This window comes from Ipomoea nil, unplaced genomic scaffold, assembly GCF_001879475.1.
Source record: "Ipomoea nil cultivar Tokyo-kokei standard unplaced genomic scaffold, Asagao_1.1 scaffold2283, whole genome shotgun sequence".
Classification (NCBI taxonomy): domain Eukaryota; kingdom Viridiplantae; phylum Streptophyta; class Magnoliopsida; order Solanales; family Convolvulaceae; genus Ipomoea; species Ipomoea nil.
The window spans coordinates 4,263,239-4,316,501 of NW_017618711.1; the positions used below are offsets into that span (position 1 = coordinate 4,263,239).

At 33.5% G+C, this 53,263-nt stretch overlaps 5 protein-coding genes across 7 annotated transcripts; 2 read left to right on the forward strand and 3 right to left on the reverse strand.

Annotated features, from left to right (window-relative positions):
• The first annotated feature begins 17,186 nt into the window (after nt 1-17,186).
• On the forward strand, nt 17,187-18,845 carry LOC109151236 (3-ketoacyl-CoA synthase 17-like). Its single transcript, XM_019299158.1, has one exon. The coding sequence runs from the start codon at nt 17,250-17,252 to the stop codon at nt 18,645-18,647; it is 1,398 nt and encodes a 465-aa protein (XP_019154703.1). The 5' UTR covers nt 17,187-17,249; the 3' UTR covers nt 18,648-18,845.
• A 4,261-nt stretch (nt 18,846-23,106) lies between these two features.
• On the reverse strand, nt 23,107-28,702 carry LOC109151223 (putative expansin-B14). Its single transcript, XM_019299143.1, has 5 exons — nt 28,468-28,702; nt 23,864-23,920; nt 23,635-23,747; nt 23,205-23,392; nt 23,107-23,119 (listed from the first exon to the last, which is right to left on the reverse strand). Exons 1-5 carry the CDS (start codon nt 28,700-28,702, stop codon nt 23,107-23,109), a joined length of 606 nt encoding a protein of 201 aa, XP_019154688.1.
• Nucleotides 28,703-31,540: 2,838 nt separating this feature from the next.
• LOC109151239 lies at nt 31,541-33,538 on the forward strand. The gene is made up of 3 exons (XM_019299161.1): nt 31,541-32,003; nt 32,406-32,570; nt 33,007-33,538. The coding sequence occupies exons 1-3, from the start codon at nt 31,658-31,660 to the stop codon at nt 33,333-33,335; spliced, it is 840 nt and encodes a 279-aa protein (XP_019154706.1). The 5' UTR covers nt 31,541-31,657; the 3' UTR covers nt 33,336-33,538.
• Nucleotides 33,539-34,308: 770 nt separating this feature from the next.
• On the reverse strand, nt 34,309-38,672 carry LOC109151397 (probable ATP synthase 24 kDa subunit, mitochondrial). The gene is made up of 7 exons (XM_019299412.1): nt 38,542-38,672; nt 37,346-37,442; nt 36,702-36,846; nt 35,963-36,073; nt 35,220-35,366; nt 34,914-35,036; nt 34,309-34,706 (listed from the first exon to the last, which is right to left on the reverse strand). The coding sequence occupies exons 1-7, from the start codon at nt 38,581-38,583 to the stop codon at nt 34,643-34,645; spliced, it is 729 nt and encodes a 242-aa protein (XP_019154957.1). The 5' UTR covers nt 38,584-38,672; the 3' UTR covers nt 34,309-34,642.
• Nucleotides 38,673-46,082: 7,410 nt separating this feature from the next.
• On the reverse strand, nt 46,083-52,862 carry LOC109151045. Of its 3 annotated transcripts, none has more exons than XM_019298947.1 (9): nt 52,691-52,862; nt 51,754-51,805; nt 51,503-51,576; nt 50,774-50,875; nt 50,443-50,583; nt 49,633-49,684; nt 48,943-49,016; nt 47,201-47,279; nt 46,083-46,271 (listed from the first exon to the last, which is right to left on the reverse strand). In XM_019298947.1, exons 1-9 carry the CDS (start codon nt 52,813-52,815, stop codon nt 46,215-46,217), a joined length of 756 nt encoding a protein of 251 aa, XP_019154492.1. In that variant the 5' UTR covers nt 52,816-52,862; the 3' UTR covers nt 46,083-46,214. The 3 variants fall into 3 exon arrangements, with proteins under 3 accessions (XP_019154492.1, XP_019154491.1, XP_019154493.1); XM_019298946.1 differs by having other exon boundaries at nt 46,083-46,279; nt 47,200-47,279; XM_019298948.1 differs by lacking the exon at nt 46,083-46,271 and adding an exon at nt 46,701-47,006 and having other exon boundaries at nt 47,156-47,279.
• Nucleotides 52,863-53,263: the final 401 nt, after the last annotated feature.

The window sequence follows — 53,263 nt, forward strand, 5'->3', positions numbered from 1 at the left end:
ACGTCGGTGAGGATGGGTTGTGGACGGTTACAAAACATGTAAAAGTGCACAATCACGAGTTATGTGCTGTAGACAAGAGTCATCTTCTGCGTTCACATAGAAATGTGGGTGATAATCAACTGTTATATTTAAAAGATTTGAAGAAGAGTGGTGTTGCAATGGCAGATGGTATTAGGTTCTTGAAACATCAAGCAGGGGGTCTCCATTAGTTGGCTTCACTAATCGAGATGCTTATAATTCAATTGCTTCTGATACATCAAAGCGTTTGGATGGAACCGATTCGAACTCATTAATTGAAATATTTAGGAAGAGGCAGTCAACTGAGTCTGATTTTTTCTTTGATTTTGAAGTTGATTGTGATTCAAGACTATGCAGTTTTTTTTTGGAGGGATGGTCGGATGAGACAAGACTATGAGTTGTTTGGGGATTTATTAGTGCACGATACAACTTATCGCACTAATAAATATGATATGATTTGTGGCCCTTTTGTAGGGATGAACCACCATTGCATGAATGTAATGTTTGGATGTGGTTTTCTGATGAATGAGAGATAGAATCATTTGTGTGTTTAGAGCATTTTTAAGGTCTATGAATGGGAAATGTCCACAGACTATCATGACAGATCAGTGTGCATCCATGGCTGCTGCTATTTGTCAGGTGTTTCCAACATCACGTCACCGTCTTTGCATATGCATATTGGCGAGAATTCGAAGAAGCATATCAAGGCGTTAAGGAATAACAAGGATTTCTTAGATATGTTTAACTGTGTGTTGAAAATACACAGAGACTGAAGCTGAGTTTGAATTTTATTGGACAAGGTATGTCCACTACTTTTTTTTTTTTCCTTTTTTCGATTCCAGTAATTGAATTATGGATGTTTAGTATTAGAATTATGGTCATATAGTATTAGAATTATGAATATATAGTATTAGAATTATGTGAACATGTTGTAGTATAGAATGGAACTTCTTGATTGTTCCTGAGTTACATGCATTTAATTTATGGATTTATAGTTTTGGAATTGTGAATATACAGTGTTAGAATTATGGACATATAGTATTAGTTGTCTGAACATGTATTAGTGAAGCAGTGAGCTTCCTGTTTGTCTCTAAATTATATGCATGCAATTTAATGGATTTATAGTATTGGAATTGTGATATATAATATTACAATTATGGATATATAGTATTAATTGTCTGAACATGTAGTAGTGAAGCAGTGAGCTTTCTGTTGTATTATATGCATTCAATTTGTGGTTTTATTATATTGGAACTGTGGATATATAGCATTAGAGTTCTGAACATATGTCTTATCATTTCAGGTTGGTGACTGACTACAAGTGCCACAAGAATAGTTGGATACAAAAGCTGTATGACTGTAGGGAGAAAGTGGTGTCCAGCATTCAATAAGGACTATTTTTCAGGGGGCATTTTATCATCGCAAAGGAGTGAAACTACTAACCATTCGATTTCAAGAAGGCTGTCCAAGACTGCAGGTCTATGTGATTTTTATTCATCGTTTGTTAGTGTAACTTCTGAATGGAGGAGCAAAGAGAATGGTGAAGACTTTCGTTGTACTCAAGGGGTACCCAACATGATGATGGAGCACGTGAAACTTCTGTTACACGCTAGAGAGGTATATACGATTGAGATATATTTTTTGTTTGAGGAACAATTCATGAAAGGCAATGCCTGTCATCAAGAAATGGTGTTGAATGAAGGTTGTCAGTTCAAGTATTCACGTATGGCGTCCAGATATAGATATTATAAGGCATGAAGTCAGTTTTAAGTTGTCAACCTTAGACATTTCGTGTAGTTGCAAGTTGATTTCGGAGTTAGGAATTTTATGCTGCCATTGTTTACGCATTCTTCATATACACTGTGTTTCAAGTATTCCTAACAAATATATCATGAAAAGGTGGACTAAAAAGGTTGCTGATGGTAGGGATGTGAATACTGGTTCAATGTTTTGTAGAGCTGGTGTCCCTCCTTCAATTTGGGTTGTGGAGATTTGCAGAAAGTTTTAAAGACTGATTTCATCTAGTCAAGATAACAGTGTAACTAGGCAGTTCTGTGATGAAGCAGTTGAGGAAGCAAAGAAAAAGGTTGAAGCTGAGATTGGCTATGTGCATATTGAAGAGTGCGGTGTTCATCTTCAAGTGGTGCCATTCAAAATCCTTCAAACCGGAGATCAAAAGGTGAGCGTAACGTAAGGAGGAGTAGTGTTATTGAAAAGAAGTACAGTGCTGCAAGGGGGAGGAGGAGTGCTGCAAATAAAGTTGCTTCGAGTACAAAGGGTGTTGTTCAGTCGTTGGTTTTGGAAAGTCTATCTGAGATTGCCGGGGATGGGTACCTTGTACATCCAAGTTCTGGGAGTTCGGAGTTTTGTCAGTATAGTAATGATGTAGATGATAATGCAGTTGTAGATTGAGAGTGGGGTTAATACCAGTTGGTAGCTAGTTGTTTTGAGGATATCAATTTACAAGTTGTTTGATCTGTGTATTCAAAATTTTAGTACTTGTTGATTTGCAGGTTTGAAGCTATATATCCATAATATTAAAGCTACATATCCATAATACTAAAGCTATATATCCATAATATTAGAGCTATACATACATATTCTGAGAACTATATGACCACAAAATATTGGAATTGTGTGTCAAATTAGTAAAAGTGTTCATAATGTTATATCATTATATCCACAATATTAAAGCTATATATCAATATGTAAACTGGTGAACTTGATGTTTACACTTATGTAAAATGTAAGTTCACAGTTGAACGAATATTCATAACTTTATATCAATATGTCCACAATCTTAAACCTATATGTCCATAATTCTGAGAACTATATGACCACAAAATATTGGAATTGTGTGTCAAATTAGTAAAAGTGTTCATAATGTTATATCATTATATCCACAATATTAAAGCTATATATCAATATGTAAACTGGTGAACTTGATCACTTATGTAAAATGTAAGTTCACAGTTGAACGAATATTCATAACTTTATATCAATATGTCCACAATCTTAAACCTATATGTCCATAATTCTTGAAATATGAATATATGAATATTTGAACGGTATGTTTATACTTATGTAAGATGTTCATAATTTTATATCCATACATCCACAATCTTAAACCTACATGTCCATAATATGAGAACTATATATTCAGTGAATTTCATAGATCGAATTTCAAAAATTGTGATAGAGTTGTTACAAAACGACCATAAGAACAGAAAATATTAAAATATTCATCCACAAAAACATTCATTGATCTTTCCAGTTTTACTTCTTCTTGTCTTCAATCTTTGCAGCTTTCATGACCTCGCCTTTGACGCTGTTCAGCTTTGACGTGATGATACAAGCAGCATACTTTGCCCTCAACTCAAAAATGAAGCTAGCCTGTAAAATAAGAAAAATAAATAACTAGTTCATTGTAATTTTTTCATCACTTTTTGATGTAGTTGGAATGTAATATATTTATGTTACTCTTACATTCGTGCGCATATGTTTCTTGAACCCAGGATCCCAGTTCTCGAGAGCTCCACCCATGTAAGTCTCCATATGCCGCATTACATATATGACACAGTCGGTGACATTCTCTGCATTTTTCCAGTGCATGGCAAGGAACTCTACTGGCATGCTGTTCAGTTTGTGAGTCAAGGTGGATTGTCCTGCTGCCAGGTACGCCTTGAATGCTTCAATCTGGTAAAAAATTAGCTCAATGTTCATAATGTTTTAAATTCAATATATAGGTGACAATAAGGAGATTTTTTAATATAATATAAGCTACCAGTTTGTATGGACAGTCCCCATATTTATCAAGCTCTGAAACACCAGCAGGCAATTCCTTGTTGTCTATCACTTGAACCTTGGATTCCTTGACATTTATGCACACAACAAAGTAGTGTGCATGGCGATGCACTGGGAAAAATATCTAATTCCAAAACAAAAGGTTATTATTTGAAACAACTACATACCCAGGTACTGTTAACTGCATGGGTATACATTCATATTTGACAGAGTACTATATATCCATAATTATAAAACTATATATCCACAATCTTAAAACTATATATCCACAAAATTCGGAAATTTATAAAGATCCTAATAAGCCGAGTATATTCCAAGCTTCAAGCATATAAATCCACAAATTAATAACTATACATCCAAAAACTACATTACCAAATATCCAGAATTCTTAACAGTCTGTTCACAGAGTAATACATTCATATATTAACAGAGTACTACATATCCATAATCACATAACTATATATCCACAATTTTAAGACTATATATCCACAAATTCAGAACTTTATAAAGGATCTTATTAAACTTTGTATATTCCAAGCTTCATGCATATATATCAATAATAAAATCTTAAATTATTAAATTAAGTGTGTGTAATAGATCTTACAAGGTCTGCATCACTGATTTCCAGGTTTCCAAAACTTGATATTTCATAATTCAATCTATCATTGAAATTTTCCATCCTTTTCTCAGCTGGGAGACTTTTCATCCAATCATCAGATGGATCAAGCTGCAGCTGTTTTTGAATACACAGAAATGCAAAAAATGAGTATTCAAAAGGCTTAGAGTACTAGATTTTTAAAAATGCGCATCTGCATGTCAAAAATAACTCTTACATGTGGCAGTGTGGTGAAGAATACGCGTTTTGGTATCCCAACAGCACGTTCTGTGTTCTTCAAAGTTAGCCGCAAAGACCAAATATTCAAGAAGTCTATATCCAACTCGTCATTGCTCAAAGTTGAGAAGTGACGCCTTGTTAGGTAGTAGTCACCATAGCTGAACAGCAACTCACTACAGCACCAAAATAACAATAATAATAATAACACCAATAGTTATAATAATATGAACTATCTAAGTAATTTAAAGGTTATTATAAATATATGCGTTCAAACATACTCTTCTGGGTGTTCGGTAGACACACTCAAGAATGCATAGTTTGAAATGATTTTTTCCCGTGGAGTTGCAGTGCGTATAAAACCTGCATTCTGTGTCCAGTATGGTGACCTCAAACAAAGAGGTTTGTTCCTGAATCGTCGCTGGGGTCTCATCCTAACAGTCACGTCCTCAACATCAGACTCACTTTCTTGCATGGCACTGTTGTTTATATATCCACAGTATTAGAACTTTATATCCATAATATTAAACATATATGTACATAATCATAGAACTATATATTCACAGATTTAAAATGTTCATAATTTTATATCTATATATCCACAATTTTAAAGCTATATGTCCACAGTTGTAAAAATGTTCATAAGTTTATATTCATAATTTTAGCACTATAAATTCATAACGTTAAAGCCAAATGCAAATAACAAACTGTAAATTTACCAATCAAAGTCATCAACATCAGCATTAGTAGCAGCGGCATGACGAACATATCTCTGAAATGGGACCCTAACAAGTGGAGGAGTGACTTGTGCTCCCAAGGTCGTTGACAGTCCTGCATCCTCTCCAATTTGTTGAACCAAAGCATCCAATGGTAGGTCCTCTTCAACTACTTGCTCTGTGTGTTGCTCACATGGCTGCGGTTGCGATTCATTGCAGTGTATTCCCAAATCAAATGATGGAGCTTCAAATTCCATGGTTCTTGTTGTCTTCTGAAATGCTTCCACCAATGAATCCACTGCAGCGGTGAAGGTTTCACTCCCAAAGAATATGTCATCCAACTGAGATTCAGTTGGAATGGAAGTTGATTCAATTGCGCTTGCAGCACCTAGCATGTTTGATATCCCTGAGAACGCTTTCTTCAGGACTTCAATAGGTGCGCCCTGCTTTCCAATTTCAGACATAGCTTCACCAAACTCCAGGACATCTGATGCTAGCTTTTGGAGCACACGGGTCACCCGATCAACACTTGAGAGTGGCTCACTTGTAGTTGGTGTCGGTGTTGCAGTAGCAGGAGTAGAAGAAGTAGTAGCAGCAGCAGTAAATGCAGGTTGTGGTAGTGAGGTTGTAGCAGCAGCAGTGCTTGCAGGTTGTTGCAGTGAGGTGGTAGCATCAGTCCTTGGCTTCTTAACTCTAGGGATAACCCTTCCTTTTCCAAACCCACCAGCCCTTTTTTCAGCCTTGACTCTCTTTCTTACAAGCGTGGTTGTCCAAGCAAGTATGCTAGGGTATGTCCTGTTGATCTTCATTCCTTTGAATTCTACTCGATCAAAGTAGAACAGCTACAAATTACAGAAGATTATGTTAAAGATGAATTTAGAACAATTTATCCATGTATTCTTAATTGCATGGTCATAGTGTAATGCATAACTATATGTCCATAATCACATAACTATATATCCATAACTTTAAAACTATATATCCACAAAATTCAGAAATAAAAAATGATATTAATAAAATGAGTATATTCCAAGTTTCATGCATATATGTCCATAAACCCATAAATATACATCCAAAAACACATTAATATATATCCAGAATTATTAGCAGTATGTCCACAGAGTAATACATACATATATTCACAGAGTACTACACATCCATAATCACATAACTATATATCCACAATTTTAAAATTATATATCCACAAATTAAACTGCATAAAGGACCTCATTAAACTGAGTGTATTCCAAGTGTCATGCATATATATCCATAAACCCATAACTATACATCCAAAAACACATTAATATATATCCAGAATTATTAACAGTATGTCCACAGAGTAATACATTCATATATTCACAGAGTACTATATATCCATAATCACATAACTATATATCCACAATTTTAAAACTATATATCCACAAATTAAACTACATAAAGGATCTTATTAAACTGAGTATATTCCAAGTTTCATGCATATATATCCATAATAAATTGTTAGTTATACACCTACAACTACATAAAATTCATGCAACTAGATTAAAGACAATAAGAACTGACCAATATCAATGTCATTGGCCCCCAAAAGCTTCTCTTTCTATCTTCATTGTAACTATCTATCGAGTCAATGAGAGATTGGTATGTGTAGGCGCACCAATTGTACTCTTTAATCATATCAACATCAATCAATGAGTTTAAGATCCTGTACTTGGAGTAGCGTGTTATGTTTCCTCGAAGCATGGAGGAAACGGCAAAGACTACGAAATCCCTCTTGAACTCATCACCATGATCAGCTCTCCTAACAATCTCATCTGGCATCTGTGTAGTTATTGGCGAGCCTGCTGTAATACCCCACCTCCTTCTCCATGAAGTCAACAGCAGTTTGTATTCACGGGTTGAGGTGTCTTCCATCTTTGTCCCCTCATTGACCTTCAGAGGCCCTCGCGGGATTCCCAACGTGTATTCGACATCTTCCTCTTCAATGTGGAGACTATCATCCTCAAATACAAAATCACACCTGCAAACATTAAAGTTGTCCAGCAGGTATTGCACCAACTTTGATTCATTGGTGCAGAGTTGGAGATGAAGAAGTCCACCAAATCCAGTTTCTACGACAGCTTGTTTCTGTCGTGGTGAGAGCCTCTGGACAAGATCAAACATCAGCTTTGGCCCCATCCTCGTATTGAAGTAATCTCTCCTATGTTTTCTAGTTCGTCGGCGCCGTCTCGTTGAAGTCTCTGCAACAGTTGTTTCCTTAGCAGGGCGTGAGCGCTGAGCTGCTTGTGAATTTAGGGCTGCTGCTGGTTGTTCACTAGTTGGATTAGAGCTCTGAGCTGCTTGTGAATCTAGAATTGCTGCTGTCCGGTACTCTGTTCTTCTTCTTTTTGTTTCTCTAAGATCCTCAGCCAGTGTAGGTTCACGAGCCATTTCTGTATATAAGAATTATTAAACTATACATCCATAATATCACAACTATTTGTCCACAAACATTTCAGAAACACACTAATTGAAGACAGGAATGATATTTTCATACATGCATAAGTATTAAACTATAAAATCACAATTATAAAGCTATATATCCACAATATCACAACTATTTGTCCACAAACATTTCAGAAAACACACTAATTGAAGACATGAATGATATTTTCATACATGCATAAGTATTAAACTATAAAATCATAATTATAAAGCTATATATCCACAATATCACAACTATTTGTCCACAAACATTTCAGAAAACACACTAATTGAAGACAGGAATGATATTTTCATACATGCATAAGTATTAAACTATAAAACCACAATTATAAAGCTATATATCCACAATATCACAACTATTTGTCCACAAACATTTCAGAAAACACACTAATTGAAGACATGAATGATATTTTCATACATGCATAAGTATTAAACTATAAAACCACAATTATAAAGCTATATATCCACAATATCACAACTATTTGTCCACAAACATTTCAGAAAACACACTAATTGAAGACAGGAATGATATTTTCATACATGCATAAGTATTAAACTATAAAACCACAATTATAAAGCTATATATCCACAATATCACAACTATTTGTCCACAAACATTTCAGAAAACACACTAATTGAAGACAGGAATGATATTTTCATACATGCATAAGTATTAAACTATAAAACCACAATTATAAAGTTATATATCCACAATATCACAATTATTTGTCCACAAACATTTCAGAAACACACTAATTGAAGACAGGAATGATATTTTCGAACATGCATAAGTATTAAACTATAAAACCACAAGTATAAAGCTATATATCCACAATATCACAACTATTTGTCCACAAACATTTCAGAAACACAATAATTGAAGAGAGGAATGATATTTTCAGACATGCATAAGTATTAAACTATAAAACCACAAGTATAAAGCTATATATCCACAATATCACAACTATTTGTCCAAAAACATTTCAGAAAACACCAAAAAACAATCAAACAAACAGAAAAAAAAACAGAGTATTGATCTGTTTGAGAAAAATGCAAAATCGTGTTGCAAAACCCTAGTCAAAAATAACAAGAATATACAGTGAATATGAATGTTAACAGTCAAAAAACACAACGTTAACAGTAAAAAATCACAAAAAAACATTATACCTGATGGAGAATGCGATGATAACGGGCGACAATGCTAGAATGAAAATGGCGAAAATGGCGACAATGGTGAACAAAACACGCTCCGGCGACAATGAGATGAAGACGGCGAAAATCGCGACTCCGAGTAGACAGAGAGAGAGATGAAGACTGCTACAGTGCGAAGGAAGTGTGTAGCTTGTTGGAGACGAAATGTTGGAAATGGCGGAAAAAGGAGTGTAGTGGCGTTTTATGGCAATAATAATAATATTGTTTTTTTAAATATCGGGATGAGTGAAACGGTGCCACTAACGGCACCGTTACTTCCCTGGCACTATACGGTGCCGTTTTCAACCGTGTGTACCAAGAACGGTACACACGGTTGCACGGCATAACAATTGGACACTTCAATATATTCCTCGTTTCCTCCATTACACTTTAATACTTTGGGCTTATTTCGTAAAAAGCGGATCCACTAAAATTTTGACGAATCTGCTATTAATGGAGTTTTGACTTATCCAAAATGCCATTAATGTTGTTTGGTAAGCCAACGGTTTGAAGCAGCATTTTGCTCCAAACCGCTGAAATTTCAAACACTGCATTTAGCAACGTTTGGAATTGGTGTTTTGAGAAAAGAAAATTCTTTTCACAAAATGCCCCTATTAATTAAGGGTATGCACGGGAAAAAATTATGTTATTATAAATATAAATAAAAAAATAAAAAAATTAAAATATTTTAAATTGTTTAATATAATAATATTTTTGAGCTTCCATTGGTCAAGTATTTATTATTTTTATAGAATACAAAATTATAATTAAAATTAAAATTAAAATTAAAAATTTGTATGGTTAATATAATCTCTAATTATGTGCATATTCAAATAAACTTATAAAGAGAATTTACATAATTACATTGATTTTTGGTGATGAACTTTTTTTTTTGGGTGATGCATAATTACATTGATTTATTCTTAATTGTATTTCATCTATATTATAATTTTCACAATACGAATAATAACTAAGATAATTATATTTGGAAAGCAAATTTCAAATTTGTATGAGTAAATTTAAACTTTAATTGAACACATTTATTATATGATTATATAATATATAGCTATTTTATTTTTCAAAAGTACATTTTTATATGATTATATATATATATAGCTATTTTATTTTTCAAATGTTGTGTGTTTTTTTTTTTAATAATAAAGGATGTTGTGGCATTAATTATAACATTAATTACTTCCCAAACCATATAGCTTTATTATAGTTAAGATTTTATATGTTAACTGTTAATCTAAACAACTAATATTACTACACACCTTTTTACAACTCACTGATACAATCCGCTAGTCAAATTCGCTATTCGTTAACCGCTAATTCAATTCGCTATCCGCTAACTACTAACCGCTAATTGCCAAACCTTAACAAGGCCTTTATTTATCGAATTTACTCTTTTAGTAGTCAAATTAGTTCTTTTTTTATTTTTAAAATAGTTTTATAATTTTTAAATTTGATCTTTTGTGTTTAATAACTTTTAATTTCTGTAGTTTTTAAATATATATATTTTGTACAATAACACTAAACTAAACTAAATTTTGTGTAGTTTTTGTGAAACGGGGGAATTTTGTCAATATATAGATATAGTATAATCTTCTTCTCGTGATGAATGATATAATGTAAAGATCTTATATAGTCCCACATATAGTTTTATGAGCATTAATATATATATTTTCGCATGGGCAGCTCAACTGGTAATAGAGGTGAAGTTTGGAAAAAATAACCAGAGATCGAATCTCACCAGCGGCAGTGTGAGAACAACCTCTCAAAGTGAAGGGACTCCTTGTGTGCAATAAGCAAAGGTTGAGTTACCATGATTTATAGTGAAGGGACTCCTTGTGTGCAATAAGCAAAGGTTGAATTACCATGATTTACAGTGAAGGGACTCCTTGTGTGCAATAAGCAAAGGTTGAGTTACCATGATTTACATCCTTCCAGATGCTCTGCGGGGTTGGGGTTCAACTTTTTGGAAAGAATGAGCATTAGTATATATACGGGTATCAATCGGGCTAGTTGATTCTGTCCGTTTTATAATTCTTAACCTTAACCAGCTTGGTTGGCGTGAGTGGCCGTACATTCTCATCTCTTAAGAGAAGGGCAATTTATATCCTGCACCACGGCGCGCGTTGCATTGTGCGTCCAGATGCAAAACAACGTCGTTTCAATTTTTTTTATTTTTTTTTTGAAATTTCGCTACCCAGTGTTTGGCAGTTAATTTTCCTTTAAAAAAATCTCATGTTCAAAAATGTACATAATGTTATACTAGAATACACATAATTGTATACATGAATGTACATAATTATATAACAAAATACGCATACTCTTTTTTAAAAGATAATACACATAATCTAACATAATACATAATAAACATAAACTTTTAACATAATACACATCAACTCTTAACATAATACACAAAAATTTCCTGATTCGGATGTACATAATTGTATAAAAAAAATGTACATAATTGTATAAAAAATGTACATAATAAAAATATACATAATTGTATAAACAAATATACATAATCATGTCAACTTCCTACCACGCCTCTCAAAACGACGTCGTTTTGAGAGGTGCAGGGCGCACAGTGCACTGTGCGTCGTGGTGCAGGGTATAACGATTGGTTGGGAGTTGAACCCCTCTCGTATGGAAAAATCAATCTGGCTAGCCCTTTGTCCCTTAATTGGGTCGGCCCGGTGCGAACGGTAATTAGTCTGACAAAAAATAAAAATAAAAATTCTTAGCCTTAATCCTAAAACTTATCGAACGAGTTCAACTGAAAATATTCTAAAACTTTTTACATTTTCAATCTTATGCATTTATACTAATAAATACAAACGTATAGATCATGCAATCAATCTATGGCCCTGTTTGGTAAAATGGTTGTTAGCTGATAGCTGTTAGCTGATTGTGTTAATTAGAGGGTATAAATAGCTGGTTTTCCAAAACAGAAAATTCCTAGAAGTCAATTTCATGGATATAAAGTGGTGAGCTCCGGCGAGGGGATTTGAACTCGCCGGAGATGACCCGCCGGCGGCAGAGGGAGTACGATCGGAAGAATTGGGCGACATGGGTAGGGGGGTAGCATTTTTGTGGTGGAGGATCGTGTTTAGGCTGATACCAGATGAGAATTCAGGAAATCAATTCAATAACAAACGATAGAATTACAGGAGAGTATATCTCAGTCTACTTCTAACTACTCCTATCTAATAGGATACAGACAGTAGACTTATTCTAACCATAGAAAACTAAACATAGGTCATACAATTATAAATACAATTAATAATATTAATACTCACAGTTGATAACATTAGCTGATTGTAGAAAAGTGTTTGGTAAATTAGCTGTTAGCTGATAGTTGTTTGGTATAATTTCTTTTTTCAAAAAGCTAATTGAAAAAGTTGCTTGGAGTAGCTTTTTGAATTTTAGCCTTTTGGAGTTGCAAAAAGTTAATTAACCAAACATTTATATTGATATTTTAACTAAATCAAACAATTAATAGTGGTCAAATAAGCCAAAATTGACCTATAAGCCGGCTAATTTTTTACCAAACAGGGCCAATACCTTAATTCTAAATTTCAACTAAAGATAATTAATATATTTATACTATAATATAATAATTATAATAATTTTCGTATTCTTCATCTATTTTCATAAAAGTATTTTATTTTGTACTCCATAATAAATGTATTAATATATGCATTAAAATTTTATATACAAATTGAATTAAAAAAAATACTAATGAGCTTAAATATAAACTCCATGTATATTTTGTTCCACATCACTTATAAAAAACAAAGAATAATTTTAAGTGACTCGAACTATCGAGCTAGCCCATTAAATTTTTGGCTAGCCCGTTTGGACAATCGAATTTATCGATTTTGAGCTTATCATGCTGATTTTTATCAGACTAAAATTTCATTCCTAGCCTTTTTTTTTTCTTTTTCTTTTTGTCTTATCGGGTCAGTCCATCAATTTCGAGCTAAGATTGACATCCATGATCATGCATGAGTGATATTCATAATAATTATTATTGTTGTTGTTATTATTATTATATCCGTCTAGAGGATAATTGTCTTTTGAATATTTATTGTGTTTTTATTTCTTAATTCAACCAAACAGTAGAACACATTTCTTGAATCTATTCCTTACACAAACCAAACAATAGAATTGAATTTCTATTATACTAATTTTTTTGATAAAATGTGAATCTTATTCTCTTAAAATTTATTCTTAAAACCAAACGTGTTGTTAACGATATTGCTACGTACACTATATGGACTTATGTAATTTCACAACATCTTGCGACCATTAAAAATTAATGCACCACTATTAATCATCAAAACTAAAAAATAATACATTTTTAATAATTGAGACCAAATATGGTCAATTTTAAGTAGAATAAAAACAATTAAAATGTCTTTTTAAAAAAAGAAGTAATAGTTCATTCAGTGATCAAACCAATTTGAAAATTTCTCCGTGTTCATAACATATGCGACGTCTAAAAATCAATGCCGTAGTTTACCATTCTTGAATTGAAATTCGAAAAGTAAATTATTTTGGCTAAACTTTTTTATTATATACTTCACAGGCTAATATGGCATCTAATCATGGTTGAAAAAATTGTTAGGCGTTCATCGGACGTTCAAGAGCGCCTAGACGGCGATTAATCGGCACATATATTTTTTTATTATATTTTTATTTTTAAAATTTTTAAAATTTTTTAAGACTTGATAATTATAAACTATTTAATATTTTAATAGTTAATACTAAAATATTAAATATTAACCTAAAAAACATCTAGAGTTTGAATAGTTTAGGGTTATTTCGCTCAAAACAATGTTGTTTTAAGTGAAATAACCTATTTAAAAAGAAGGAAACAATAGTTATCGGCCGACTAGACTGCCTAGTTGGTGCCTAGGAGGCCTACATAATCAGCGTCTAGGCAGCTTAGGTGGCGCTTAGGCAGCCTAGTAGGCCGCCTAGATCACCGATTATGGTGATACGCTAGGCGACCAACCAGCACCGATTATGGTGATACGCTAGGCGACCAATCAGCGCCTAGCGCCTAGGCGCCAATTAATCGGTGCCTAGACGGGATTTTTGTAATACTGCATGTAATAAATAATAAGTTATAATAAGACTTTATGTCAAACTTTAATGATCACTATTCACTGAAAACTTGAGATTCACTTTCAAACACAATAAATTTATAACCCTTACTCTAACTCATCAAGTCCATAGTATATAACTTGTCATATTTGCGTTTTAAAAGAGAACATTTTTACTGGCCACTCAAACGCAGAATTTACATATATATAATGTTATTATTTATTAAGTTTAACCAAATTTACAAATTATTGGAGTGAAGAAATATCAGAGAAGCACATTAATAATGCACTCTCTCCAAGAATAGATAGACCAAATATATTGTTCTGCATCCTTTAAAAGTCTCATTGCATGCAGTCCATACCTAAAAAAATCTCATTTCTAACTCATGTCATTTAACTAGATGGAACATGATTAAAATATTATATATTTAAATAATTATGAATTCAATTTTTGCCAATATCATATTTTGGTTTGTAAGTTGAATAGGTTATTAAATAAAAGTAAAATTTACTCAGTATATACTCAAGTATGGATAATAACTACAGGTTTACCTCCTCGTCTTAAAAAAAATATATTTTTAAGAGTTAATTATTGAAAATAGTCCCTTAACGATAGCGAAATTATCAATTTGGTCTTTAATTATTTTTTATTTGTCTAATTAAGTCTTCAATTTTGAAAATTCTAATCAATTTGGTCCTCCGTTTGTTTAGCCGTCAAACGTCTGTTTAATTCTGGACCAAATTGATAATTTAGCTATAATTAAGTGATTATTTTGGTAATTATTTGAGATCAAATTGATAATTTCACTATAGTCAAGGGATCATTTTGATAATTAACTTTTCGGTTTAATAAGAGAGGAAATGATAGATGCTTGTGATGTGAAATTTCAACAACACCCTCAGATCAAACAGATTTCTGATGTTGGCCGAACAGAGGACCAAATTGGTTAAGATTTTCAAAGCTAACAACTTAATTAGACAAAAAAAAAATAGTCAAAATATTAAATTGATAATTTCACTATAATCAACGGATCATTTCGGTAATTAACTCCATTTTTAATTACTCTATATTCTACAGCTTACACCACACATTCAAAGTAACTCCCGGATTTGTCATTTTATGTTCACATTTATGAGTCCATTGCATGCATATATTGTATTTACCATGCATGCTAACACACTAACATTATATTTGTGCTAAGTTGTATACTATATTTTGCATTATCAAGACGGACTAAATGTGCATTGCATGCTGTATTTGCCAATTGGCAATTGCCACCATAACATCTGATAATACATAGTGATAAATAATAACAAATTATTACGAATTTTTTTCGCCACAAAAAAAAATAAAAATCACAATGTTTAAAAAAATCAACAATTATTGTGCTCAAATATAATTATCAAATTTCATGTGACAAAAAAAGTTCTTTTAACATATATATATAGTCCTATTTAGTAATATAATTAGCTTATCAGTCAATTTTGACATATTTGACTGTTACCTTATCAATCAATTTTGACTTATTTAACCGTTAGCTTATCAGTCAATTTTGTCTTGTTTGACCACTATTAGCTGTTTGACTTAGTTAGTAATCAATAGGAGTGTTTGATTAATTAGATTTTTGTAACGACTTATTATTCTAAAATGTTAAAATTCAAAAAGCTGTTCAAAATAACTTTTTCGATCATCTTTTTAAAAAAGTCATTTGCATGTAATCAGCTATCAACTAACAGCTAATTTACCAAACAATTTTCTACAATCAACTAATATTATCAACTAGTCAAATCCACTAACTCAATCAGTTAACAACTATTTACTAAACATCCCATTATATTCTATTTATTACAAGATTATTCGAGATTTTACATAAAAGAAATCAGGCTCTATTTGATAACAATTTGTTGGAAGAAGTTGTTAGTATATTATTATAGGTAGGTTAATAAATGGCGACAAACTAACGTAAGTATTATTCAACGAAAACTGCGAGATGAAGATTCAACATCCTTCGTGATCCATCATTCCTCCAATTCGTTAATCTTACAAATTATGTAACTCCCAATCCGGCGCCCACAATATTTTCTAGTTATTATTCGAGCGACCAAATTGGCAACTTGCAATTCGTCACTGCAACTCCAATTCTCCGCATTAAATGCATATCCCAACAACATCTATCCTAAATTTATTATCAAATATCAACAACCAAAATATTTGAGGATGATGAATCAAATGCCCCATCAATTTAATTCAGTGGTTTAGTAGGCAATATTTGAAAAAAGAGATCAAATTTTAAAATTCAACAGCATAGTTTTGAAATTATGTCCAAAATGGACAAATTCTTTGTGCGTATTGACATTTGACCTTGTCGGTTGTGCCATTAAGTTACCGTGGACAGATCCTTTGTGTGCACCGATATTTGACCTTGTCTGCTGAGCCACTGAGTTAAATTACCATGTTTGGGAGAAGTGCGCACTGGCATTTGATCATATTTGTTGAGCCACTGAGTTACGGTGAACAAATTCTTTGTGTGTACCGACATTTGGCCCTATCTGCTGAGTTGTTGTGTTTGGGAGAAGTGCGCACCGACATCTTTGTCTGTTGAGCCACTGAGTTACGGTGAACAAATTATTTGTATGTACCGACATTTGGCTCTATCTGCTGAGTTGTTGTGTTTGGGAGAAGTGCACACGACATTTGGCCCTATATGTTGAGCCACTGAGTCACCGTGGACAAATTCTTTGTGTGAACCGATATTTAGCATTGTTTACTGAGCCATTGAGTTACTATGTTTGGAAAAAGTGCATACTGACATCTGACCCTATCTGTTAAGCCATTGAGTTAGAATAGATAAATTGTTTGTGTGCATCGATATTGGATCTTATCTGCTGAATTGCCGTATTTGGGAGAAGTACAAGGATGATGAATCAAACACTAGAGCTATTATTTTCAATTTTTTTATTGCACAATCCTTTCTATAAATACCGGATTTGTTAACGCTATGTTTCCCACATTTCCCACAACAATCAATACAAACTTATAAAGAGCGCCCATTATTTGAAAATTCTCTCCAACCAACTAAAAATACGATGCCGATAATCAAAACCCTCCAGATATCCTTCTTAGCCTTATTATGTTTCACCTTCCTCCTCCACGCCGCCTTATCCTACGCCGCCGTCCTCAGCCTCCCTCATTGTCTATCCTGCGCCGTTTGCGCCCTCGTCTACTTCTTCCACCGCCTTCGCTCCCGCCCCTACCCCGTCTTCCTGCTAAATTACGCCTGTTACAAGCCGCCGCCCCACCGGAAATGTTCTTATCAGGTGGCGGAGTCGTTCGTCCGCCGCGACGAACACTTCTCCGATGAAACGTTCAATTTCATGCGTAATATTTACGCTAAGTCCGGATTAGGGGACGAGACCTACGGGCCGCCGTTTATATTTGAGAGCGGTTGTACTCCGACGCTGAAATCCGCCGTGGAAGAAGCTGAAGAGGGGATCTTCTCCTCCATTGATAGCGTTTTGGCTAAAACCCTAATTGATCCTCGGAGTATAGATGTTGTTATTGTCACGTGCGGAAGCTTCTCGCCGGCTCCGTCGCTCTCGTCCTTCATCGTGAACCGTTATGGCCTTAGACCGGACGTGAAAACGTATAATTTGAGCGGAATGGGGTGCAGCTCCGGCGTCATTTCCGTCGATCTCGCGGCGAGGATTTTGCGCGGTGGTGGTAGGGGAAAAGTCCAAAATGCCCTCGTCGTCATCACCGAGAGCATCACCTTGAACTGGTACCCGGGGGCTAATCGGTCCATGATGGTCACCAATTGCATCTTCCGGGTCGGGTGCGCCGCCGCGATAATCACGAACGACCCGACCCGGCGGCGCGGCGCCAAGATGGAGCTCGTGGAATCTCTCCGGACACACCACGGCGCCGACGACGCCGCGTACCGAGCCGCGTTCCAGGAGGAGGACGACAAGGGCATCACCGGCGTCTCCCTCACCAAAGACCTCATCAGAGTCGCCGGAATCAACCTCCGCCGCCACATCACGCTCCTCGCGCCGAGAGTCCTCCCGCCGAGCCAGCTCGCGAGCTACCTCGTCTCCGCCGCGAAATCCGCGCTGTCCGGCGGGAAATCGAAGCCGCCGCCGCCGCCGGACTTCACGGCGGCGTTTCAGCACATGTGCATTCACACGGGCGGGAAGGCGGTGATCGAGCAAGTGGGGAGAGTGCTCCGGCTCAGCGACGAGGTGACCGAACCGGCTCGGATGACTTTAAACCGGTTCGGTAACACGTCTAGTAGCCTGGTATTCTACGAGCTGGCTTATTTTGAAGCCAAACAGAGAGTTAAGAAAGGAGATAAAATGTGGATGATAGCTTTCGGGACAGGGTTTAAGGTTGGAAGTCTTGTTTGGAAATGGCTTCAAGATTCAAATCAAGAAATTGATAATCCTTGGAATGATACCATACACAATTACCCTTTAAAGGCCTGGTAGGTAGTTATTAATTAGTGAAGTTAATTTAATTTACCAAAAAAAAATAATCCCTATATATTAGAAAGAGGGAAATTGTAGTTGTTCTTTATTGTTATGTTGTATTCTTTTTTCTTTGTAACTCTAACAAAATATCAAGAAGTTGAAGATATTAGTGCATGCTGCATGTATAAAGTCATAGTAGATGTTAAAGTATATTTTATAAAAGAGTTTTCAACAAGAAGATATTTGGGGTAGTGTTTGGTAAATAGCTATTAGCTAATTATGTTAATGAGTTTAATTTGATTAATTGATAGCATTAACGGATTGTAGAAAAATATTTGATAAATTAGCAGTTAGCCGACATATGATTACATGCAAAATGACCTTCTCAAAAAATTGACAAATTGTTCAAAAAAGTTGCTTTGAGCAGCTTTTTGAATCTTAGCGTTTTGAAGCAATAAGTTATTACAAAAAAATTAATTAAACAGACATTTATATTGACTTTTTAATCAAGTCAAACAACTAATAGTAGTTAAATAAGTCAAAATTGACAAATAAGCTAACTATGTTACCAAACAGAATCAATAACTATGAATTGTCTCATAAAAGTTAGTATTTTTTTTTACCTACGCGCTACACTATATGTTTTTGTTCCGTCTCATTTTTATTTTAAGTAGCTAGATAGGTCGTTTGCTAGAATTAAGGGTCCTGTCCAGTTGAATAGTTTAATTTAGACATTCTTTTTAATTCTTATATAAGTACGGCGAATATAAAATAAAAATGTAATAAAAGCTTTTTTTTTTTTTTTTTTTTTTCAAAATATAATGCATAAAGTTTCAATAAAGAAAAATTATATTTTAAAATTTAACTGAATAATGACATTCTTTGTGTGTATTATATTTAGATACAAAATTTCGATGTCAATTTTTATCTAAAATTTTATTTTCAATTGCAATTAAAATCAATATATGAATTTTAGAAACATAATTATTAATTATAAAAATAATGAATTATATAGAAAGTATATAATATGTTTTTTAAAATTGGCCAAGGACCTTCTGGAGTCCTCTTAGCTGCACATGGCCAAGGCCGGCCCTGTTTTTTTTTTTTTTTTTTTTTTTTTTTGAAAAATGGACATGCATGTTCAATTGTTCATTATATTTCTAAATTTCTAAATTAGGTTTATATTTGTTGTGCAATGTATTATTAGCACTTGTACTGACACAACTCAAATAGTATATATAGTTGTACGGGTATAAAAATCATATGTAATTATAAAAATTTATTTGAAATTTAAAGTGTTGTTGCTTAATTATATAAAAATAAAGTAGTTGTTCATCCAAATATATATCCAATTGATGAACTGACATGATCATGAATATTATCTGATTGGAATTCATTTCATTTTTCAGACCTTACATATACAGTGCGGGATGCCTCCTTGAAATTATTAATGTTTGGGATCAAATCCAATTTTAATTTCTTTTTCCTCGAGATTGTGATTTTCCAGTATTACATCTAGTAGAGAATCTCAAGAATATCTGGGCCAATTACTTAGTTTCACTTTTTAGTTCGTTAAGCTTCTGTCACTTTCAAGTGTACCCAAAAATTAAAATTATTTCAATAAAAATTTCTAAATTTTCATAAACAAATAAGGCTATGTTAGACAAACTTAACTGAAAAGATAGCTGAAAACTGAAAAATTATAAGTTAGGAATTAAAAACTGAAGAGCTATTAAGTTAGCTGTTATGCTTGAAAGTGGTGGTAAAATTAATTTTTTGATAAGCTGATAAATGTAAAAATATAAAAAAGGACATCTTCATAAAATTTAAATTAGTTTGTTTACATATTAAAATTTAACATTTTGTCTTAAAAATTTAACATATTGAAATAAAACTATTAGCATAATCATGATCTAGCATCTCATAATGAAGTAATAATATTGTTGCGAATCTCCTTCATCTAATAATAATAATAATAATTTTGAGAATATAATAATAATAATAATAATAATAATAATAATAATAATAACAACAACAACAACAACAACAACAACAACAACAACAACAACAACAATAATAATAATAATAATAATAATCTACTATACTAATAAGAGCCCAAAAGAGAGGCCTATAATGGGTAGAAAAAATGGCGGTCAAATTTTTTAATCAAATGAATGACTCAGATTGATCAGATTTTAAATTTTCCTCAAGATTTCCTAATTTATCCTTAATGAATATGATTATCTGTTAACTTTTCCGTTAAATATTATCTTTTCCGTTGATTTGTGTTAGTTCACCGTTAACTTACTCATTGATTTTAATAAGAAATGTCTTAGGTTCGAACCCCATCCCAACCAAAATTGGCATAATTAGTACTCTATTTTACTCTTATTAAATTAAAATAGGAATAAGGGTCAAATAGGCCATCGTACTGCACACAATAATACAATTAGGCCACTGAACTAAAAAAAACAACAATTAGGCCACTAAACTAAGCAATTTCATTCAATTATTCTAATTTACAGGTTTTGTAGGTTACTAACAGGTCACCCAAATAATTTAAAATATTTTTAAAAAAATTATTATTTAAAAATAATAAATTAAAATTAAAAAAAAAAAAAAAAAAAAAAAAAAAACATTAACCGTCTCCGTCGGAGACGAGTTTCTTGTCTCCGGCCATGGACGAAGAAACTCTTCGTCTCCGGCAGAGACGAGTTTTTTTTTTTTTTTTTAATTTATTATTTTTAAATAATAATTTTTTTAAAAAATATTTTAAATTGTTTGGGTGACCTGTTAGTAACCTACAAAACCTGTAAATTAGAATAATTGAATGAAATTGCTTACCAGGACTATGTGGTCTAATGGTACCCGGGTTGGACTTCCATTTGGAAGGTTGTAAGTTCGAGCCTCAATGGAGGCGTTATTAGCTCTTTGTGTTTCAGTAGGTTGAGAAAGTATATGAACAGATACTACAATGTAATAGAGCTAGTAGCATTCAAAAAAAAAAAAAAAAGAATGAAATTGCTTAGTTTAGTGGCCTAATTGTTGTTTTTTTTGGTTCAGTGGCCTAATTGCATTATTGTGTGCAGTTCAATGGCCTATTTGACCCTTATTCCAATTAAGTAATAATTTAGTAGCTACAACAAAAAATAATACATATACATTTTTTTAATTTAGAATTATGTGTCTACAATGACTCCTCAATGACTGTGCAAAGTTGAGAGAAATTATTGAAGTCGACCATTATAAATATAGGTTCGATAAGAGATCGACGATGACAACTACGGTGGCTAGTTATGCTCTTGGCGACGTCTGGCGCAAGTTTCTGGTGGCAGTTCTTCTGGTCGGCATTAATTCTTCGGCAATAGCAATTGAATCAACAACAAATTTCTTCCTAGCAGACTCCTCTATTTGTTGTTTGTTAAACGGTAGGGTCGCCAATTTGTTAGTTAAGGAGGCCTAGTCCAAGTCTGACTGTGTGGATTATTTCTCGGTATCTTTCATTTCTATTGCTCATGTTCGGGAGCTATACACTATTATTTAATCTAATATTTTACCATTTTTGTAAAAAACAAATATACTTCTATATATATAACAAAAGTAATACACACAATGGTAGATTAAGTACAATATACATTAGTTATGTATTAATTACGATATATTAATAGTTACTATATATGTATTAATTTCAAAAAATCTAGAACTTTGAATTTTATTATTATTTTTTTAAATATCAATTAGACACTTAAAACTAATGGTTGAAAATTTAAATGATGAATTTTTAGTCGTAACTGTAGTGTTACAGTAATGTTTCAAGTTAACTTCTTAATATATATTAAATAAAAATATTTTCATATAAAATTTCAAACCAACAAATCACAGAATTGGTTACATTAATTTTATTATGATAAAATATAAATATTACACATTGAGACTTGAATTTGTGTCATTGATTTGAATGTGAGACAAATCATTGCCATATGGTACGTTAATTAATGTGCATTGCTTAATTTCTAATTTGGTATAATTTGATTTTGCAGTGTGGGCTACTAAAATATCCATTAATTATGTATTAATTACGATATATTAATAGTTAATATATATATATATATATATATATATATATATATATATATATATATATATATTAATTTCTAAAAATCTATAACTTTGGGTTTTTATTTTTTATTTATAAATATCAGTTAGACACTAGAACTAATAATTGAAAATTTAAATGATTATTTTTTTAGTTGTAATTGTATTGTTACAGTAATGTTTCAAGTTCAAGTTCTTAATATATATTATATAAAAATATTTTCATATAAAATTTCAAACCAACAAATTACAGAATTGGTTGCATTAATTTTTTATGATAAAATATAAATATTACATGTTGAGACTTGAATTTGTGTCATTGATTTGAATATGAGACAAATCATTGCCATTTAAAGTTGTACCATCCTTGAACAATGACATTCTAGCATCTCAGACTGCAAAATCAAATTATACCAAATTAGAAATTAAGCAATGCACATTAACATACCATGTGTAATAATGTTATAAAATTGAAATTACCTTTGGTATGAGATTTGAATCTTTCCGGCATTGCGCAAGGCATCAGCTTGACCCGATTTTGCTAAGGCACCAAAAGCAGTTCCACTCAAGTCAAACCAAATTGGCTCACCGTTGCATGAAGGACATTCATCTGTTATATAAATCTTCAAAGAGTTTCCTGAACATGCTGGATTTGAGGTGCATTTCACCTGAAATGTACGATTAGTTTTTCAAAAAATTATTGAATTGAATACATATAAACAAAACAAGACAAAGGATTTCGCGATCGGTGTGTAACTTAGTAAGAAATTGCACTTGATCTCATACAATATATTTACATTTTAATCTCATCATTTCTTATATAATTAAATTATCATAAAAAAAACATAAAATAAAATAAAACTATTTTATTGTATTGACATGAAAAACATGTATCTTTTAGTTTATATACCTGATAACATTGCCCACAACCTTTGTCATTCTTATATAGAGCTTGATTTCCTGCTGCTATTAAGGATTTGTACGGAGGATTGCCTACATTTCCAAATCCACAAGCTCCACCATCTACAAGACGTAATTAAAAGAGATTAATGTAGTCATACACACAATGATACATTGATACTAAAGCAACACATATGCTAATTTCATATAATATTATTGTGATAAATAAATATATTTACCAGTTCCATGTCCATTGGGTGGACCATACCATGTTGCAGTAGCGAGTGCAAATCCAGCTAAAGTTGCATTATTAAAGAGATTTCTACCGGAACAAAAGTTAAAGAGAATAAAGAACAGAATAAAAATTATGCAATGAGAAGAAGCCATAATTAGTTTTTACTTCGTGGTTGTGGGAAAAGATTTTATTTTGTTGGGAAAAATGGGCTTTGGTAGTGCTGTTTTTATACTAAAAAAATCCTATTTCTTACCATATATATATATATCATATACATAACGTTGTATGGAGTAATTACGTTATACATACATACTTACCATGACAATTCTAACAAAATCTTTTTTGAAATTTGTAATTTTTGATACTCAATAAATTAATTACTATATACGGAGTATATGTTATTATGTATTTATTATTACATTAATAGTTACTTTTAAATTATTATCATTGAGTTAATTCCATTTGTTATCCTTGATTTATAGTTGATAGTTCAAAAAATCCTTTTTCATCAAAACATTCCCTTTTTGTCTAAGTATTATTGTGCCATAACCATTTTTTGTGATTAAGCTGCGTGAGTTTGTATATAAGGTGCATGACTCTTGTGCGTGAGTTTTGTGCTTACAGTGTGTGAGTGTTGTGCTTAAGGTGCATGAGTTTTGTGGTTAAGGTGCGTGAGTTTTGTGCTTAAGGTGCGTGAGTGTGTGTGCTTAATGTGATTAGTTGCTGAAACTTAGGTGCCTGAGTAGTTGCTAAAACTTAAGGTCCGTGATTTATATGCTTAAGGTGCGTCAGTTGTGTGAAACTTAAAGTGAACCATTTTTAAAACCTTAGGTACGTGGTTTGTGTTATTAAGGTGCTTTGTTATGTGCTTAAGGTGCGTGGTTTGTGTTCTTAAAGTGCTTTGTTTGTGTGCTTAATGTGCATGTGTTGTGTACTTAAAGTGCGTCAGTTTAATGCTTAATGTGCGTTCAACCGCACAACCGCATAGGAAGCTATTCCCACACCTGATCCCTATATATATATATATATATATATATATATATATATATATATATATATATATATATAGTTAATGTCATTTTTGGTACTAACTTATTAGGGCATTGATCCTTTTCAAATTTCATCCTCCATAATAAAAATTGCCAGTTAGTAGCCACTGTTATTGGTCGTTGATGAACATTATTTATTTTATTATTTTTAATAAATTTTGTTATAATTTATAAGACAATATTTAGTCTATTTTGTATTTTCTCTTATTTACTATACTAATAAGAGCCCAAGAGAATTAGACCTATAATGGGTAGAAAAAATAGATGTCAAATTTTTTAATCAAATGAATGGCTCAGATTGATCAGATTTTAAATTTTCCTCAAGATTTCATAATTTATCTTGAATATAATTATCCGTTAACTTTTCCGTTAAATATTATATTTTCCGTTAATTTCTGTTAGTTCACCGTTAACTTACTCATTGATTTTAATAAGAAAGGTCTTAGGTTCGAACCACACCCCAACCAAAATTGGCATAATTAGTACTCTATTTTACTCTTATTAAATTAAATAATAATTTAGTAGCTACAAAAAAAAAAAAAAATACAAATGCATTTCTTTAATTTAGAATTATGTGTCTACAATGTCTTTATTAAAAAAAAAATTATTCATTATCAATAAATTAAGTAAGAGAAATAATTTCATTAGTTATATTGTATTTATTTTTCTCCTATATAAAAATTCTTTACATTCAAATTCATCAATTGATTATATTCGCTACATTGTCCCTACAATGTCTTTATTAAAAAAAATTATCCATTATCAATAAATTAATTAAGAGAAATAATTTTATTAGTTATATTGTCTTTATATTTCTCCAATGTAAAAATTTTTTACATTCAAATTCATCAATTGATTATATTCACTACATTGTCTACTATTTTTTTTGTGCACTATTTTTTAATTAAATATCAAAGTTATAATACAAAATAATCCTATATATTTATTTACCAAGTATTTTATTAATACCATGAAAAAAATTAAAAAAATATATAATTAATAAAGCCAATCATATTAACTACTTGGGGGATTTGTTGACGAAGAGAGTATTCAAATCACACAACAAATTGAAGTGAGAACTACCTCGCAATGTCCTTGTTTGACAATCAGCAATTAGCGGTTAGCGTTAGTGGATTATATTAGCGAATTTGACCAGCGAATTATATCAACGGTTGGTAAAAACATATTTGAAAAAAGTTATTTAGATTAACATGTAAAATGATCTAAGGGTATACATAATAATAATAATAATAATAATAATAATAATAATAATAATAATAATAATAATAATAATAATAATAATAATAATAATAATAATAATAATTGTTTTTAAAAAATAAAAAAATATAATTAAGCCAATCATATTAACTAGTTGGGGATTTATTGACAAAAAGTGTATTCAAATCACACAACAAATTGAAGTGAGAAACTATCTCGCAATGTCCTTGTTTAGCAATCAGCAGTTAGCTTTTCAATATTAGTATATATTTAATATTTTATGCCCTAATTTTTATTTGCTCTCCCTTATGTCCCGTATTTGGTTTCAACAATACCTATACAATTATTTTATTGACAATTATAATCAATCTTGACTATATTATCTTGCATTTGTAAATTTAGAATTGTCTATTTAAATACACAAATTTAACATTCAATTATCTATGCATGAACAATTCTAATATAATCTTGTCTTGATATACTTTAAAGTACTTATTTAAAAAAAAAATATTGGGCATTATCCCAATCGCGCAATGCGCGTAAAAAAAAACTAGTAATAATAATAGTTGCGGTGAAAGTTGCGGATAAAAGAAAAGAGAAATGGGTTTTAATTGGGAAGGTAAAAGATGGACAAAGACGGAAAAAAAAGTTAAGAAGCTACTAGCTTATTTTGAAACGCTACATAAGATAGCGTTTCAAAATAAGCTTTTATTTTAAGCTATGAGCTTATTTTAGAAACATTACCAGACATAAGTTATAACTTATTAGTAGTTTAAAATAAGCTATAAGCTTTTAAATAAGCTCTGCAAAACAAATTCTAAATTTTTTTAATATAAATTTTCTATTAAAAAACAAGAAAAAAGATAGGACTGTTTGCAAGAAGGAATTTATTTTCTTTTTAAATTACAATACCGTATGATAATTCATATGACATTGTAAAAGATTATATTTTAAGAGCTATGGAATGACTAATTGTGTAGTTGAGCTAACAACACAATTAATTGAGTCTTCTTCCTCTTTTCTCCTTGTATAATGCACTAATATATTTATCTCATCAGATAATAAGACTAACTCAACTAAATTTTAGTTGAACACCATTATTAAGCGTAGATAATATAATAATATCTCAATAATAAATGTTCAATTTAGCTATTTTTTTACGGGAAAAAAAATAGTTGAAGAGAATTGAAACAAAAAAAAAAAAAAAGTTCAATTTAACTATTGATTTAGTCTTTTAATTGACAAGAATAAATTCTTTAATTGGGAATGTGATAAGACCCACAAAGCTTGGAAAGTTGTGCCAAATAATTGGGTACTAAATAGCCGTGGCGGACCCATGAATTTTTTCAGTAACGGCAAAAAGTTAAAATAAAAGATAAAATTTGAAAAAAAAAAAAATGAAACACTTACAGGGCGTTTGGTTGGAGGGGGGGAATTATGTGGGAAAGGAATTGTAATTCCATGGGAGTTGAATTACTGGGAATAAAGTGAGAATTTAAATTCCAGTGTTTGGTTGACAGGAATAGAATTACTGGGAATTTCAATTCCAATGTTTGGTATACATGGGAATTGAAAGGGAATAAGTAGTATAAAGTCAAAAATGTCCATTATTGTTGTTAGACATTAATTTTAAGTTAAAAAAGGAAGGGGTAATGTTGACTCATCACTATCTTTTTTTCTCAGGAATTAAAATACCAGGGGGGGACATGGGATTTTAATTCCATGAAAATGGGAGAATTGCAATTCCATGGAATTGCAATTCCCTCCAACCAAACTATGGAATTTAATGGCCTTTGGAATTAGGTGGGAATTAAGTGGGAAGGGAATTTAAAATCCCTCCAACCAAACGCCCTGTTAAGAAGTATAACCATAAATATGAACAAATTACACTTTTGGTCCTGTGACTATTAGGGTACTGATAATTTAAGTACGTGACTTTCAAAACTCTCAATTTAAACCTTTAACTATGTAATTATTAGCAGATTTGGTCCTGCCGGCCAAATTGCCGACCAATTTTGACCGGAAAAATTAAAATTATTTTTATTATTTAATTATGAGGACAAATTGGTCATTTTAAAGTCTTCTTCTTCATTTCCTCCAGATATTGGGAGTTCTTCGTCTTCTTTCTTGCAACGCCGATCGGAAAAAACGGAGCTTGTGTTCTAGTATTTTAGAGTCATGGCTATTATTTCCTCGATAAAATATACACCCTTTGCACTTGTGTTCTAGTATTTCCAAAACGAAAATGTAAAATAGTCAAGAATAAAGATAAAAACTTGACCTTCACTAAACCAACATTCCATTCCCATTCCCATTGGATCCACTATCCATTATCCATTACCGGCATGAGTGTTATGTGGTCTCTTTTCTAGAAAATTTTCACCCCACATTTTAGCCTCTGCAACTGCTCTTTCCCTGTCCAAATCTCTGTTCAACATTTTTACAGTTTCCCTAGGTGAATCTTCCTTCTCAGACCTCTCCAATTCTCCATTTTGTCTCCTATTCTCCCTGAAATTCTCCCCCCACATTTTCGCCTCCGCAACGGCTCGCTCTCGCTCTGCATCCCGGTTCAGCATTCTTGCGGTTTCCCTCGGGGAGTCTTCCTTCTCCGACCCGTCCAGGTCCCATTTGCGTCCGTGATAAGCTCTAAGAAGACAACCCCGAAGCTATAAACATCCGATTTCACCGTCAATTGTCCAGCGATGGCGATGGAGTCGCAACGAGAGGAGCGGGAACTGGGGTCGGTGGCTCCGCGGCGGAATACGGCGATGGAGCGGCGGCGAAACTCGGTGCAGGGGATTGAGCAACGGATGAGGCGACTAATAGTGCCACAAGAAACATTACCAGAAACTTGGAAAACGCCATTGATGACCGTCGAGAGGAAACTATTTAAGATCGTAAATGGAGAGAAGCTTTTGTAGATCAGAGAGCTTTGGGTTGGGCGGAGATGGAGATGAAAGGTGGTATTTATAGGTTGCTCTGATCTGTTGGCTACGCAATCGTCGATATGGTCACCATGTTTATTCCGACTTGACTTCGACTTCTACCTCCCATTTTCTTCTTTTCCGTTTCCGATCGTTGTTGCAAGAAGGAAGATGAAGAACTCCCAATATCTGAAGGAAGTGAAGAAGAAGACTCTAAAATGACCAATTTGCCCTCATAATTAAATAATTAAAAATAGTTTTAATTTTTTCGGCTAAGATTAGCCTGCAGGACCAAATCTACTAATAATTATATAGTTAAAGGTAAAAGCTAAGTACCCTAATAGTCACAGGACTTCCCATAAATATTGTTGGAATAAATGTATGCCAAAAGCTAACGATGTTGAAGCAAATTGTCACTGTTCATGTAAGGACTTGAACCCAAGCCAATTTTAGACCAAAACGTGTTTCTTACCACCTTGTCTAACAAATCTCTTGTTCACATAATATGTTTTTTAATACTTATACTAACAATGTAATATATATATATATATATATATATATATATATATATATATATATATATATATATATATATATATATATATATAAGGTGGGGAGGGGGGAAGGGAGCATCTGCCCTCACTGTAGGTCTACCTCAGCTAAATAGGTTGGGAATTATTTGTTGTTAGGCTTTTTAAAATTAGAAATGTAAATGGATGGAGGGCGTGTTTAGAAAAGAGAATTGAAACAATGAGAAACACACAAGGGGACGGTGATATTCTCTTAGACCGGATATCACTTATGCAATCAATCTTCTCTCACAATTTATGTCTGCTCCACGTGAACTACACTTGCAAGCAGCACTACACATTGTTCGATATATCAAAAACTCATCGGACAGTGGTAATGCTACACAATCGTAACTGTACTTTTTGCGCTTGTATGCTTACTGTGATATTGATTGGGCCTCATGCTCAACCACGCACCAATCAACCACTTGTTATTGTGCCTTTCTTGGTACAAGTCTAATTTCATGGAAAACAAAAAAGCAATCTACTGCCTCAAGGTCCTCAGCTGAAACCGAATACTATGCAATGGCTAACGCTACTAGTGAAATCACATGGCTTCAACTATTACTCTCTGAATTAGACATTCCTACCCACCCGACGCAACTCCATTGTAACAACCAAGCATCGCTCCACATCGCCAATAACCCTGTTTTTCACGAACAAACTAAACATGTTGAGATTGATTTCCACTTTGTTAGTGAAAAGATTAATGATGACCAACTTCGCACCATCTACGTTGCTTCCGTGCAACAATTGGCTGACATATCCACCAAAGGTCTACTTCCACAATCATTTGAAGCCATCACATCCAAGCTCATGCATCACCAATCAGTTTGAGGGGGAGTATAAAGATTAAATATAAAAAATATATTCTATTAATCTCTCATTCCATATACATGCATAGGTTACATATTAGGTAGATTTTCTTTATTCGTTATTTTACCGTTATCCTCTCTGATATATATATCTATCTTTACTTGTTTATCATTGTCACATATGGAAAATATATTACAATTCTTTTCTTCTTCCTGCGTACTCTTCCTCATCTCTCTCCCTACACACAGTGTATTACATAAGATAATATTTAGGGACATAATATTATATATATACTCTCATTTTTTACTCATTGTTTACATTACACACTTTGATTCATCTAAAAACAATGGATCATAATTTTTATCATTTTCTCCAATAACATTAAAACAAGTAATAAATGTTTAATTCCTTAAGAATCCACTTATCATTTTCTCATTTTCTTTAATTTAGATTACGGCTTTGTTTGGCAAACCTATTTGAAAAGTTATAAGCTAGGAGCTGAAAGTTGAAAGTTGAAAGCTGAAAAACTATAAGCTCGGAACTGAAAACTGAAGAGCTGTTAAGCTAGCTGTTATGATTGGAAGTGTTTGGTAAAATTAATTTTTTGATAAGATGATAAATGTAAAAAAAAAAAGACTAAAAATGACATCTTTATAAAATTTAAATTAGTTTGTTTACATATTAAAATTTAACATTTTATCTTTAAAAAAAATTAACATTTTAAAATAAAACTATTAGCATAATCATGATCTAGCATCTCATAATGAAGCAGCAATATTGTTGCAAGTAATAATAATAATAATAATAATAATAATAATAATAATAATAATATTTGCAGTGAAAGTTGCGGATAAAGGAGAAGAGAAAAGTGTTTTGATTGGGAAGAGTAAATTATGTCATTTTAAAAAAATAATAAATAAAGATGAAAAAAAATTAGTAAACTAGGAGTTTATTTTGAAAACATTACCCAACAACTTATAGCTTAAAATAAATTATAAGCTCTGTCAAACGGAGCCTATATACTTATATACTCCGTAGTATTTTATAGAGTAGTATTCTTTCCATTTGAAAAACATCTCCCATGGCACCCGCTGCAACAAAATTTAAAATATTAATTTCCCGCCATTTATTCGTCAACAGTGAAGGCGTGAAAGCTGAAACCAACCCTCAATCTCTCTCTCTCTCTCTCTCTCTCTCTCTCTCTCACACTGAACACTCTGAGATGGCACCAATGCAAGCGGTTTTCATCGCCGTTCAGTGCTGCCAATGCTCCACCATGCAGGTGAAGCAGCGGAAGAAGAGCAGCAACAAGTGGATCTGCGTGGTGTGCAACCAGAAGCAGTCCGTACGCCAAGTCTTCGCTCAAGGCTTCATGGCCAAGGATGTTCGAATCTTCGTCCAGAATTTCAACATGTCTCGCCAATTCTCCGATCTCGCTCAACACGAAGAGCCTCAAACCCTAGAAGGCCCTGCAGAAGAAGACCGGTTCCCCAGCAAGAGAACCGATTGGACCGAGTACCTCGATTTTGAGGATGAATCGGTTGAAAAAGAAGATGAACAATCAACAGGTCATCTCTCTGTCTCTCATATAATAAGAAGACTTTGATAATCAAGTGAACTAGCCAGTGATCAACATAAATCGAGTAGAAATTCATGAGTTTGATTCGACTTGATTTGTATGCATTTGATAACAAATTTAAAAAAGGATAAATTTAGTGATTAGTATATGAAAAGTTGTAGACTAGAAATTTATGAATTTTATATGGCCTGATTTGATTTCCATAAGTTTGATTATTCTCATGAGTTCTATTTGATAATAATATTGATATTAAATACAAGGAAAATGAAGATGTGCATATTATACTCTTGCCTAAATTTGAGTACCAAAAACGTAAGATATTAATGAAGATGTGCATATTGTATATTGATATTTCATACAAGGCAGTTATATGAAACTGTCAAATGTACAGGGGATGGATTGGAGACTAGGATTGTGACAGAGCTTCCCAAGGCAGTTTTCAAAAGGCCAAAACTCAGCAATTATTCTGCAGGGTCTGAATCTGACTGTAAGAAGCGTTTCCGGCCAACTTTTACGAAAAGGGATACAAGAAAACAAAGCACATTCCAGGGCAAAGGTAGTACTAACTGACAAGAAAAGCATCTGGTTTAATGGTTTATGTCAAGGAGCAAAATTGGGAAAAGGCTCAAATAGACTCTTAAACTTTACTCAAAAGTGCAATTAAACACTCGAATTTGTCAAAATAAGTCAAATAAGTCCGGTTCACTAGAGAAGACGACCAGACCAGTCGCCTTCTCCATTGGAGAAGACGATCGGCTACGGTAGCCGGAATTTTTTAGTCACCGAAATTATCATCGGAATTGTCACTGGGACCCTAATGACCAGTTATTCAGGTGAATAACCGGTTATTGGGTTTAGATGGACCAAAATGACAAGTTCAAGTGTTTAATTACACTTTTTAAGTTCAGTGGTCTAATTGTACTTTCGAGTAAAGTCCAAGGGTCTATTTGGTCCTTTTCCCGGGCAAAATTTAATCAATGTTAACTCTGCAGATATTGGGATGATGGCAAAGGAGGGTCCTGACAGGGAAGATTTCACAGTAGCATCTCAAGATGTTCCATCTTGGTCTAGAAACAGGGATGCTAAAGCAAATGACAAGAAGCTCGTAAGCAAAGAACCTACAGAGGGGAGTCTGCTAACAACAGCAAAGTGGATGTCAAAGTGGAGTGAATACATAACAGCAGATGCAGATGATGATAACTTGGAGCTTGAAAGTGGGGGATGGCTTACCAGTGGTAAAGATAGATGGAACAACATTGCACTTGAGAACCCAATCAAGGATCACAAGGTAGATGAGGATATCCACCCTGATTTCACGTGAGTGCCTATATTTGCTTTTATGAAAGATTTTCCCCCAAAGCTCTATAATCCAAATATTGTGCAGTGTTTAGGAAATGCCAACCCTAATTGAGAAGTTGAATGTGGCAATTGGTCAGTAAGAGAAGAACTAACTCTTAAGTCTTAAATAGCCAATGAATTTCAAAATAATGCTCTACTCATCACTCATCAGAGCTTTGTTTTACCTGTATGGAAGCCTACCAAGAATGCCATTAAATAAGTTAGAAGAAGTAAGCATTACTTTTATCTTATTGCAAACATCAACATTTCTTATCATTCCATATTCTGTTATATTACCAATGAAACAAAATGAAATTTAGAAGGAACTGATGAAGCAAGAGCAAAGACAATCAGAACTTGGTCACCATAGGTGAAATGTTTACCTCCAAACCTAACTTGTGAGGTGGTTGGAGAAAATGTAAATTATCATGTGTACAATTTTGCAAAACTAATTTCATCTGATTAAAATGATGTCAGTTCATGAATAGTGTAAATATAACCGATAATTCCAAACTGCCGGTTCACGGATCTGGAATATAATAAACCAAAACTGCCCCTATTGTTCTGGTTTCAATTTGGTTGCTACAGTGTCTGGTTCTAGTTTTAATTTAATTGCTATGATTTGAACCGTAGTCATCCCTACACAAGTCAGTATGCAAATCATTTTTTTTATTTAACAAAACTTGCACTGTATATAGAAATGCATATGCTTTTCTGGTCTAGTCTAAATTCTATGGTGAAAAAACAACTCGAGAGCAGGAAGCATAAAATCTACAAAATAGTTATTAGTCCGTTACATTTTAGCATATCATCTGTCGCATTTAAATGGAGAATTAGTTAATCCACTTTTGACCACCTGCATTCTGATACCATACAACAAACAAAAGGGCAAATTGGAAGAGCCCAAATGAAACCAGATATCTTGTGCTGTTAACAATCCCAGCATTCACATCATGTACACAAAACAGAATTCTGAATGACAAGTTTCCCTATCTGACACACCATAATTGATTGAAATTTCGTAGCATCAAAAGGTTAAATTGCATTTCAATTACAAAACCACTGACCAAATGCAGGCAGCATATAAGCATATTCTCTTCTCTGGACTAAAACACATATAGCATTTAATTCCCTGGTCATTACTTTTATTTTAAAAAAATAAAAAAAAATCCAGCGCCTGAAAACATATCAGCAGGATGGTATTGTTTCAAATGTAGCAGAGGTCACTTGTGAACTCATTATGCCAAGGTGAAAGAAAAGCACAAAGAAAAAGTCTTCCACCAAATGTTCTTAGAGAAAGTTTCTAATGTCCAAAGACTTCACTTCAGGCATTTCCTCATCATTGAACTCCTCCCTGCAAATAAGAAAATGCTTAAGAATTTTTTTATTTATTTTTGTAATATAAAAGAAAGCAAAGGTGTTCTCATGGAAATTTAATGGAGAAAGACTAAAGAAATGAATCTCAGTTGATTGTAACCAAAAAAGAGAGAGAGAGAGGGGGGGGGGGGGGGGGGGGGGGGGTGTGGAAGATGAAGATGACAGCCATGGGCTTATCAAATACCTCTTCTTCTGAGTTTCCATTGCCTCAAGGGCATCCTTTTTCAATTCTTCTAATTGAGCTTTAGCAACCTTCATTTCCAATTGTTCTTCATACTTGGGCAGGTTTTCTCGGCTGATGCCAATTCTAGATGATGGTGACAAGAAAAAGAAAGATGAAGGTCAACTACCTTCCAACCAAGATAATAATTAAAATTGCTATTATGAAGACAAATCAGATGAATTTCTTAGTGTTTTTTCACTGATTGGACAGTGAGCAATTTAGCAATTTCGAAGAAAAGAGAAATTATCAGGTTATAGCGAAGCTCACTTCTGGTTGATCTTATCGAACTCTGCTGTGAGGAGTGCGATTCCCTTTTTGTCATTCCTCAGTAGTGGCTTCTTGAGTTCTTTCTCTACCTTATCCAAAGCATTCATCATCTTTTCCTCAATGCCATGCTCATCAGGAAGGCCACTCCTGCCAAAAAGAAATATGCTGTTAGCATCCACACAGAGACATGGTCTAGGAGTAACTGGGCTTACAGACTGCAGAAAGAGAAACAGAGTGACTGAACAAAATAAAAGATAGCTGTGAGTAGCTAAAAATGTCACTTTTTTTTTTTTTTTTTTGAGTACTACTGACTCTGTTACAAGATAGTATTTGCACACAGCTACTTTCTCAACCTAAGAAGCACAAAGAGTCAATACCGCCCCCACTGGGGTTGAACCCATGACCTCCCAATTGGGAAAGCCACTTCGTGCCACTAGACCATAAGGTCATTGGCAAGTATGTATTTCTTAAAAGTACAAAACATCATTTTATTTCTTTAAGCAACCCAAAGGCCATGTGAAGGTAGTATCAACTCAATGAGGAAAAGATGCAGATTTATACTTTGTCTATTACTTCAAAGTGAAAAGAAATCAATGGCCCACTTTCAAAGTAACGAATACTTTAGGTTTTTCATTTAATACCCATAAAACAATAATTTTCCTAAAACATTGAGAGCCAAAATCCATAGAGACAAGATAATTGGGACATGAGAGATTAACCAAAAAGCACATAAATAAGCATACTTAATCCTTATCTCTTTCAGTGTCAACAGATAAGTCCGAGCATCTGGAATCTCATTTGTTTGTGTATCAATAGCTTCTTTGATCTTTTCAGACTCTGATTGGAGATTTGCCCTGCAGATATTGGAAGACAACATAATTCAAATGAATCCAATGGCCAGTAACAGACATAACATAATATAAAATTAGGAGAAAACACACTTTGACAGACCGATTCTATCAAAAATTAAAACCAACGAAGGAGGTTTCTCCCTTCTAAGGTACAATAGCAAAAACAAAGTAACTTCGGCTAGATATATCACACATCGAATCACAGCAAATAAGTAATGGTGTTGCACAAAATGCAGAATGTTGAAAGCATACAAATCATGTTCATCAACAACAGCATTCAAATTAATGACTCAAATACCATAGGAGATAGTAAAGCATGCTTGTAACTTAACTTGTATTACTGACATCATAGGGATCAATAGCACTTTCAAAACATTCAGAGTAACATAATGCCCTAACTAGGTAGAGAATTTACAGTTCCAGGAAAACTTCAAAAAAAGAGAATGAAAACTTTAGTATCAGAATGTTCATCAAACTTGCTCCGACAAAACAAATTATTGGCACAGAATCATAGATAAAAACTGTACCATCACCCATACAATTTGCTAGCTACAGTACCTTACAAGCAACTACCAATATTAGAAAGCAAAAGGATAAAAATGAAGACTCATAAATTGATTAGAGATCTTACTTTTCCCTTACAGTCTTCATGACTTTGGCATATTGAGTCACAGCAGCAGTGTCTTCAGGATCTATGGTGATCTTCTCCTTTCGGAGGACCCCAATTGCAGTCTCAAATTTCTTCTTGACCTCAAGAAAGACATTCTTCAACATTTCTTCAGATGGACACAAGAAAATTAGTCATGGCAATTATAATTGTAAGAGACAAGCATTTAATTAAAGGAGGTAAATCAGCTGGTAAAGAATTGCAGAACATATTAAATAGTCCCCTAGACAATCAACTGGAAAAGGAATTTTGTAAAGGGAGATAGATAGAAACAATGACTCCATCAATCCTTTCGTAAGGGAGCAGATAATATAGTAGATGCTACAAGAATATGAACCAACCACCAAAACAGAAGCCATTCCATTCAATTTCAAAATAATTTTAATTAATAAGCATAATTTTCATACTTGCATGAATGTTATTATTCTTTGCTTTAGTTTATAGAACAAAAGTTTTACTATGACACCCTTCTGCATCAACAACATTGGTAGCCATCAAAATTTGCAAGGCTTTAAAACTAGCACAATATCTATTAGTGAGGAGTATAAAAAATTAAAAACAACAACAATAATAAAGAATCTACTAATGATCTCCATAGTTCAACTTACCGTCGCCCTTAAGTGCTGCTGGAGCACCAGCTCCTTTGGCAAAGGAACGAATTGGAATGGCACTATCTGGCCGCGTGATGATCTGGCTACTACATAACTGAAGAAGTAGAAAGATATTTATTCACCACATTCAAAAGAATCAATCAATGGGCAAAATGATGTAATGTTTATACAAAAAATTGTAATAATGTTTGTCATGCATATCCCAAATGAATAAATGATTGCATTGTCAACAAATGTTAGCTTGGTCACCATTGAGGATATGGTGCATAACAGATAAAACCTCCGCAAATAGAATCTGTCTGTCCATGAAATTACTTAAAAGAACACTTTTTTATTCAAATTGTCCACATAACACACAGCACAAGGACACTTATAAAAAAACACAAATTTTATGAGCCCAGCAGGCCTCATGTATAGAAGAAAAGAAATACCATGTTTCTTAGCAAAAATACTTTATTCAAATAATGTCAATCAAGCAAAATTGTGAGCATAAACACCCTTCCCATTTCAGCTAAAAATCATCTTTGTGGGGAAAATAAGCTCAACTAGTGAGGTATCCCAACAAAACAAAATGCCAAAATTTAAACAAACATCTCCCACCACTATACCAGCATCGAAAACATGTAGCAGTATTAAGGTCACAAACACAAGATTGTGAAAGAAATTTTGATTTTCAACCAAGAGCTTCTCATGAGGAAGATTTCTAATAAAAGAATTCCATTATGAGTCTTGCGATGGATGGGCAAAATTTGCTTGAAAACAAAAAAATGCACCTTTCATCAAATCCTCAAATCAATATTTCCTGGTTTCTGATTCTCTCGGCTCGCAGCATTAGAGCTCGCACTCTCTAACCCTCGCCCCACAAAATCAAAACGAAACCACTCAAATAAAAAAATCCAATCACACCTAAACCTAATTCATTATACCAATTAATAAATCGTATTCCAATACCACGGTTAGAAATACACAACTCCAATTCACAAACCCCTCAAGGTCAAGTAACCGAACCGGAGCCAATCCAAGTGGAGAAATCGAAATTCTAATTAAAAACACACGCCGATGAGGAACACGAAAAGAAAAAAAAAAAAAAACAAAATCAGTCAAATAGGAGAATTCAAACATTAATCGCATCTAATCTAAAGATGGATCACAGTTTCCGAGAACAGAAAAAGAGGATAAAGATGAAGAATAACCTGACGGCTAGATCTGGAAAGGAATCGAGAAGCGAAAGCCATTGCGAAAGAACGAAAGCTGCTTAGGATCGTCGTCTATCACTCTCTGCGTCGGAGCTGAAACACTTTCCTTTGCCCTTTCTGACCTAGTATGGTTTCATTTGAGGTTAAAATGACAAAACAAACGACGACGTATTAAAGCGGTAAAATTGGATCTAGAGCCCCTTATTTTCAAAGATAATTTTGTTTTGACCCATAGGACACTAGTTTTGAAATTCTTTTAAAATGTCATTAAATATTTTTTCCTCTTGAGTTTAATTTCATTTGCCTATTTTTGTGATAAGTATAACTAACTTTTTCCTAATTTTGTGTCATAATTATAACCAACTTTTCCTAGTTTTTTGATGTATTATGTTTACTTATTCTAGTGGAAATATTCATTAATTGTGTTCTAAATATTTTTTAATTAATTCATTAGTATAACTTGTAATACATTTTATTATTTCAAAAAAAAAAAAAAACTTTATAGGTATTGATTTCTTTTTTAAATAATTTTTTTGAGTATATAGTACACCTGGCCATTATTAACACGAAATCAAACACAAAAATAACCGGATTAGTGTTATCATTGACGTTCTCGATCATTAATAGGTTGACTCATTAATGACTCGTTATCTTTCGTGTGGGTCAACTCGTTAAAGCTATTAAGAACTTAAACATATTAAGAACTATTTAAATCGTATAACCGTGTTAACTTGTTTACACAAACCCGTTTATAACCCGCTAAGAACCATTATTATATAATATAAATGGAAAGTATTTTTCAATTAAAAATATCTAATGAATGAATATGATTAAAACAAATAGATAATATGAAGTAATATTGAAACATTCCATCTTTAATCTATTTCATAACATATTTTAAAATACACAACATTAAAAACAAATTATGATAAAATATTTGTTATTTGTATAAGTTTGCACAATTTGTATTCCAATAAAATAAAATAACTTAATAGAAAATTAATTTATAATTTATTATTGGCTTTCAAAAAAAAAATTATAATTTATTACATTATGTGTCTATAATTAATATATTAGGTACATGTAGTTAACATATTATGTGTTTGCAAGTAACAAATTATGTGTATTCAATTTACTTACACACACATAATATGTTAATTGAATTAAATATTTTTTTTAGTTTGTTTGATGGATTGAATGGTAGGTTTTATTTATTTACTAGTATTTTCTTATGCGCGATGCGCAAAAATTAGGTGCCCAACATTATTATTTTATATTAAGATTTTTTATATTTAAATTATTATAAATAATAATTTATACGATATAAATATCAAATGTATAAAAATGTTTACATTATTATTATTATTATTATTATTATTATTATTATTATTATTATTATTATTATTATTATTATTATTTATACATTTGATATTTATATTGTATAAAATAACTCCAAATTCTAAAAACATAATAATATAATGTAACAACCTCCCACTGCTCTGTCGGGCCGGGGTGTGGGGGCCCCTTAGGGTTGGGGTTCAGCTTTTTTTTGTAAGAATAATAATATAATGTATAAATAATTATTATTGAAGAAGATAAGAAAATATATGGTGGATGCATGTACATAGTAACAATAGTGGAAAAGATAAGGAAGTTATAACGGTAGGGGTATATTTGTCCAAAATATTATAAAGTACATACAACCTTTATAGCATAATGTATAAAAAAACTTAACGGAAAAAACTGACATAAATGAAATGTATAACCTTCATTCACACTTATTATGTTAATATAATATAACTTAACTTCAAATTTTAGTTTTTTTTTTTTTTTTTTATAAATATATTAATATGTTTAGCGTGTTTAAGCAGGTTTCGTATCATATCGTGTCGACACAGACACGAAATCTGTTAACAAAATATGTCTATCGTGTCAACCTGTTTACAAATCGTGTTTGTGTTAAGAATTTCAACCCGCTAATTTTAACATGTCGAGTCCGTATTTAGCATTATTGTGTTTGTGTGGTTATTGTGTCAACCCGTATATATATCGGGATATGACTCAACAACATCAAATGCTACAACTGTGTGAGGACATTGTGAATGCAATCTGGGCAAATTATAATCATTGGTGATGTACTCAATTTTATTTGTAATATTTTGTAATAACATTTTGTCACGAAAGAACTTATTTTAAATTATTGCAATTAATGAGTGTGTGTGTGTGTGTGTGTGTGTGTGTGTGTGTGTGTGTATAGTACATAATTAATGTAGTAAGTGGAGAATGAATTTCGAAAATAATCACTAGTAATCAAGTTTTCAAAACTGAAAAATTGAAAACAGAGAATAGAAAACAAGTACTGGTAAATAAGTTTTCAAAACTGAAAAACTGAAAACTGAAAATAGAGAACATAAAATAGAAAACAGTTTCCTGTTAGTAAATACTAAATAGACCCAAAACTTTCTCTTTCTACTTAGTACTTGTAATTTGTAAATTTACTCTTATTAGTATTACATTATTGGGAGGCATGAGGTGGTTTATAGAGAGCATTGTTGCTTCCTCCATAATGTGGGTCGTAGGTGATTTGGCCATTCTCTCTATTAGATCCATAGGTGGGTTTACCACCTTGCATCGCTTGGGCCTCCCTTGAGCATAGCCCCCTTGTTTCCATCCATAATTACCAGTATCATTGTTCTCATACGGGTTTCCCCTTTGTCCTTGCACATAAGCTATGACGTCAACATTCTCAAGGCATTAGGAGAAGTGCACTTCACGGTGTCATGCGGTCCTCCACACACGTTGCAATACAACGCAAGGGTCATGCATGACTGACTCTTTGCCCTTTCGGCTTTAGAATCCCTTCTATTGTACCAAAAGAATGTATTAGAGCAGAGCGATGATACAAATACCCCATCATTCCGGCATCTACCAGTGAAGATTATACAAATACCCCATGGGATGAAGAATCTTGTCCCGTGTATATATATTATATGCTCGATTCGAACGCACGACCTTTGACATGACTCTGATACCAAATTGAAGCATGTGCTCCATCTCAACTAAAAGCCTAAGCTGATAGTTGGATTGCACATTTATGTGTGTGTGTGTGTATATATATATATTATGCTCAACACGCGGGGAGGGGGGGGGGTGGGGGGGGGGGCATTACCTTTTCAACGTCTTGATCTCCGCCACGCTTCCCCTAAAGACTCTGTTGATCCTTGTTTGAGAGGGAATACTACTTGGAGCCTTATCGAACCAGCAACATATAATTGCGTATATAACACAAACATGTAATCTTCATCTGATCTGGAATGAAAGCTCTGATAGGTGAGACATAAATCTAGGGCCAATGAGTGCTACAGTAGTGCCTTGCGGGGTCGTAGCGCCGGTTACCCCCGAGGGTTTTTATCCTTGAGGAGCTTGATTTCAATTGAAGATTTTGTTAGTGTGAAGTGTAAGTAGTAAGGGCGCATTTCACAATGATAAACATAATATACCTGGTTTAAGGGTTGGGTATTGAATAAGAATAAGGAAGAAATTATTTATCACTCTCAGATATAACTCTCTGATCGAATTGAAAGCTCTTACTTGTTGTCTGTAGCGGTAGTATTGTAACACCCCGTGTTACGATCCCTAAAATCAATTAAATCATTTAATCAATAACCCAAAAGAAAGAATTAAATTACAGAAATTAATTAGGATAAAGGCCCACCATAGTCCGTGGGCCTTCATCTCTAAACCCAATCCTTAGTCCTAAAAAGAATAGAGTTAGCAAACCTATGGTAATTAGGCCCTAAGTAAGACTCTTAAATATATAAATAGGGAACATAAGAAGACACCTAGAACCCCCACCACAATAATCTCTCACCACCCAAAGAGCTCCAAGAATTCCCTTAGAAGAAATCAAGAAAGCAAGAAAGCTTAAAGAAAGACCCTTCATAGCCAAGGAATTAATTAAGGCTAAGAGGTAACCCATGTCTCAACAAAACCTATTTTCATAGCTATGATTCCCCTCTTAGGATTTCCCCATATTATTGTGTATTGATTATTGGTGATATTATTATTGATGATTGGTGGGATGATTCCATGGGTGATTTTGATAAGGAGAGGTTCTTGATAATTATGGTGTTCTTGATGATTATATGACGTTCTTGATAATTATATGGTGTTCTTGATGTTCTTAATGATTATATGAGGTTCATGATAGTTATATGATATTCCTACCGAATCTTGATTTTGGAAGGTGAATTGTGTTCTTGTTGATTTAAAAATGATTAGAACCATAGGTTATATCGTGGAATTCGTATGGTATTATTCTTAGTATATTGGGTGGGAATTCGCATGATTGGGTGTTGATTATGTTTAGAAAAGCATGATAGGTTATGTGCCGTATGTTTCTTGATTTTGATCCATTAGTTGTCTACGTGTGCTATCAATTGCGTTTGAAAGTGTCTAAGCATGGTTTCGGGTTCCACAAAGGTTCCTGGGGCGTTTTTGGTGAAAAAGAGTCAGTGGGGGGTAGGGGACCCGCCACCTACTCGCGGCCTAGTCGAGCAACGCCGACAGCGGGCAGACGGCGGGCGGGCAACTGCCCGCCGGGCACCCGCTGCCCGGAATAGTAAAACGCCGGCGGGTGACCCCTCACCCACCGGCTACCCGCTGGTTTGTACCCCACTTCGGAATCCCGACTTCCCCGTTTGATGTTCCCCCGACCCCCGTGGTGTCCAAACGGACTCCGTCTATCGTGCCTATGTCTAGTTTGATTTTCGGGTACCGTTCGTAGGTCGTATGAGTCTTATATATTGCATGCTAGATGAATTGGTATCCCGTTGACCTAGGTGAAAGAAGTATGAACCCCTTAGGAATATTCTTAGTATGTGAAGGATCACGCATAGGTTTTGTTATACGTTTTCTCCCCCTTCCCAATGTGTTAATGTGGGTTGCATGTACTTGCTATGTGTTATGTGTGCATGTTACCCCGATTTGGTTGAGATCAATCGGGCTATACGGGCAGTCGGATGGGCTGGGAACCATACCGGCTGTTAACCAGGCTGGTAAAGACCGGTCAGGTATATAAATATTATATAGGACTAAGGTCCACTATACGGGCAGTTGAATGGGTTGAGAACCATCCCAACTGTTAACCAGGCTGGTAGAAACCGGTCAGGTATATAAATATTATATAGGACAAAGGTCCACTATACGGGCAGTTGAATGGGTTGAGAACCATCCCAACTGTTAACCAGGCTGGTAAAGACTGGTCAGGTATATAAATATTATATAGAGCTGCGGTTCATCGGTCAGTTGCGATTGACCCCTCCGTATTGTGAGACGGGGCAGGGTGCTGCGGGGCCGTGTCAGAGCTATATGCGCTGACCCTCATGTATGGGCATGCGATTGGTCCTGTGGCGCCAACAAAGTGTGCTATATGATGAGATAAGAAGGATTGATGTTGTGACTGTTATGGAAACGTGACCATAGGATTCTTGCTAGTAAACTATACATGTTTAATTGTGATTATTGGTTGTGTTTATCTACAACTGTGCCCTATGTCGAGAATCGTATATACTTGGTTATGACTGTAGATTGTGTGTACCCCTATTTGTCGAGTCGGTCCTCTGATTTGAAAGCTAGAGTCTCTTAGGATATACCTTCATGCTTCGAAATGACTTTTCGTATATATATATATATATATATATATATATATATATATATATATATATATATATATATATATATATATATATATATATATGTATTGTATTTCAACGCGTTGGAGTGGGTTACCAGCATCTCTCGCTGAACAGATATATTTGGCTTTCAGGCACAGAAGAATAAGTCACTGGAGCGCGCTAGATCTTGGAACGTAGAAGTAGATAGTTTCCCTTTTGGCCTGCGTGCCATGTTATGCATTTACTTTATTAAGGATATTAGTTAGTTGGCCTGTGCACCTGAGTTCTCTAGCTCAGGTGTGGCATAGCACCCCGTACTCTTTATGTTACGTTTTGAATTAATGAGATTTCACCTTTATTTTATAAGTTTTAAATGTCCTGAAAATCTGGGGTGTTACAAGTATAGACTTTCATCTCTATACGGACCTTCATTGTCTTAGTAAGGGGAAAGAATTCATTCATGAATTCTCTATGAAGTTGTGCCCATGAGCGGAAGTGTCCATTGTCTTGAGAATCAAGCCATGTTGTCGCCTCACCAATAATGGAGAACGGGAACAAGGTAAGCCTTATTACATCCTCCGACACTACATTAGGTCGGAACATGCTACATGATCTCACAAACCTCATGTGTGTGTGGGGATCTTCGGAGGGTAAACCACTAAATGGATGATTTTGTACCAAGTTGATAACCGCCGGATGGATATTGAAAGTGTTCCCTTCGATGGGTGGAATATAGATCAAGTTGTGCATCGAGAACTCCGGAGTCATGTACTCCGCTATGGTGTGCATCCGGTCCTCTCCTTGGGCATCCAAATACTCTTCCCTCATTGGTTGTTCCATTTGCCCTTGAGTCTCATCATTCGTACTTTCATTCACATTCAAATGCTCTCAGAGACCTTGAGATTCCTCGAAGGCATCAAACCTTGGTTGCGCACGGGCATGGACGGGTGGTATAGACCTTGGCGTCGGCCTCTCATTAATCTCATCATGGTTCACAGCACTTGTGGATGCCATGTTATTCCCTATTTCTTGAATGTTGGTGATTCTTGACTTCATCCTTGTAGTTCTTTGGATATCCGGATTGAATGGGATTAATCCTTCAATTTCCTTGGAATGGGTGTGCATCAACCTACAAGTAGACAAAAGAAACGGTCTCTCGCAACTAAAAGTAGTTGCTCACAACGTGCATAAGAAAGCAACAGGAATCAGAGGTAAAAATGCCACAAAAAAAAAAAAAGAAGCTTAGACCAAGTATTAAAGCTTGAATTCTTAACTCACACAAAAACTTAAAGACTACCGTATACCATTCTCCGGCAACGACGCCATTTTGATGCTACGTTTTTTGTGTATAGGAGTTTAGTTTGTGGATGTGTATGAAAAGAATAAAACGGAGATGAAATCCCCGAGTGTCGTAAAACTTTAGATCGACACACTTAAGTTTTCAACAACTAACGCACCTTAATCACACATCACAAAAACAACTCATATTAAGCACAAAATCACGCACCTTAAGAAGGAAAATAACGCACCTTAAATTTGACCGAGATGCAAAAATTATCAAATTACCACTGCATTTTTTTTTTTAATTTTGTTAATCCTGAACGTTGATTTACGAAAGATCAATGGCTCATATTTAACCGCAAAACCGTAGAAGCGCATGGGAACTGAATTCTATATATATATATATATATATATATATATATATATATATATATATATATATATATATTACTTAAACAATGTATTAAATATTAAATATACTTTCTAAATCTATGTGTACAATCAAAACAAGGATAATATTTTTTGAACGAGAGTAAATAATACTCCGTATTATACTATTTTCATCATTTTGAATAAAAGAAAAAAAAAAACATTTTATGAATTTTACATTTCTAGACAAAGATATGTTTGTGTTTGCTGAACTGTAGTCTAATTACAAATTTTTAACGGTAACATTTTCTAAAAACAAATCAGTCCAAAACCAAAAGCTTTTCTTTAGCAATCATAAACGTGGTCTTCTTGTAGTGTTCCTTCATACCCTTCTTCTGCCCTACCATAACAACAACAAAACTCTCAACCTTCCTCTACTAGAAATAAAGTAGAAAACACAAACATAAATCATGATGATGTCACTATCAAATCAAATAAATATGTTATTGAGAGCATCAATATCAGTATGAGATCATTCACGATTTTTAATGAGCTTACAAGAAATTAAAAGAGAATAAACAAAGAGAAGAAAGAAAAATGAAAAATGAAAAAAAAAAAGGGGGGAAAAGTTGACAACTAAAGCAGGAGAAAGAAAAAAATGGTAAAAGGTTATCTCTTACATGGTGGCCCCACAATTCTGCCACCCTTTGCAGGAGAAATAACTCCACCTCACATCTCCAAATAACTTCATTCAAGTTTTTTTTGAGTGACAATAACCCCCAAATAACCTCTATTGTGGATGCTCTTAACTGCACCATGAATTTCATGTAGTAATTTGTTAAAATTACTCACAAAAGCAAAATTCTTAGCCCCAAAGTCTCCTCCCAAGAGGACGGTGGAAAGCAAATCACAATGACTTAGCAGCCTCTTAAGTTAAAGGATCAGTGCTGGGTGTCCATAAAAGAGCTCACCACATTAGGTGCAACTTGCACATTAGCTGTTTCGACCATGCAGAATTGCCCACAATCTACTGCTTGAGTACCATACAACATTGTTTTTTATTTTTTCAAAAAGTAAGATATTCCTATACATATTTCCATACACATAGTACAATGTGCATTATGATACATGATATACTATGACTAATAAACAAGTAGTAGAATGTGTTGAAAATAAGATAGGAAAACGTGTAATTTCATTTGCAGCACAAGTGACAACAGAAGAATATATCTTGTTATAAATTTCTCTCCACTGCAAACAAACAAACAAACAAAAAAAGATTTCTAAGGATTTGTACTTAGGATTCAGAACTCAACTTGCCTGTTGTGAGTGTTGAAGAGGATATAATAGGCTGGATCTTGAGGAGAGAGTTGAAATAGCTGTAGGACGATGTAGGCACACGTGCTAACGCTGTTGAAAATCCAAAATATAACATATATGGAGCAGTGAAGTAAAATTAGCAAATAAAATGGGTATTTGGAACACACCCAAAAAAACCATTACATTTTAATTTTTAAATTATGGTTGTATAGTGATTTTTGTTGTAAATTAGTAATTATTTTGCAGGCACATATTACATATATGATTCTCATGTTTCAAACAAAGTTGTGTTTTTGTTCCCTTCTTATGGGAAGAGTAAGAGGACTAAAAAGTAAGAAAAAAAGACAAGTATAAGAAAAAAAGGGCCATAGATGCACATACAAAACAACAAAGGACAAAAATAACTATTTAGGGTGTGTTTGGTTCATGGGGTTAGACGCAAGGAATGGAAATGAAAGTAATACACTTTTTTTTTTTTTTTTTGAAAGGGAAAGTAATACACATTGGTTGGTTGACAACTTTTGAAAACACAAGTATAAGATTTGATTACTTCTTATAATTACAAAATTCATTACCTAATTTAAATCAGATATCATCCCATTAATTTAGCTTTATCCCTCCTCATTTCGTTGCTTCTTCACTCTATCGACTTTCTCACTACATTGCCTACTCATTTCATTGTCACTCTTAAGATCAATTGACTTGATTTGTTATTTTTGTATTTTTAAAAAAAAACCTTTATTCCGATTATAAGATCATACATAACCAAACATCAATATCCGTAATCATTCCAATTCACGCTACTACCAAATATATGCAAAATACTTTTACCAAAATCCATTTCAATTACTAAGTATTTGATTCTCATTTCAATTCCGATTCCTATGTTTGAACAAAACACACCCTTGATTACTTTTAGCATTAAAAAGTGCAATTCCTTCCGCAACAAAATATATACCACGGGAGTTCATTTTTGGAACATGGGATAGGGAGAGGGATGCCAAATGCTCAAATATTTCATTGAAATCATACATGCAACACAATAGTATGATATGCTCTCACTGTCTCATTTTACTTGTACAATATTCATTGTCAAACCAATTCATTCTTATTTTCTTTAATATTTTCTTCTTATTTTTAAATTTAATTTTTTTTTGTGCAATCCTTATACCATGGACTAGGATTTACAGGGCACTGTAGACCCTAGTACATGTGTTATGTGTATGTGTCTTATGTTGTGAGTTTTTGTGTCTTGTGTTATAAAATTTTAAACCTTAAGAGTAAATTCTGTACCTAAAACAAATTAGCAATTGTGCCATGTTATGAATTTTTGTGTCTTGTATTGTGAAATTCTATGCCTATGAGCATAAATTATGTACCTAAATCAAATATGAAAAATAAGTAAATATATAACATGTGTATATGTCTTGTGTTGTGATTTTTTGTGTCATATGTTATAAAACTTCTATGCCTTATGAGTATGAATTCTGTAGCTCGTTGTTTCGATCCAGGGTCCATAATGCTATGTTGACCCTAGTTCATGATATAAATTGCATTTTTTGTGTTTAATAGTACTTATAATGTAATTTCTTAAGTAAATAAATTCTATATACTCATACTGCACTTAAAATTACGAAATTTTGAATTGTAAATAACTCGGTCAAACCTTAATAACCGAATTAGACACATAAAATGAGACAGAAGTCGGGAGTAATAAATAGAGAATAACATACTAGAACAAGGGGAATAATACCTGCCCAAACATATTAGTAAAAGTATCCAACAAGAAGCCCTTATCCAACTGGTCTCTTTGTATGCAACCCAGACCTGGTACAGAGGCAACTCACTAACTAAAATTTAAAAATTAAACCAACAATTGCAATATTCCCCTTAGCAAGCATTGTATTAACTTGTAACCATGGTTGCGTACTAGTCGAGCAGTAGAGTAGCGTCTAGTGCCTAGACGGTTAACTAAAAAAAAAAAACAGTGCACATGTGTGGGTGTATGTCATATTATATATATATATATATATATATATATATATATATATATATATATATATATAATGAAAAAAATTAGACTGAGTCGGTCGAGTTGACTCAGCTAACTCAACCGAATTGAACGAGTTAACTGAGTTGAGTTTACCACCAACTCAGTCAAGTTAGGCACTTAGGTGGCCGCTTGTAACTTGTAAGAGCTAGAAGAGTACAATGCCAGAATGATAGCCATTCATACAGTACTGCAGAACATGGAGACACTATGTTTAGGACTCTAAGATAAAAGAAACTATGTATCAGATCTGAAAAAGCAGTAAAATGGTAACAATAGTAAAAATGATCATGCTAATACCTAAGTTTGGTATTATATTCATGTTTTGTTTTCAGGTAAAACTGAGGCATTTATCTACCTTAACAATGAGAGTACTTAAAGCTTTATACATACCGAGAGAGCGACAACATTGATGTAGAAATCAATTAATGTTGCTGACAGCCACCTGCACAGATATGATATGTTAATAGACATTAAACAATGGCGCATGCCTTCATATCAGAAATGCAAAGGTAAATATCAAGGATGATTAATGTATGCTTGCCACCTCACTTAATAAGTAATAAGCCTATCTTTTTGAGAAGATAGGACTTAGTTAGTGTTGGGCAGAGGCCAGTGAAGGGCCAAGTCCAGCATCAGATGACTAAAGGTAAGAAATTGTTAGGTAGAGGTCTGAAGGGGCCAAATCTAACACCTTGTCTCTATAAAAATGTGGCGACATAAGGAAATAAAGTTGCGCTTTCGCTACGAGCGATAGCTTTTGGCCTAGTGGTAAGCGCTTGATCCTAACACCTCGTATCAGAGCCAAGTCACAAGTAGTAAACTGTGCAGTTAAGAATGACAGGTGACAGGTGCTGGGGGAGAGGGGAAATTGATGGGCGGAGGCCGGTGAAGGGCTAATAAATCCAGCACCAGGTGGCTAGGGGATTGTTGGGCAGACCAACTGACCAAGTGCTCAGCTGAATAGAAGTTGTTTTGCTCATCTGCATACCTACTTATATGGGAAGTTATTGTAACCAGAGAAGAAGAATGAAAATAAGGATCTCATCCTTCCATAATGAAAAAAATGGTGACCCTAGAACTTGTGTTGCTACCATTATACCATAATTTCCGCCCTAGACCACACTACATTTCCAAATCCTTATACAATGTTCAAGAAGCGAAGCACAAGATGCAGAATGAGGGATAGAAGGTAAAACTGACGGTGTATATAATTCTTTGCGAAATGGGGACCCATCTGTGACAATTGTGTAAATCAGTGTTCCCAGCATTAGACAGCCCAAAGCAATGAACACAACTTTTGCAACTGCAACACACAACTTTATCTGTCTTTCTGGTTTATTCCTATATGAAGAATACCAAATCAGTAATATACAATGGAAGAAAATGCTGAAAGTAAATAAAAGTTAAATAATTATACCACAGATGGAGGAAACCACCATTGTTTGCATAAGCACAAATGCATTTTTTCTGTTCTTTTAATTAGCAAAAGAAAAGGGAAATTATTATACCACAACCAATGATTTTTACTCACATTTTCCCTTGACGTAACAAAACATAGAAAACTGGATCCTGCATAGATTCTTTAGATGAGAGTTTAAAGAACTGCAAGACAATATAGCCGCATGTGGTAATGCTGTCAAGAGTAGAATAAAAAGGTCATACAATTTATAAATGAGCATGCATAAATCTAAAACATTAAATGTGTTAAAGAGGAATTCTTAAAAGTTGCCCGCACGGGTTTAGCTTAGCTCACTAGTTCAATAGGTAATATTTGGGAAAAGAAACCAAGGTTCGAAACTCGACAGCAGCAGTGTAGGGATTATGCCCAAAGTGGACAGATCCCTTGTACGCATCAGCATTTGGCCATGTCTACTAAACCACTGAGTTACTATGAATCTATGATTACACACCCTCTCACATGCTCTGTCAGGCAAAAATGTGAGCATGTGAGGGGCAACTAAGTTACTATGATTACACCCTCTCACATGCTCTGTCGGGCAAAAGTGTGGGGAGCCATTGGGGTTGGGATTCAACCTTTGGGAAAAGTGTAATCCTCTCATATGCTCTGTCGGGCCAGATGTGGGGCTCTTGGGGTTGGAGATTCAACTTTTGGGAGAAGTGTAATATCCAAATTGAGTTAACATACAACAAAGTTAAGTCTTGAGGCATATAGCTAGTAATACTAGCTGATTGAGAACCAGAAAACTGATATTTTGTTATCATTGGGAGTATTGTAATTCACAAACCAATGAAACCATACCTTCCCAAGCATATTAGCAAAACTACCCAAAGAACAGCACTAATCCAGTTTGATTCCTTGTAGATAACCCAAGCCTGATATGGATGCAAAATATGAGTTAACAGTTATCATATCAATCATTCAATTGGCCAAAGTTAAGGTAGCAAACTATCAATTGCAATGAAATGCCAAAGTTAAAAAAGAATCCATAAATTATGAGGTCATATACATAGTAACCCACAAAAAGCAACACAAGATGAGTTTTTTCATACCCCAATGGCAAAGATATTGATATAAAAATCAATCAACGTGGCAGCCATCCACCTGTAACAAATTCATAAACTCGTAAGATATATGCTTTTACTTCCCAACCATTCACTAAGTGCAATGCATCATCTATGTGAATATCTGAATATGTTAAGTCCCACGTTGAAAATATAAGAAAAAATAGATCGGATTTATAAGGCCATAAGCTAACTATTATTCAATTATTTTTAGTGTAGTTTGGAGTAATAATCTCAATAAACAGTAAAATTAAAAATATTAACAAGAGCTCAGCCTAAATCGCTCATACATCTATCACCACCATATTATATTGTAATAGAGTCAATAGTACTCAACAAAATAAGAATATTGATTTTAAAAATCATTCTTGCCATTCGAATTGCAAAACTTTCTTATTATTTTATCTATATAAAAAATTTTCAAAGAAAAAAGTTATTTAAGAGCTCAATTGTTTTCCAATTGTCAATGTAGTCTTTAGTTTTTAATTTCAACCAATTTGATTATCGAATTGTTAAAAATTTTGTTAATTAAATTCTTTTAAAATTTTGTTAATTAAATTCTTTTATGGACCAAATTGACGAAATTTTAAAATGTCAAAATCATCATTTTGGTTCCTAGAAGGGTTTAATTGATAAAATTTTAAACAATTCGATTATCAAATTCGTTAAAATTGAAAATTAGGGACTATATTAATAGTTGGGAAACAATTAAAGGACCAAAATGGTTATTAACTCAAGAGAACCAAATTATATATTACTGTACTAAAAAGAATTATATATTACTTGGTAACTATCCAACACTTAAACTTTTATCATAGTAAGTATGAAAGAAGAATTGAATTTATATTTTGGCAGTTTAAAGTGTGAATTAAGAATTTAAAATTGAAAAAGCAGAGAGAAAATGGGGTGAATGAGAGAGACATACGGAGTGAGGAGTTGGATGCGGAAAGGAAGGCCATCGGTGATGATGGTGTAGATTACAGTAGCTGTGATTACGCATCCCAATACACTAAACAAACTCTTCAAGCCCAAGGCGATAGCCATTCCCATTTTTCTCTCTTTCTTCAAACTCTTCAATATTCATTCATTCATAGCTTCGCTTCAGTCAAGTAAATATGAGCGGACCCTATCACTCCACGTCCTCTTATTCCTATTTCTTTCTTTTAACAAAAACGAAAGGTAAAAAGTCAAAATTTTTTAAGACCAAAATGTAGATTATTGCATTAAATCAACGGTAAGACAATCTAAAAAAAAGGGCGGAGTATGTTAAGCCTATATATATTGTTTTTGATTATTTATCAGTTCTAATAATATTTCTTTAGACTAGCTTAGTTGTAGAAAAGAGCGGAGTATGCTAACTTCCTTCTTGTATACTATTTATACTCCGTTAATCTTTCTTTAAGAAATACAATGTACAGTTTCTCCTTAGCCTTACATGGTATCAAAGCTAGAACCTCCAACGAAAGTTTTTTTTTTTCTCCTTCTTTTTCGCCACTCT

Excerpts from the sequence above, each read along its gene's own strand:
- LOC109151223 (XM_019299143.1), bottom strand. The coding sequence starts at position 28,702 with ATGCTGAACCGGGATGCAGAGCGAGAGCGAGCCGTTGCGGAGGCGAAA. Across the intron at positions 23,921-28,467 it reads ACCACATAACACTCATGCCG|CTGGATTTGCACTCGCTACT; the intron begins GTAATGGATAAT and ends ATGCAACTTTAG. Across the intron at positions 23,393-23,634 it reads GTTGTGGGCAATGTTATCAG|GTGAAATGCACCTCAAATCC; the intron begins GTATATAAACTA and ends CGTACATTTCAG.
- LOC109151236 (XM_019299158.1), top strand. The coding sequence starts at position 17,250 with ATGCCGATAATCAAAACCCTCCAGATATCCTTCTTAGCCTTATTATGT.
- LOC109151239 (XM_019299161.1), top strand. The coding sequence starts at position 31,658 with ATGGCACCAATGCAAGCGGTTTTCATCGCCGTTCAGTGCTGCCAATGC. Across the intron at positions 32,004-32,405 it reads AGAAGATGAACAATCAACAG|GGGATGGATTGGAGACTAGG; the intron begins GTCATCTCTCTG and ends TCAAATGTACAG. Across the intron at positions 32,571-33,006 it reads AAGCACATTCCAGGGCAAAG|ATATTGGGATGATGGCAAAG; the intron begins GTAGTACTAACT and ends TTAACTCTGCAG.
- LOC109151045 (XM_019298946.1), bottom strand. The coding sequence starts at position 52,815 with ATGGGAATGGCTATCGCCTTGGGCTTGAAGAGTTTGTTTAGTGTATTG. Across the intron at positions 49,017-49,632 it reads TCAATGTTGTCGCTCTCTCG|GTCTGGGTTGCATACAAAGA; the intron begins GTATGTATAAAG and ends CCTCTGTACCAG. Across the intron at positions 46,280-47,199 it reads CTATTATATCCTCTTCAACA|GTTATGGTAGGGCAGAAGAA; the intron begins CTCACAACAGGC and ends AGTTTTGTTGTT.
- LOC109151397 (XM_019299412.1), bottom strand. The coding sequence starts at position 38,583 with ATGGCTTTCGCTTCTCGATTCCTTTCCAGATCTAGCCGTCAG. Across the intron at positions 35,037-35,219 it reads TTCGATAAGATCAACCAGAA|AATTGGCATCAGCCGAGAAA; the intron begins GTGAGCTTCGCT and ends ACCATCATCTAG. Across the intron at positions 34,707-34,913 it reads ATGGAAACTCAGAAGAAGAG|GGAGGAGTTCAATGATGAGG; the intron begins GTATTTGATAAG and ends TCTTATTTGCAG.